The sequence below is a fragment of the Lepidochelys kempii genome, chromosome 11 (assembly GCF_965140265.1).
Source record: "Lepidochelys kempii isolate rLepKem1 chromosome 11, rLepKem1.hap2, whole genome shotgun sequence".
Taxonomy (NCBI): Eukaryota; Metazoa; Chordata; order Testudines; family Cheloniidae; genus Lepidochelys; species Lepidochelys kempii.
Window position 1 is genome coordinate 6,090,803 of NC_133266.1, and position 64,372 is coordinate 6,155,174.

Consider the following 64,372-nt stretch of genomic DNA (forward strand, 5'->3'; position numbering starts at 1 on the left):
CTTAAGGTTTCTTCCATTTTGAATGATACTGCCAGTTTGGGAGTTTTCCACTCTCCTTATACTGGGGAATGTTCCTGTAATCCGTGAGCTCACAAAATGAAACAAATGTAAGTGCTACCCTTGTACATGCATGCTGGTGTCAGCATAACAAAAAATGTATTTATGGTGGCTTTTCCAGAACAATTGACCCCTCGCTGCAAGTCCAATTTGGAAAACTCTCTACTTGAGGGGGAAAATAAGCCAAAAGCCATTCAAAATTTCATCCGTAACTAACAAGATAACGCACATACGAAAAACAATGTGGCTTAATTCCGAGTTTTGTTTTGCTTTTTTGAAGAGGGAGTGTTATTGACTTGGCATTTCTGTATAATTTTTGGCCCGCGAGGTGCGTACCAACATAAAATACTTAGACGTAGAGAAAAGACGTGATCACTAGGCTGGGCTCAAGTATTAGCTTACTCATCACGGCATTGAGCATCCTAATCAACAAGCTATGCAGCTGCATGGGTGACGCATTCTCCCCTACACCCCCCCACCTCCCCCTGCGTCAGTTCCCTCTGTTGTGACGTAGAATCTTATCAAAGTTTGAAGGGGGAGACGGGTGATATTGCAAAAGTATAACGTTTGTGGGTGGGTGTGGCTAGCTGTGCAAAGTTTCAGGGCTAGAGGGTATGGCTCAATTAGTGGAGTCCACATGCTGGTTTGGAGAATATTCTCCTTGATCAGTAAAAGGTATTGAAAGATTAATGACTACATGGGACCTGAGTGATTCAGTGCAACAAACAGTGGTATGTGTAAAGTCCTCCCCTGAGTTAGCAAAGTGCACGGCTCTACAGCATAACAAGCAAAATCTATAGGAGCTAGACTTCAGCTACTTTTACACATTAAAGCAGAACTGAAATGCTTCTTAGAAAAAAACTGTTTGAGATTCCCACTCATTAAGAAAACCAGCATGCAAGATCAAACGCTCCACATCCATTTTTAATGGGAAGTAATGAGTTTTTTCCCTGTCAAGACCTGAAGGCAGAGTTCTGTGTTTTTCCCCAGGAAAAAAACCTGATGATCACTACATCCAAGGTGGCTCTGAAGCCAAGCCCCCGCTCTAAACACAGCTAAATATTACAAAAGAGGGGATCTGGATCTGAGCTGTGGACCTGTTTCACATCATTTCTTACCAGCTCAAGCCAGCGGTTGTAGACTACTTTAGGTATCGGTGCCATCCTAAGTTGTATCACAACACAGGAAGAAAAGAAATAGTCACGGAGGGGGAAAAAAATCACCAAAACGTTTTTAATTTCCCCTTCTTTTCAAAAACGTTGAAAATTCATGATCTTGAAATTGTATAAAATACTTAAATATTCATTGGGCCAGAGCATGTGAGAATGCTCCAGGGCCTAGCAGTGGTTAGGGCACTCTGACCCAGGTTCCGCTCCTTGCTCTAATGAATACTCAAGTATTCATACAAAATGGAACCGTATCAAAAGGAGAGATTGAGAGACCCACCTTAGAATAGCCTATAATCCCGTAGTTAGGACACGCACCTGCAGAGAGGGGATTTCGGCCGTGGTCTCCCCTGTTTTGGTGAGTGCTGCAACCACCAGGCACCGCCTCCCTCCAGCACGGAAATAGCTGCCCTACATCCCCATGAGTGACAGGGCCTAAGCCCTGCTCTTCTCTTTGGCATTTCATAGAATAGAATCATAGAATCTCAGGGTTGGAAGGGATCTCAGGAGGTCATCTAGTCCAACCCCCTGCTCAAAGCAGGACCAATCCCCAACTAAAGCATCCCAGCCAGGGCTTTGTCAAGCCTGACCTTGAAAACCTCAAAGAAAGGAGATTCCACCACCTCCCTAGGTAGCCCCTTCCAGTGTTTCACCACCCTCTTAGTGAAAAAGTTTTTCCTAATATCCAATCTAAACCTCCCCCACAGCAACTTGAGACCATTACTCCTTGTTCTGTCATCAGCTACCACTGAGAACAGTCTAGATCCATCCTCTTTGGAACCCCCTTTCAGGTAGTAGAAAGCAGCTATCAAACCCCCCTCATTCTTGTCTTCCGCAGACTAAACAATCCCAGTTCCCTCAGCCTCTCCTCATAAGTCATGTGTTCCAGTCCCCTAATCATTTTTGTTGCCCTCCGCTGGACGCTTTCCAATTTTTCCACATCCTTCATTTCTACTGGCTAGCACTGATGTCACTCTACTCAGCTTCCTGGCTTCTGTGAATCTCGTTCTTAGTGGCCTCCCTCTCCCTATGCATTGCTTAGGGACATGGGCACCTGAGGGAGGGCAGGACTCCTAAAGGTAGTGTTGCAAAGCTTAGCTTGAATTTGTGTATCCAGACCTTAGCAGTCATGGAACAGTTCGGTCTGTGCAGAATCTCCCAAGGCTGTGAAAGAGAAAGAAGAGATTATTTGAAAATAAAAGGGATTCATCTATTTTTTTTTTTTAATTTTACATCTGGATCCAAGTCCCATTTCTTGAAATGGACCTGGAGACTGCAGTAACTGAACATGGAGCTCTGTGTTACTTAACTAAGGGGATTCTAGCTATCTAAGGTATGTGGCCCTTGTCACTATAGTATCTCACAATCTTTAATGTATTTATCCTCACAGCCCCTGCTGTGAGTTAAGGCAGTGCTATTATCCCACTTTTACAGCTGGGAAACTGAGGCACAAGGGGGGTAAGTGACTTGCTTAAGGTCGTACAAGAAGTCTAAGGTGGAGAATTGGGAGACTATGGTTCAAGTCCCATGCTAGCACCCTCAACACTGGGCAAGACTTCTTTGTATTTTGTGGATTGACCACAAAAGGAGGGGGTAGAGAGGAAATCAGCTTCTAAGCTATTAGACAAGATCAAGAAGGAGGAGGCTAAAATCTTGGTGGCTGAGTCAGGTGAGACTTGCTGGCAGATGTATATAAACGCTTGTTTTTAGCTTGAGCAGTTTCTGCTTTCTGGTGAGATTTTTATTTCATTCTAGTCTTACTTTGGAGAGAGAGAGAGACCAGTGTTTGTATGTTGCGGTTCAGTGATGAGACAGAACACAGCTTTATGCAAGCAAACAGGCTGGTCAGCGGAGATGGGCTGTTCTGCCCCCCCTGCCTTCCACCTTCTCCTTTTATTATATTTCTCCCCCTAAGCATTACACACTGCTACACAAAGGAATGTATGACGTTGATTCATATGCTTAGTTACCATCCTCTATCTACTACAATCCTGGTTCTCAGGCCTTGAGCCCAGGCTAAAGAAACCTCCCACAGTTGCTGTCCAAACAATCAAGTTCTCAGGGTTCATATCTAGCCCTTGTCCTTGGATAGAGCAATGTGTGCATTGCTCCTAGGAAACAGTCAGGGTGTGCCCCGCCTGCTTCCAGGTGGAATAGCTAGACATTAACCCTTCATCTCCCCTTTTTTTGTTTATTGATAGTTGGCCATCTCATGGTAGCCGTCAATTTGTTTTGTCATGCTATTTAACTCCCAGACAGACAAGGACATAACCTGGGGAGCTTTCCAGGGCAAAAATTTTACAAAGTCTTAACAAGGAAGGAATACATTGTACACAGCAGCAACAAAAAAATAAGCCCAATGATTACAAACACAAAATAACCAAAAGCTTAACATCTGCAATATAATCATCTAAAAGGGGTACACTTCTTTTACTACAATTGTGACCAGCAAAAGGCAATATAAGTGTCATTCTACTAAGACAGCAAAGGGTGCCATCACTTAAATTTGCAGGCATATTATTAAAGGTGCATGAACCACAAGTAAAAACCCATCCTGATGGTAGGATGATATGGCCATACTTATATGAAACATTAACAGCATGGGAACAATTTAAAAGGGATTGAGAAATTTTTTGACAGCCCAAGGGCACCTTTGCACTAGTGCAGTTAACTACACGCGCACAGGTGACATTGTGAGCCCCGGCCGGGTACGGTGTGTGGAGGGATATAGCCGTGCGAGGCAGAGTATAGTTGGCCGGGCCCCAATTAGCCATGCTAGAGTACTGGGAGGAAAGATTAGCATAAGCAGAGAACAGTGTCTTATTCTCCTTCGGGCTTGTAACGGGGGAGGCGCTTCCGAGCCAACCCCTACAGGAAATAGGCACAAAAGGCACACAATCATCACAGAATTTAGCAGTGATTTGGGCGAGAATCGCCACAAACAAAGTCTTAGGAGTTTCTGGCTGCTGATCTGCTGCCAGTTTTCGTTGAGCCATGGCGACCAATGCTTTTACTGCTCCCCATGTCACGGGCTGGCTTGGGACGCTACGCGTCCTCCGTTTCCGTCCCGCCGTTGTCGACTCGGGGGGCAACGCGGTCTCCTCCAAGGTCAGCTGAAACTCTGGTATGGGATTCGACAGCCCCTGGTGCCATGCCATGTTGTTTAAGTGCTGGTCACACACACCGGGCTGGAACCCACAACGGTCCTGCAGGGAGAGACACAGCAGCATATCCCCGACCCCAAGTGATTAGAGGTGCTGGGCCCAGCCACTGTGGATCGGGCAGCTGACGGTAAAAGACACGCGGTCTTTCCAGTACCTCAGATTTGTGAAAATGCCGATCCGCAGGGGTCTGCTGATCTGCATTCAGTGTTAAATTATTTAAAGTAAACAAGAGGATATACATTTGTTGTTGAATGTCTCCTAAGGTTCGGAGACGCAGCTCCCCTTGTTTTAATTGTTTATCTAGCAAGGTTTTGAGTGTGCGATTGGCACGTTCAACAATGGCTTGGCCCGTGGAATTATAAGGGATTCCGTGTTTAAGACGGACGTCCCAGCGGGCACAAAAGGTGGAGAGGGCTGCAGAGCAGTAGGCTGGGGCATTATCTATTTTAATTTGGCAGGGGCAACCCATAACAGAAAAGCAGGCCAGCAAATGGTGAATAACTTTGTTAGTGGCTTCCCCACGTTGTGGGGTTGCCCAAAGGAAGCCTGAATAAGTATCAACGGAAACATGTAAAAATGAATAGGGGCGGAATTGTGGCACATGAGTAACATCCATTTGCCACAGCTGATTTGCTGCGGTACCTCGGGGGTTAACGGCATAAGAGAAAGTAGGAGCAGCAGCAGCACAGTGGGGGCAGGAACGAACAATGGAACCTGCATGATCAGCAGGAATGTGAAACTGCCGGGCCAAAACAGAGGCAGACTGATGAAAAAAGGCATGGCTTTCAATGGGGTCAGAAAAAAGGGAATTTACCTGACCACGCAACGCGCGATCGGCGCGTGCATTGCCCTCAGTGAGTGGCCCAGGCAGAGGGGTATGACTGCGAATATGAGCAACAAAGTAAGGGAAATGACGAGTGGCAAGAAGATGCTGTAAAGACAAAAACAGGCGAAGGAGGTCTGCATCAACCTGAGGGGTAATGAGGGCAAGGGGTAAATGATCAATTACCTGACAAACATAATGGGTATCCACAATTAAATTAAAGGGACAATCAGCAAAAGGTTGAAAGGCCAAAATAACAGCAGCTAAATCTGAGGGCAAAGGGGGATGGTAAAAAAACAATCTTTTAAATCTAACACACAAAGTTGATCGGTTTGAGGAATTAAATTTGGATTTGGCAAGCCAAATTGCAAGGGGCCCATAGGTTGGATGCGTTTATTTATTTCCCTTAAATCATGTAACAGCCGCCAAGCACCTGATTTTTTCTTAATAATGAACACCGGGGTGTTCCAGGGACTAGTGGAGCTCTCCAATCGCTGTGCTTGCAAATGCAGCTGCACAAGCGAATGAAGCACTTTTAGCTTTTCTAGAGGGAGGGGCCACTGGTCAATCCATATGGGCTCTAAGGATTGCCATACCAAGGGTAAGGCGGAGGGCACGGTGGGTGAGGGAGGGTTTTGGGCCATCAGATGTTAATATCGAGGGTGGTGTCTAACTTTGTAAGTAAATCACGGCCCCAAATATTGAGGTGGACAGGGAGCACAAAAGGGCGGATTGTAGCAAGGGCACGGCCTCCTGGTTTAGAGACCGTGACCCAAGACAAACTTTGGCGCCCGGGTTTGCTACCCCCAATCCCCCACAACTCTTTAGAAGGAACCGTAGGCCAACTAACCGGCCACTCCAGATCACGAATCACTGTAACGTCAGCTCCAGTGTCCACCAGCCCTGTAAAAGGAACATCATTTAAGAGAAGTGTTAACTGAGGTTTCGAGGGGCGGACTGACATTGTCAGAGCAACAAGTGGAGAAGACGCGCTGTGAGACGGCGAGTGAGACAATGTCGATCCAAAGCCGCCTCCGCCCCGAGTTCGATCCTCGGCAGCTGGCACCTGATAGGGGATTAAAATCAATTGTGCAATTGACCGTCCACGCGGGAGCGACTGTGGAAGATGAGTCCACACCTGAACCTTAATAATGCCAGTGTAATCAGCATCAATGACCCCTGGAATGACAAAAAAGCCCTGTTTCCCAGCATGTGAGCGAGGGAGAACAAGACCTACAAAGCCGGCAGGGAGAGGTCCCGTCACCTGTGTAGGTATGGCACAGACCTCCCCTGGCAGCTGAAAGTCAGTGTCCTCCTGCATGATCAAATCAAGCCCTGCACTTCCAGCAGTCGCTGCCCTCATAGAGTCTACGGATTCCAAGGCAGAGGAGCGATTGCCTGAGTAGGAAACACCCCCGTTTGGCCCTGGGTTCGGGGGGGACCCGTCGCGCGGTTTCCCGACCCGCTACGACACTGATTAGCCCAGTGATAACCTTTCCCACACTTGGGGCACTTCTTTGAGGGTCGGGATGGTGCCTTAGATGAGCGGCACTCCCGCTGAAAATGACCCTCCTTACCACAGCGGTAACAGCGCTTCCCCTCCTTCCCAGTTTTTCTGAGGGCGGCAGCCAGAACTCCAGCCTTGTGGGCTTGTGTGCCAATGTTCTGGCACGCCCGCAGCATGTCTGAGAGCTCTAAAATACCAGAGGCTTGTGCTGCCTGGAGAGCACGGCGGCAATCCTCGTTTGCATTTTCAACTGCCAATTTTAACAGGAGCTCGTGAGCTGCCTCAGTGTTATCCACCTGTCGGAGGATAGCCTCCTGCAATCTGTTGGTAAAATCCAAAAAGGACTCTAAGGCACCCTGACGGATACTGACAAAGCTTTTGGTAGGCTTGCCTGAATCCGGGACCTTCTTGAAAGCATGCTGGGCACAGGTGGAAATAATGGGGAAGACGGCCTGAGGGAGTTGAGACTGCATCTCAATAGTAGCAAACTGGCCCTCCCCTGCCAAATGCTCATAAATGATACCTTGCTCTCTATATACCTGGGCTTGGCGTTCTGCCATCTGCCGATACTCACTAAGCCAAATAACATACTGACTGGGTGACAACATCATGCGCAGCAGCGTTTTCCAATCCTCAGGGATTAGGGAGTACCCAGTACCCATCCCTTCAATGAGACCACGCACAAAGGTGCTAGTCAGGCCAAATTCACGAATTGCTTTCTTTACCTCTCTAACCACCGAGTATGGCAGAGTGGTCCAGGTGCCCATGGGGTTGCCCTGGTCATAATTCTGCCAGGTCACCGGGCAAACGGAGACCAGATCAGCCAGCTCCTCTGCTGTAAGATCTGATCGAGCTTTCGCTGCGTGAACCATTTGTTGCACCAGCGAAAGCTTCTGAGCAGATGCAGATGACCCTCCGGGGGAACCCACGCGGGGAGGGTGATCACACACCGGCTCCGGTGGGGAAGGCCAGGGAGGCGGTGGTAATAGAGGCACTGGGGGCGAAGCAGGGGGAGGGATGGCTGCAGGAGCGGACGGGGGTGGCAGGATCGGCAGCTCCTCTGTTGGTGCTGGAGAGGGCCTTTCCGAGGCGACACGCTGTGTCGCATCGCCAGGAGGGGGGATGGCTGCAGGGGCGGATGGGGGCGGCGAGAGCACCAGCCTCGTGAGGGAGGGTCTGTCCGAGGCGACACGCTGTACCACGTCGCGGCAGAGGTGCCAGGCATGTAAAGCCTGCACGGGTGCCCGAGGCTCTTTGTGCAATGTCTAGCCCAATCGCTCCCAGTCCGCTAGCTTAAGGCTTCCAGCTTCAGGATACCACGGGCACTTGGCACGCACCTCCTGTAGCAGGAGAGTGAGTTCTCGAGCCGGGCAGTCATGCTGAGCCTTACGCAGCAAATACTGCAGCTCATTGCGGTGTTGCACTTGCAAAGCAGAGAGGGAGCTTCCCATACTTACCACAATGAAAAATACTCACCGGGATCCACGAAGTGGATGAGTGACGCGTCTGAAACCCTTGCCGGGCGAGGTGAGTGCTGAGGGCCCCACGTTGGGCGCCAGTTGTTGCGGTTCAGTGATGAGACAGAACACAGCTTTATGCAAGCAAACAGGCTGGTCAGCGGAGATGGGCTGTTCTGCCCCCCCTGCCTTCCACCTTCTCCTTTTATTATATTTCTCCCCCTAAGCATTACACACTGCTACACAAAGGAATGTATGACGTTGATTCATATGCTTAGTTACCATCCTCTATCTACTACAATCCTGGTTCTCAGGCCTTGAGCCCAGGCTAAAGAAACCTCCCACAGTTGCTGTCCAAACAATCAAGTTCTCAGGGTTCATATCTAGCCCTTGTCCTTGGATAGAGCAATGTGTGCATTGCTCCTAGGAAACAGTCAGGGTGTGCCCCGCCTGCTTCCAGGTGGAATAGCTAGACATTAACCCTTCATTTGTAGAATTTTGATATTCTCTGAATCATCTAGTACTGGTCACTGTCAGAGTTGGACCATTGTTCTGATCCAATGTGACCATTCCTATGTTCCTGTGTTGATATCACAAAGACTTGGTAAATTGACTGAGAGAGACAAGGTGGGTGAGGTAATATCCTTTGTTGGACCAACTTCTGTTGGTGAAAGAGACAAGCTTTCAAGCTCCACAGAACACTTCTTCAGTCTGGGATAGGTAATCATCTTCCCCAGACCATAAGAAGAGCTCTGTGATGCTTGAAATCTTGTCTTGTTCAAAAACAGAGGTTGGTCTAATAAAGGATATTACCTCATCCACCTTGTCTCTTTCACATCTAGCTGTGTTGGTCCCAAGATAGTCTGATGCATTCCCATGATAAGGTGACTTTCTTCTCTGCAGCATGTTTTCTAGTTTTGTCTTTTCCCAGTCTGACTAACTCAATGAACTCAGAGTCCATCCGTGTGTCTAACTTCCTCATTTAATCCCCTTACTTCTCATTCTTCTCCCTGACTCCCCTGTGCCTTCTTTATATATTAGGGAGCAGGGTCGAGTTAGAAGTCAGGCTGGCTGGAAAACAATTTAATTGCACAAAATATTTGGAGGTTTTCACATTTGTTTTCAAGCCAATGCAGAATGAAAATGAGACCTTTCAAAACTTTTTTGTGTGGAAAAAAATGAGACATTGACTCTCCAAACCAGTTGTTAGTTAGGACTTGAACCTTGGTTTTCCACATCCCAGCTGAGTACCCTGACCACTGAGCTTCTCTGGGGGCAGGCTCTGTCTTTGTTTTTGACCAGAAATTCAACACCTGAGCAATGTTTTGTCAAAAAAACTTTCAACCAGCTCCAGCGAGCCTGAGTATTAGGACTCTTGGGTTCTTTGCCGACGCTGACACAGAGTCACTGCAAGACTTTCAATAAGTCACTTCTGTTCCCATTGCCTCCATCTGTAAAACACAGTAAATAATACTTACCTACTTAACAAGGATGATGCAAGGCTAACTCAAATTGAATGGAAGTTGCTGTATATGGTGATGGGGTGTATAAACCACACACTGTAGCAGCCATGAAGGAATTACTTCCCCAGCTGTGACTAAGTGACTGACTAGCAACAGCTGAGATAAAAGGCTGAAGCTGAGGGAGAGGGGTGCTTGTTACAGGGGCTGAGGATTATCTCAGGGTAGTGCTTCAACAGCAATATTTTGGCAAGGAGCTTCTTGAAGAATGGACCCAGAGGCCTGGCTAGGAGAGTTGAAGTAAGATCGCTAGGGAATAGCAAAAAGCATGTTTCTTGTCTTCCTATCCTCCCCGCCCCAGCTCGCCTCCCTCGGCCTGAGCGGGAAGCCGCAGCCTGCTTCTCAGCCCTCCCTGGCTTCCCGCTGAACAGCTGATTTATGGGAAAGGGGGCCTGGAGAAGCAGGGCTTGGTGGTGCATTCAGGGGAGGAGGCAGAGAGGAGGTGAGCTGGGGCCGGGTGTGGGGTGGGGAGCCACCGGTGGGTGCTCTGCACCCACCAAATTTTCCCTGTGGGTGCTCCAGCTCCGGAGTACCCAGGGAGTCGGCGCCTTAGGCGCCACTTTTGATGTGATCAGTGGGGGGAGCGGCTGTTCCCCTGCCCCTCCCCCAGCTATGCTTCCCCTGCCCCTAGGAGCCAGAGGGACCTGCCAGATGCTTCCTGGGAGCTGCCCCAGGTAAACACCTCTGGGACTCCCCACCTCGCCTCCCGGCAGGTGCCTCTGGCTCTTCGGGGTGGGATGGGCACCCACTACGATGGCCCATGAGACCCTCCTGCCAGGTTCTGGGGGCAGTCAAGGGACGGGGGAGGATGGGGCAGGGGTCCTGGGGGGGTGTCAAGGAACGTGGGGGGGTTGGATGGGGTAGGAGGGACGGGGGTGGGCAACGACCCCCTCATTGGGTGAGGAGGGAACCTGTTGTTAAGATTTTTGGCAGCTCATCACTGTGTCCACTGCCTCGTTTGCCCATTCAGTGTGTCCTGAGGGAGCAGTGTTAAAAGTGCCCCGGGCAGACGGGGGGAAAATCCTGATGCGTTGCCTCCCTGCTGCTCCTCCCCAAACTCTCCTCATGGTCTGTTGCAATCTGTATGAGTTGTATAACGCTGTCCACTGAAGCTCTGAGTACAAATGCAAACAACTACAGTTGCTTGCTTTTCTTAGCTCACGAAAGCTCATGCTCAAATAAATTGGTTAGTCTCTAAGGTGCCACAAGTACTCCTTTTCTTTTTGCTTTTTCTTAGTAAGGTGTTAGCTAATGCTGAATACACATAAACAGGTGCTTCCCTCTAACTTTTTTTTTTTGAGCGGTAGGATCATTATTGTCTCACCTTTATTACCCCAACTCAAAGCAGTACATTCAGGCAAACAACTGGCAGCATTGCTTTGCTCCGCTGCAAAGACCCACACGCACAAGAATGCAAATGCAAACTGCCATTGACCTCCTCTCGACCAATGTTTCTCAAAGGTAGCCACAGCCTCCGGGGGGAGGAGCAGTGGCCCCTCCCTTTCCTTGTTGCTCCTGGGATGCACTGCCTTGGTGTTGGTTTCTGGGGCCACCAGCTGGGGTTGGGCCCTGCCCACCTCTGGAGACACCTGGGGCACAATGCTGGAGGAGCAGGCAGATGGTGAGTTCCCCACCGTACCAAGGGTGGTGGGGCTCAGGCTTTGCACTTCAGCCCTGAGGTGACAGGTTCTGGGTGTGGGACCCCAGTCTCTAGCCCTGGGCTCTGGCCTCATGACAGTCGGCCCCAGGCTTTGGCCGCATGGCTTCCAGCTCTGTTCTCAGGGTGCAGGACTTCAGGCTCTAGGGCATCCCCCCCCCCCTCCCCCCCGGCTGCTTCCCCTGGCTCCCTATGCAGGCCTTAACTTGTCCCCCGGGCTTGCTAGGGCTGAGTAAGTCTGCTGTGAAAAATGATACTTGTATGTTTGTTAATATCCTGTTTCACAACTGATTTACTAGCTAGCAGTAAATTACAATGATTTGGATGTGCATATTTATTTTTTCCCAAAGCTAATTCAGTATATTAGAAGACAGTGTGAGGCCACCAAATAATTGGTCCTGAGAACCCCTCCTGCTCTAGACTCTCTATCATCCTTCGTATGAAACTCTCTTCCTTTCAGCTCAAAAGGCCTTTCTCTAAGCATCTCCCTGGGCCGTGCCCTTCCACAGAGGTGTTAATCTGAGAGCTGTGTCTGCAACATTAATTCTCCCCTTTTCTCTTTCCATGTTTAAATGGGAGGGGAAGGATGAAGAGTGAAGTGATTGGAACAGAAAAAGAGGTGTGTGGCAGCGGGAGAGTAATAAGATTGCGGGGGTGGGGGGGAGGGGAGAAGCTGTGGTGTCTCGGGGTGAAATTATAAAGCTCTCAGCTGCTAGTGCTGATCTATAACCCACTATGAAACCTCAATCCTGATTCTCCTCTCATAGCTGTGTGAGGGCAACACCAGAAAGGTGGTCAATCTCCCTGCCCCAGTGCCTCCGAGCGAGTACCCTGCACTTTCTCTTGCAGGGGACTAGGCTACCCGTTGGGTTCCAGTTGCCAGTAAGGTGCTTGCACACAGTTGGCTGGTTCATTTTTGGCACAAGAGTAGTGTGCTGAATGATAGCTGATTTTAAGCTTTACATACATATATACCCTAATATCTTCAACATCCCTACTTCACTGCCTGGGGCACCCTGTTGAAGTCTATACGGGTTCTTATACTATGGTGATGAGGGCAGAGTCTGAGTGCCTTCCAGTGATGAGTAGGCAACATGACTGCACATCTGTTGTGTGCCCTCATCCTCTCCCCTGAAGACGGTACAGGGGCGTGTTCTGTTTGGATTTGTATAAATATGTGGTGGAGGAGATTTCCCCACACTGGTGCTAAAAGAGTTAACTGGAGTAAAAGGGCTCAATTAAGGCAGCTGGCTGCTCCTGAAGGGTGGGTCAGGTCCAGTTGAAGCCCAGCTGCGGGAGGTGCTGGCTGATGAGCATAAAAGGAGAAAGTTTCAATGGGAAGGGGGCTGCAGGGAGAAAGACCAAACTCCCCAATCCCTCTGGTTGCTAGAGAGTGAAGGGAAGGCCTAATGAGAGGCAGATGTGCAGTAAGCCTAGGAAAAGTGCTGAAGGGAGGCCATGGCAGGAAGGGGTCCACGGAGGCAGCGAGGGATCTGAGGGAGCAGACCTTAGCTGCTTGCTACAGGGTCCCTGGTCTGGAATCTGAGCAGAAGGAGAACCTGACTTTCTCCACTGGCCACCAGAAAAAGTGGTGCAGAAACACCAGGGCACAAGGAGCGGGAGAAGATATCAGGAGCCAGGCTTCCAGGGAGGTGTGTCTCCACACAAGAACAGGACAACCCTGCAGAGCTCGGGAACGGGTGAAGAGTCTTTGGAGAAGTAAGCCCAGGTAGGGGCAAGACACTGTGTATTTCAGTTGTTTGGACCCTTTGCTTACCTGGAAGGGGCTTTAATGTGACCTGACTGAGTCATGAGAAGAGACCATGGCTGTGCTCGAGTGGCCATCCGCAGAAGGCGCTAGATGAGGGAAAACATCTGCTGTGCACAGCCAGCCAGGACTGGGTGTGTTTGGAAAAAAAATCCACTAGCTTACTTCTCCTATAATTGTTCCCTTTTCAGGTAAAGATCTACTGCTCACTGGGGGTGGGAGTCTGAGTCCCAGAGTAGATAGAAATTTATTGGATTGAACTGCAAAAGTATCTCTTCCCTCCCCCCCCACACCCCATTTTGTCTTAATTGTCTTAATTGCATCCTCTGGATCACTGCTGGGTTGGAGAGTCAGCAAAGGATTCCCAAATAGGAGGCTGTGGTGGTTATCCTGTAGGCATGGAGGTCTAATAACTCCCTGACTACCCTCACGCACAAAGCGTTTCATCTGAGCCTTTATCTTACATGATTAAACATTTATGGGTTAAATGTTTACCCAATTTAAGAGCACCACATCATGCTTTTTCGATTTTGCAGGATTGAGACTTTTGGTAGTTACCTTGGGTGTTAAATTGTTGCTGTTGTCCATAACAAAGAAATTGGGATAGGATTTTCAAGTGTCCAGCGCTGGCCTAACCCTGCTACACATTAATAGAAGTAGAGGTAAGCAAACACTGAGGGCTTTTGCAAAGCCTGCCCTTAAACTCTACCGGCCAGATCATCAGCTGGTACAAATGCCACATCTCCACTGACTCAAAAGCGCACCAGCAATTTATACAAGCTGAGCATCTGGTCTTGCATTGTTATAATTTACCATCACTTTTATTTTTCTCTTTAAATCTGACCGCTTCCCCAAAGTGGGGCGAACAGTACTTTTTCTTAAATATTTGCAAAGAGCTTTGAACTTTCTATTGAAGATGCTATACAAGGGCCTGATCCAACACCTTCTGAAGACAATGGCAGCTCTTCTGTTGGCTCTGGCCCTAAGTTTGAAGTGTTGGAGTCTATACCCCTCCTTTTCAGTATCTAGCCCTAAGCAGGTAGAGATGCTGTATATGGGTTAAATTTCTCCATTATTAGAGGAGTTGCTGCTGAGCCAAGCAACCCCTGACTCATCCTTCAAGCTGTCCATTGAATCTCTTCCCAACCATATTGGCATATGTGTATTGAGAATACCACCTCAGCTGCACCCTGTGTACTGGCTGTGAAACATAATGCAGATCCTGAAATGAGAACCTTTTTAATATTGATGTAAATGAAGAAGAGCTGAATCACCGGACAAGCAAAATCTGCTCTTCAGTGGAACCAAAAACCTTTTTTTAAATAATGCTGCACTCAGATTACTTCAATCTGGTTACACACAAATCCTTCTGTTAAATAAAAATCCTAGCAAATGCCCTATCACACCCAATGAGTGATGCCAAAGGAGAGTGAATGCTGACCTAGAACAGTGAAGGTTCCTGAGTTATGTAAGAATGCCTTAAGATGCTTTACTGTGATGAAAGAGGACCGACCACTTAGGGCTTTGCTTCCAAATGCAGGTGGACTCCATAATTGTTGCATAGCACCATTGGGCTGAGCTCTGTCAATTGGTAGAGTAGACGCTTGCTGGTGTTGGGTGATGAACACCAAAGGTTTAATTCCGTGCCCGTTATGTGTTGGAAGCAGACCCCAAGGCACCAAATGAGGCATGACACTGCGGATGACTTCAACCATATCCTGCCTTCACTGAGTCTCTAGGATAGGATTCCGATAGGGTACACTGGTGTAAATCCAGAAGAGCGCCAGTCAAGTCCATAGTTAGTGGATTTACACCAACATAACTGAGATCAAATCTGGTCTGCATATATATTTTAGTCCTTTGAACATTATCTTGCACATAACAGGAACTAGGCTTGGGATTTGCCAGGTTAAGCCCCTTCCTCATAAACTTCAACTGCAAATTCTTAACCTTTAAATGATTGGCAGTGCACCACGCTGGAATCAAAGTAACTCAATGTGTTCTGCATTAAAGCTGTGGGGTTTTTTTGTTGTTTTTTGGGTTTTTTTGCAGATACTGTTGCATTAGGCTAGCTGCAATAACTCAGGAAGGTGATTCTTCCATACCTGAATGCTTTGTCCTAGACTGTTTGGGAGAAACCGGAAAATGGGGGGTGATTTACTTTATGAAATATATTTTGGAGAAGAAGGCAAGAGATGCCTCTAAAGAATGAACGCCGCTCCCATTGCTTCATGCTCACCCTACTTAGCACTGTTCAAAGATCTTGTCAGGTGTCATGATACAAGCAATAATCTAGACTGATCAAGCTAGCAGATGTGTCTGCACAGGCCGTGATAAACTTAGTGATATTTGCCCTATGATGGGTGCAGATGACTCCCTTCCAAGCAGTTAGATCATGACTGGGGCACAAGAGGCAGACATGAGAGCTGAAAGAGGGCACTGTCACTCTTACAGGTGATGTGTGGCTTGGAGGGGATGGATCAAAGGGCTAAGTATGAGGTTCAGAATAGCTAGATTCCAAGGAATCGTAGATTTGAATCCTGACTAGGTCAGCCCTGCCTTCCCTTCATCTTTCTGAGGATAGACAGGTAAATTTGAGCCTTTGAGCCCCAGGTAGTATGCTGTGAGAGACTTTCAGGCGAGACCTTTAACTAAAATCTTGAGTGGAAATCATTGGTCCATAGGGTACTCATCAGCACTGGCAAACTCCTTACTGTGCTAACATTCCCAAACCACTGAGTTGCCCGAGTGGTTTTTGCCTGGCTCTGATTCTGAGCCCAAATGTGCTATCCATACCTGCACAGATAGCTGCCAGCCTGCCCTCACATAAAGGAAGAGAAGAGGTAAACACCTTCTGTCCCGCCCCCCCCCCCCCCATGAACCAGATGCTTGCACGTATCTCAAGGGAGTCATAGAGACACAGGGTCATCTTTGCCTCTGTGAGTCCCAGGTGTAGCTCCTGGCTTGTTTGGCTCCCTGGCACAGCAGCTTCTATAGGGGTCATGCCACTAATGACTCCCTCTAACGCCTGCCCTTAGGTTGGGGGCTCCACAGCAAGGAGGCAGAAACCAGCAGAGTTACTGCTGACAGGTGGAGTTTCTTTACCCACTCAAAAGACCGTTTTAAGGAAGAGAAGAATAAGGCTGCAGTGAACAGCCTGCCTTGCCCTGCCCTTGGTCTGCTTCTTGAGCTGTGGAGCCTGACCTCCAAGGAAAGAATTCCATAGACTCAAGGAGCAAAATGGGGAATGATGATGCAGGGTAATCTCCCTGTCCTCCCCTTGACTCTCACAGGTAGAGGGGATGATTTGGCCCACGGTCGGAAGAGTCCCCAGAGATGGACCATGCGACCTATTGCTAACGAAGTCCAGGCTGCTTTGGGAAGCTGGCTGCAATAGTCTTTCCACACTACCTCTCTACTGATGTACTGTCTCCATTACGATCGTGCTGTTGCTTTGCCTGCAATTCACAGGTTCCCAATTGTTCACGCATGCCCATAGGCAAGCCTCTCATTTGAATGACTGGAATACATAGCTGTCTGCAGGCGAGGAGAGTAAGAATAAATGGATCTGACCACGTTCCTTATCTCCATGCTGCAGAAACTTTTGTCAATTTCTGAGAGAGTGGGCAGAAGCAGAATGCTTAACAAGATCATTTGGGGTCATGGTACAATTATTAGATTCTCAATTCTGTGTTACTGTAGATTAGTGTTCAGGCTCCCTAGAGGAAAACCAAATTTGAAATGGCATGCAACAGCCAGACGCCGGACAGGTTAGCGAAAACAGTGCATGAATGGGGTAAAACACGCAGGAGCCCTTTCAAGCAGCTGAGATCTTTTCCAGTGAACCCTAACCATGTTCCTAGTGAGTATTCAGTTAAATTTAGAAACGCCGTATTACAAATGGGGCTTCGTTGAGGAGTTGCAGGGATCAAAGCTACAGTTAGGCGAACTTAATAAAAGCTTCATTTTTCTGAAACACCAATAAAGTCTTGTAACATGACTGGGGAAACTTTGAGATGTATAATAAGGGACTGATATATAGGAGAGACTGATCTTTATCTCCTAGCCCTAGTCACATGCCATGAACAGTATTATGAGAGTAATAGACCTGTCCCATGTTAGATACCACTAGCCACTGACTCTGCTAGGAACCAACGCAACACAAGAAATGGAGAAGCCAAGGAAGGAGGTCAGCTCAGTAACAGGCAAGGGGAACACTTCCATTTCTTTGTCATCTGCTAATAGCTGCTGTCTCAGGGCTTTCTAATCTGATGGCCACAGTTCCTTCTGCAGGGGCCAATTCAAAGGTGGGATCCACCACCAGGTCCTTGTATTTTGATACTCTGGTGTTTGGCATTGTCACTGTTACTGTTCTCAGCATGAGAGCTGCTGTGCCCGAGTTTGAGCTTGGCTTGGTTTATGGACAAAACAAGCAAATTCTGTTCTTCCTTGTACCATGTGCAACCTCTGGGTGTATGTGAAAGACGTGGTTTGGCTCTGGATTCTTATTTGCATCCTACCTACCATTCTTGTCGTCTGTCTCTACCAGAAGAAATAAGGTAGACAAACTACATTTCTAATAAGAAAAGGAGTACTTGTGGCACCTTAGAGACTAACCAATTTATTTGAGCATAAGCTTTCGTGAGCTCACGAAAGCTTATGCTCAAATAAATTGGTTAGTCTCTAAGGTGCCACAAGTACTCCTTTTCTTTTTGCGAATACAGACTAACACAACTGTTACTCTGAAATCTACATTTCTAATGTAAGCTGAGGGTGGGAAAAACCAAAATATTAAGAGAATCATAGAATATCAGGGTTGGAAGGGACCTCAGGAGGTCATCTAGTCCAACCCCCTGCTCAAAGCAGGACCAATCCCCAATTAAATCATCCCAGCCAGGGCTTTGTCAAGCCTGACCTTAAAAACTTCTAAGGAAGGAGATTCTACCACCTCCCTAGGTAACGCATTCCAGTGTTTCACCACCCTCCTAGTGAAAAAGTTTTTCCTAATATCCAACCTAAACCTCCCCCACTGCAACTTGAGACCATTACTCCCTGTCCTGTCCTCTTCTACGACTGAGAATAGTCTAGAACCATCCTCTCAGTGGGATGGGGGGGGCAGTGTGAGAGCCTGAGTGAGTGTCTGATTGGCTGCTAGCCTGCAGGGGGCGGGCAGTAGGGTGTCTGTTTGTTTGGGACAGGGAAGCCTGGCTGTTTAAAAATAGCCAGGGCTTCGCGAACCAGCTGAGCGGCGGAGAACCAGCTGAGCAGCGGGGACAGCAGAGCAGCTCACAGCAGGAGTTTGCCTGGGAGTTCGCCTGGAGGGAGCCCAGTGAGGCTTACGTCTTGCAAACTGCTCTGAGGAAGCTCGTAGTAGGAAGGTGATATGGATGTGGGGGGTGGTTCAGCTGTTGTGACCTGCACTGGATGTGCCATGTTTGTCTTTCTTCCACAGGACAGAAGCGACTTTGTCTGTACAAAGTGCAAGCTGGTCTCCATATTGGAAGAGAAGATTGAAGGTCTGGAGCAACAGATAACAACCCTGCGTTGCATACGGGAAACTGAGGATTTCCTGGACGAAACTCAGGATAGGCTTCTAGGGGCACAAAGCTCTACAGATATAGAGCAGGTTGCACAGAGGAGCCAAGAGGCCAGTGAAGAAGCTTGGCAACATGTGACCTCCAGAAGAGGTAAGCGGAATGTCCGGGTTCCAGTAACACAGGTAACTAACCGCTTTCATGTTCTCTCCACAGGTATCGTTGCGGAGAGTGGACCAGATGATATGTCTGGGGCGAGAAAGCAGAAGGAGACTCCGCTGGTTGGAAGGCATGAGATGCGCTGTCCTGAGGTTGGGGGTTCCACGACCACCACCCCCAAGAGGAGAAGGCGGGTGGTGGTGGTCGGGGACTCTCTCCTCCGGGGGACTGAGTCATCTATCTGCCGCCCTGACCGGGAAAACCGAGAAGTCTGCTGCTTGCCAGGGGCTAAGATTCGCGATGTGACGGAGAGACTGCCGAGACTCATCAAGCCCTCGGATCGCTACCCCTTCCTGCTTCTCCACGTGGGCACCAATGATACTGCCAAGAATGACCTTGAGCGGATCACTGCGGACTATGTGGCTCTAGGAAGAAGAATAAAGGAGTTGGAGGCGCAAGTGGTGTTCTCGTCCATCCTCCCCGTGGAAGGAAAAGGCCTAGGTAGGGAGCGTCGAATCGTGGAAGTCAACGAATGGCTACGCAGGTGGTGTCGGAGAGAAGGCTTTGGTTTCTTTGACCATGGGATGGTGTTCCATGAAGGAGGAGTGCTGGGCAGAGACGGGCTCCATCTTACAAAGAGAGGGAAGAGCATCTTTGCCAGCAGGCTGGCTAACCTAGAGAGGAGGGCTTTAAACTAGGTTCACCGGGGGAAGGAGACCAAAGCCCTGAGGTAAGTGGGAAAGCGGGATACCGGGAGGAAGCACAGGCAGGAATGTCTGTGAGGGGAGGGCTCCTGCCTCATACTGGCAATGAGGGGCGATCAACAGGTTATCTCAAGTGCTTATATACAAATGCACAAAGCCTTGGAAACAAGCAGGGAGAACTGGAGGTCCTGGTGATGTCAAGGAACTATGACGTGATCGGAATAACAGAGACTTGGTGGGATAACTCACATGACTGGAGTACTGTCATGGATGGTTATAAACTGTTCAGGAAGGACAGGCAGGGCAGAAAAGGTGGGGGAGTAGCACTGTATGTAAGGGAGCAGTATGACTGCTCAGAGCTCCGGTATGAAACTGCAGAAAAACCTGAGTGTCTCTGGATTAAGTTTAGAAGTGTGTGCAACAAGAGTGATGTAGTGGTGGGAGTCTGCTATAGACCACCGGACCAGGGGGATGAGGTGGATGAGGCTTTCTTCCGGCAGCTCATGGAAGCTACTAGATCGCATGCCCTGATTCTCATGGGTGACTTTAATTTTCCTGATATCTGCTGGGAGAGCAATACAGCGGTGCATAGACAATCCAGGAAGTTTTTGGAAAGCGTAGGGGACAATTTCCTGGCGCAAGTGCTAGAGGAGCCAACTAGGGGGGGCGCTTTTCTTGATCTGCTGCTCACAAACCGGGTAGAATTAGTGGGGGAAGCAAAAGTGGATGGGAATCTGGGAGGCAGTGACCATGAGTTGGTTGAGTTCAGGATCCTGACGCAGGGAAGAAAGGTAAGCAGCAGGATACGGACCCTGGACTTCAGGAAAGCAGACTTTGACTCCTTCAGGGAACGGATGGCCAGGATCCCCTGGGGGACTAACTTGAAGGGGAAAGGAGTCCAAGAGAGCTGGCTGTATTTCAAGGAATCCCTGTTGAGGTTACAGGGACAAACCATCCCGATGAGTCAAAAGAATAGTAAATATGGCAGGCGACCAGCTTGGCTTAATGGTGAAATCCTAGCGGATCTTAAACATAAAAAAGAAGCTTACAAGAAGTGGAAGGTTGGACATATGACCAGGGAAGAGTATAAAAATATTGCTCGGGCATGTAGGAATGATATCAGGAGGGCCAAATAGCTCCTGGAGCTGCAGCTAGCCAGAGATGTCAAGAGTAACAAGAAGGGTTTCTTCAGGTATGTTGGCAACAAGAAGAAAGCCAAGGAATGTGTGGGCCCCTTACTGAATGAGGGAGGCAACCTAGTGACAGAGGATGTGGAAAAAGCTAATGTACTCAATGCTTTTTTTGCCTCTGTTTTCACTAACAAGGTCAGCTCCCAGACTGCTGCGCTGGGCATCACAAAATGCGGAAGAGATGGCCAGCCCTCTGTGGAGATAGAGGCGGTTAGGGACTATTTAGAAAAGCTGGACGTGCACAAGTCCATGGGGCCGGACGAGTTGCATCCGAGAGTGCTGAAGGAATTGGCGGCTGTGATTGCAGAGCCACTGGCCATTATCTTTGAAAACTCGTGGCGAACCGGGGAAGTCCCGGATGACTGGAAAAAGGCTAATGTAGTGCTAATCTTTAAAAAAGGGAAGAAGGAAGATCCTGGGAACTACAGGCCAGTCAGCCTCACCTCAGTCCCTGGAAAAATCATGGAGCAGGTCCTCAAAGAATCAATCCTGAAGCACTTGCATGAGAGGAAAGTGATCAGGAACAGCCAGCATGGATTCACCAAGGGAAGGTCATGCCTGACTAATCTAATCGCCTTTTATGATGAGATTACTGGTTCTGTGGATGAAGGGAAAGCAGTGGATGTATTGTTTCTTGACTTTAGCAAAGCTTTTGACACGGTCTCCCATAGTATTCTTGTCAGCAAGTTAAGGAAGTATGGGCTGGATGAATGCACTATAAGGTGGGTAGAAAGCTGGCTAAATTGTCGGGCTCAACGGGTAGTGATCAATGGCTCCATGTCTAGTTGGCAGCCGGTATCAAGTGGAGTGCCCCAAGGGTCGGTCCTGGGGCCGGTTTTATTCAATATCTTCATAAATGATCTGGAGGATGGTGTGGATTGCACTCTCAGCAAATTTGCGGATGATACTAAACTGGGAGGAGTGGTAGATACGCTGGAGGGGAGGGATAGGATACAGAAGGACCTAGACCAATTGGAAGATTGGGCCAAAAGGAATCTGATGAGGTTCAATAAGGATAAGTGCAGGGTCCTGCACTTAGGATGGAAGAACCCAATGCACAGCTACAGACTAGGGACCGAATGGCTAGGCAGCAGTTCTGCGGAAAAGGACCTAGGGGTGACAGTGGACGAGAAGCTGGATATGAGTCAGCAGTGTGCCCTTGTTGCCAAGAAGGCCAATGGCATTTTGGGATGTATAAGTAGGGGCATAGCGAGCAGATCGATCACTACCCATTGAGCCCGACAATCTAGCCAACTTTCTACCCACCTTATAGTGCATTCATCCAGCCCATACTTCTTTAACTTGCTGACAAGAATACTGTGGGAGACCGTGTCAAAAGCTTTGCTAAAGTCAAGAAACAATACATCCACTGCTTTCCCTTCATCCACAGAACCAGTAATCTCATCATAGAAGGTGATTAGATTAGTCAGGCATGACCTTCCCTTGGTGAATCCATGCTGACTGTTCCTGATCACTTTCCTCTCATGTAAGTGCTTCAGGATTGATTCAGAATCATTCAGACCATCTTTTGCACATCAGAACAGGGTACTAATCCAAATCATTTCCCCTTTTCAATTAAATAATTTTGAAAAGGGGGGTGGGGGAGATGTCTCTGCAAGTGGGATTTTTAGTCTAGTGGTTGGCAGCAGGCAGGATCAAACCTGGGACCGTTGGAGCTCAATGCATCAGCCTCTGCCCCCTGAGCTAAAAGATAATTTTCTTAACCCAGCCTGTAACAGGCTCCTCAATCTCTTTACTGCTCTAGTGGTGGCTAGCCTAGGTATGTGCCACTCCAAGCAAGCATGGGTTATGCTCCCCAGACCCAACCTAAGAGAACAACTTGTACCTCTGCCAGCAGATACTGAAATTAGATACTACTTTGTGGCAGCAGAATTGTTGCAGCTGTTGTTGAGGCTCAGCATTGTGCTGGCAAGCTTGCAACTTTCTATGCAACAGATGTATATGACTGTAAGCTTTCTAGAAACAGCAGCAATAAAAAGCCAAACTGTTTTAGGAATATATGCAGATATTTGACGTGGGTTTTTCTGCAGCAATAATCCCCTTTGGCAACTGTTGGTGTGAAACATAAAAGGATCTCTTAAAGATGCAGCCACCCTTGCTGGAAGTGGGCAAGCAATAAGCAGACTGCATATACAATGGAGCGTTGCTGCTGTAGCAGGATTTGTGACTCTTATTAATCTTGCATGAGAACAGTGGCAGATCGCTTCTGCTAAGCATCCAGACTCTCTTTTCTGTTAATGTGGACGAGGGAGGTAAGCAGCAAGGTTCTCAGCTGTGCTCCTGCTGGGTTTTTTTTTTAATCAGGCCTCTGGCATGAAGTGGCTGTACCTTTCTGTAGTGGGCTGGGGGTGGCCATAGCAGCAAGTGTCCCAGACATAGTACTGGGCTTCCCTGCCATAGGTAGATGGTGCCAAACCAACCTGATCTCCTTCTTTGAGAAAGTAAGAGATTCTTTAGACAAAGAAAACACAGTGGATCTAATTTACCTAGATTTCAGGAAGGCGTTTGATACCGTGCCACATGGGGAATTATTAGTTAAATTGGAAAAGATGGGGATCAATATGAACGTTGAAAGGTGGATAAGGTTAAGCCTAGCTCAAAGAAGGTTGAGGGGAGATATGATTGTTCTCTATAAATATATCAGAGGGATAAATACCGGAGAGGAATTATTTGAGCTCAGTACCAATGTGGACACAAGAACAAATGGATATAAATTGGCCACCAGGAAGTTTAGACTTGAAATTAGATGAAGGTTTCTAACTATCAGAGGAGAGAAGTTTTGGAATAGCCTTCCAAGGGAAGCAATGGGGGCAAAAGATCTATCTGGCTTTAAGATTATCCTCGATAAGTTTATGGAGGAGATGGTATGATGGGATACCAATTAATTACCAAAATCATGTTCTTTAATTATTCAAGGTAAATAGGCCTAATGGCCTGTGATGGGATGTTAGATGGGGTGGGATCTGAGTTACGCAGGAAAAATGTTTCTGTAGTATCTGGCTGGTGAGTCTTGCCCATATGCTCAGGGTTCAGCTGATCGCCATATTTGGGGTCGGGAAGGAATTTTCCTCCAGGGCAGATTGGCAGAGGCCCTGGAGGTTTTTCGCCTTCCTCTGTAGGGTCACTTGCTGGAGGATTCTCTGCTTCTTGAAGTCTTTAAACCACAGTTTGAGGACTTCAATAGCTCAGACATAGGTGAGGTTTTCCTCAGGAGTGGGTGGGTGAGATTCTGTGGCCTGCGTTGTGCAGGAGGCCAAACTAGATGATCATAATGGCCCCTTCTGACTTTAGTATCTATGAGTGAGGCAGGAGTGTTGCTTTCCTCCAGAGACCAGAGTGGCAGCTGTATGACCTGAAAGTCTGGGACCGAAAGATAGCTTAAAGCCAATTTTGCAGTCTCGCCTTGAGCAGTACTAAATGCAGCTCCAGCGCGGCTTAAGACAGTGGTCACCAACCTGTAGATTGTGATCAACTGGTCGATCCTGGAGCCTCTGACAGTTGATCGCAAAAAGAAAAGGAGGACTTGTGGCACCTTAGAGACTAACCAATTTATTTGAGCATGAGCTTTCGTGAGCTACAGCTCACTTCATCGGATGCATACTGTGGAAATTGCAGCAGACTTTATATATACACAGAGAATATGAAACAATACCTCCTCCCACCCCACTGTCCTGCTGGTAATAGCTTATCTAAAGTGATCATCAAGTTGGGCCATTTCCAGCACAAATCCAGGTTTTCTCACCCTCCCCCACCCCCCCCCCCCACACAAACTTACTCTCCTGCTGTCCCACCTTGATTATCATGCACATTGTAGGGAGAATGGTCACTTTGGATGAGCTATTACTAGCAGGATAGTGAGTTTGTGTGTGTGGTTTTTGGGAGGGGGTGAGAGAACCTGGATTTGTGCAGGAAATGGCCCAACTTGATTATCATGCACATTGTGTAGAGAGTTGTCACTTTGGATGGGCTATCACCAGCAGGAGAGTGAATTTGTGGGGGGGGGGGGGGGCGGAGGGTGAGAAAACCTGGATTTGTGCTGGAAATGGCCCAACTTGATGATCACTTTAGATAAGCTATTACCAGCTGGACAGTGGGGTGGGAGGAGGTATTGTTTCATATTCTCTGCGTGTATATAAAGTCTGCTGCAGTTTCCACGGTATGCATCCGATGAAGTGAGCTGTAGCTCACGAAAGCTCATGCTCAAATAAATTGGTTAGTCTCTAAGGTGCCACAAGTACTCCTTTTCTTTTTGCGAATAGACTAACACGGCTGCTACTCTGAAACCTGACAGTTGATCGTGATCTCTGGCCGCTAAAAGTCCAGTGGGGCTAAGGCAGGTTTCCCTGCTTGCCCTGACCCCACGCTGCTTCTGGAAGTGGCCAGCACACACCTGGTGGTGCAGGGGTCTCTGTGTGTGATGCTCATGCCTGCAAGCACCGCCCCTGCAGCTCCCACTGCTGGGAATGGGGAACTGCGGCCAATGGGAACTGTGGAGGTGATGCTTGCAGGCAGGAGCAGTGTGCAGAGCCACATGTTCCCTCAGGGGAGTGGTGGGAGCGGCATGGTGCTGGGGCAGGGAGACAGCCAACCTGCCTTAGCTCCACTGTGCCACCAACTGGGAGCCACCTGAGATAAGTGCCGCCCAACGGGAGCCCACACCCCTCCTGCACCCCAGCCCTGAGCTCCCTCCCTGGAGCCTGCACCCTGAATCCCCTGCCCCAGCTCAGAGCCCCCTCTTACACCCCAACCTCTTGCCCCAGACTCAGCCTGGAGCTCTCTCCCACACTCTGAATGCCTTGGCCCCACCCCAGAGCCCGCACCCCCTCCTGAACCCCAGTCCCAGCCCGGACGTGGGGGGGAAGGGGATGGAGTGAGCAGGGCAGGGCCTCGGGGAAGGGGCGGCATAGATCCTGGGTTGTACTTAAATTCAAAAAGTGATCTTGTGCAATAAAAGGTTGGAGATCACTGGTCTAAGGGGTGTTAAGTATGTACATGCTAAAGATATTTTACTCTTTCAGGTTGATCATACATTCATTGAAGTCACCAGAAGAACCACAGATGGGAGTAGAATCTGGCTCTGCATGACTAGAGACAATTTTACAAGATGTAAAAGTTCTCTGTGGTGTTTGGTCCCAGGAAATAAGAAAAAGTGGACAAATGAGAGTTAGATTGTTCATGCATACTGAATACACATGCTGTTAGGAGACCGTATACAATTAAGTAAGCAATTCAGGGGTGCATTAGAAGTTATGAGCCATAAAACTAGCATCCCTGTTGAGTCCCTTTTTGCATATCTAGCAGAGTAATGGATTTAAGTTTCCAGGCTTGTCTTTTGACAGTGTTGTGCAGGTTTCCTTTGAGGATGACTACCGTGAGATCAGATATGTAGCAATCGCTTTGTGACCTACGTTTAACAATCTGTCCCAACATGTATTTAGCTCGGACACTCCGATTTCCTTCCCCACACATGAAGAAGAGCTCTGCTTAGCGCAAAAGCTTGTACCTTCCACAACAGAAATTGATCCAATAAAAGATATCTTCCCCAACTCTCTCTCTCTCAATGTCTTGGCCTTTAAGAAAAGGGTGCTGGATATCTTGCATATTGAAGTCAACAGTTTTGCCAGATTTGGGCAGCTGAATCCGTGTTTAGGCTCATGAATGTTGTCCTTATTTTTCCAAGCTGAAAGCTGGTAGCTCCCAGTGCAATTGGTGCAGACCCTCTGAAAATGAGGCCATTTGTTCAGGTACCTAACAATGAATGTAGGTGCCTGGCATTAGGTACCAAAGTTTGACTTTGGCTTAACTTATTGTCCATTTCTGTGATAGGTAACACTTACATGCTCTTGGTCATACAGCAAACATTCTTTATATGGTAGTGCAGCTTCTTGGTTACAGAGCTGTTAGTGGTAATGAGATGAACCAGCGTGGGAATTACTGTCCTTATTAGACATGGATGAGCTGATGGTAATGTTCACAGAAAAGCTGTTGCCCTCATTCTAACAAATAATTCCTATAGCCAGCTGGGCTTCTTCCTCCCTAAATCTCTTCCCCCAAATCCCTACATTTTATTCCAAAGGGATGTAATTGGGCACAAGAATGTGATATGATAAAGCCTTACATTTTTTTAAATTGAACAACCAGAATATATGCTGGGCCAAAGCCAAAGCATAGTTCCATTGAAAATAATGGGGGCATACTGACAACAGCAGAAGATCTGGCCTTGTGTTGCTAATTATAGTAGCTCTCAGTCATTTATTTTTAATAAGTGAAGGGAGAAGCATAGACTTCATTAAAGCTTTTCTGACACACAGACATTGAGTCTCTAATCTCAGTAACATTGTAAATCCAGATTCTCAATAGTCTAAATGAGATCAGGTTCTAGCCTACTGTCTGCAGCTCTAAAGCTGTACGTACTTAATGCCATGTTCACTGCCTATTACTTATCCTTCAGGCAACAGGAAAACAAGCAGGCCCTGAGCTGGATCTGTTTTCTTTATATTTTTTTTTTAACTGTTTTCCCCAACATGTTAAACAGAGTTCTCAGAATTTCTTTATTCTGCACAAGCTAGAATTCTTGTCACTGTATGCAAAGTGCTAGCTCCCTGTATATGATGCGTAATATAATTTTAGCTGAATTTCACCACTTTCTCTCTACAAATTGTGTAGAGATCACACTTTTCTTAAGTGTTCCGCATAACACATACCTTTAGGAGGTTACTTTTTAAAATCTAGCTTCTTTTGGGTTTCAGAGTAACAGCCGTGTTAGTCTGTATTCGCAAAAAGAAAAGGAGGACTTGTGGCACCTTAGAGACTAACCAATTTATTTGAGCATGAGCTTTCGTGAGCTACAGCTCACTTCATCGGATGCATACTGTGGAAAGTGTAGAAGATCGTTTTATATACACACAAAGCATGAAAAAATATTACCAGCAGGAGAGTAAGGTGGGAGGAGGTATTTTTTCATGCTTTGTGTATATATAAAAAGATCTTCTACACTTTCCACAGTATGCATCCGATGAAGTGAGCTGTAGCTCACGAAAGCTTATGCTCAAATAAATTGGTTAGTCTCTAAAGTGCCACAAGTCCTCCTTTTCTTTTAGCTTCTTTTGGGGACTGTTCTGAATAATTCATTCCAAAACTTGGTGTTTTCATTGGGCACAAGTCCTAGGGTTTGTTTTTGTTGCCTGAATTAAACATAAGAACAGTCATACTGAGTCAGACCAGTAGTCTGTCTAGCTCAGTATCCTGTCTTCCGACAATACCTCTGAAGCCTCTGGTAATGAACAGAACAGGATAATTTGGAGTGGTCCAGTCCCAGCTTCTGGCAATCCAATTTAGGGACACCTGAGTATGGGGTTTCATCCCTTACTATCTTGGCTATGGTTCATGGAGGACAGGTCCATCAGTGGCTTTCTCTCATTTATTTTTATTTTTTTTAAACCCAGTTATACTTTTGGCCTGCACAACATTCCATGACAATGAGTTCCACAGGTTGTTTAAGCATTATATGAAGCAGTACTTCCTTATGTTTGTTTGTTTTTTTAAACTTGCTGTCTATTAATTTCATTGGGTGACTCCTGGGTCTTGTATTATGAGAAGGGGTAAATAACACTTACTTTCTCTGTACCATTCATGATTTTCTAGATTTCTATCATACCCTCTCTTCTTCCCTGCACCTCCCCCCCCCCCCCCTGGCCAATCATCTCTCTTCTAAATTGAACATTCCCTGTCTCTTTAATCTCTTGTATGGAAGCTGTTCATTACCCCTAATCATTTTTGTTACCCTTTTCTGTACATCTTTCAATTCTGACCTTTTTTTTTTTTTTTTTTAAGATGCGGTAACCAGAACTGCACAAGGTGTGGGCATACTATGGATTTATATAGTGGCATTATGGTACTTCATGTACTCCTTTTCTAACAGTCATCCGATGAAGTGAGCTGTAGCTCATGAAAGCTTATGCTCAAATAAATTGGTTAGTCTCTAAGGTGCCACAAGTACTCCTTTTTGCGAATACAGACTAACACGGCTGTTACTCTGAAACCTATAAATTTTTTTAGCTTTTTTGACTGTGTTCCTGCACACTGAGCAGATGTATGATGATTCCAAGGTCTATCTTGAGTGACAACAGCTAATTTAGACCTCATCATTTTTTTATGTATAGTTGGGATTGTTTTTCAATGTACATTACTTTGCATATTTCCATATTGAATTTTATCTGCCATTTTTGTTGCCCAGTCACTCAGTTTAGTGAGATCCCTTTGTAAGGCTTTTCAGTCAGTTTTGGTCTTGCCTATGTTGAGTAGTTTTTGTATCATCTGCAAATTTTGCCACCTCACTGTTTACCCCCTTTTCCAGGTCACTCATGGATATGTTGAACAGCATTGGTCCCAGTACAGATCCTTGAGGGACCCTGCTATGTATCTCCTCTCCATTCTGAAAACTGGCCATTTATTCCTACCCTTTATTTCCTGTCTTTCAACCAGTTACTGATTCATGAGAGGACCTTCCATCTTATCCCATGACTGCTTAGTGTGATTAAAAGCCTTTGGTGATGGACCTTGTCAGTTGGTTGATTGTAACCCTCACTTGCACAGAAAAACAAACAAACAAAACACCAGCTTTGTGGTGCATGGCATCCATGTTTTCAGGGTTTTCTCTGTAACTGTAAGGGCCTGAAGTGTGTGTGTGTATGTAATTAATATTTATTTTTAAGGTAAGATTATTGTGTATTCATTTGAGCTAGGGCTTAAAATGAATATTACAAGAGAGTTGGAAACTCTCCAGCTTGAAATAAGGATCTTGCTAAAATATGGAGGTATCCTTTGATAAAGTGCTCTAGTTATTTATAATTTAAGGAAATTAACCCTTGTTGTTCCAGTGTGCATTTTGATTGTGGGAGGGGTGTAGGCTGGGGGTTTGTGGAAGAGTCAAGGGGCTTTTTTATATTCTTCATTAAATATGAATGTTTAAAAAAAAAATTATTTGCATTTCAACTGGAGCAGCCTGCAAAATAGCTATGCACAAATACAACCTGTGATTTATTTTTATTTGGGGGTGGGGCGGAGAATTAGTCTACGGCAAGAAAAAATTACGCTGACTTTTGGTTTGTCAGAAGAAACACTTTTTCTTTTTGCCTTTCTCTTCTGATCTTAACCCCAGTTGGGTCTCGTTTTTTAAAAAAAACTAGTACAAAGAGGTAGACTTTCAGACTTTAAAACCCAGAGTTTGATTTTCAAACTTTGCTCCTAAGAGTTGCTGCTCTTGACAAACAGTCAATCCTTGGTGGAAGATTTATGGCTTATACAACTGGATATAAAAAAAAAGAACTTGTAAGGTTCAGGTTCCTATATCTGCTTTCTCCAGGACTGCAGGTTATAAATATACATAGAAAATTTAGACTGAATATGATAATAAAGTCAGATCATGACGCCTGTACTTAGCTAGTGAAAGAAGGGAAAGAACATTTAATATGTATGGAAATTTCGGTATTAAACTGGAATCTTTTTTTATTTATTGATCCCCTGATAGTTTCCATATGATTAGTGCAAGTGTGGGCAAACAGAAATATAACACTGAACTCAAAACACTATTTTAAAATGTTTTTCAGGGCTAAGACACAAACCAACAAAAGTAGGAATACTCTGAGTTAGGAGAAGGACTCTGACATGCTGTGTTCGACAGAAGGTGAGTGGATTAATGCTTTTAGGCAAGTCTCCTAAATAGCTTGTTTGTGGTTTCATGGCTGACACACGTCCTAACAAAGGGCCAAAGCCTGCCACATTGCTCTTGTTGAGTGGTATAGTACTTTGCGAGTAGTACCAGTGAAGGCAAATGAGGTGGGATGGGCCAGCATGGAGGAGAGAGGTGATAGTACATATCCCCTGTGCAATTTTCCTTTTGATGACTTGCAATCGCGGTTTGTAGAGCTACATGGAAAATGGAGATCCCTTCTTGTTAGGGTGACCAGATGTCCTGTTTTTAAAGGGTCAGTCCTGTTTTTTGGGACTTTTCTTATATAAGTGCCTGTGTCCCGCCTTCCCCCCACACACCCTGTCCTGTTTTTTCACTGTTTTTATCTGGTCACCCTACTTCTTGTGGACATTTTTGGCTGATCGGGAGAAAGTAAAACTTCACATTTGTTGAGATGAGATTTGCAGGGAAAAGTCCATTTCATGAGAATTGAAGTTGTTTCCTGGGCGGGCAGGCTGCCTGGCTTCCACTGAAACTTTTCACTGAATCACTGTGTTCCCATGGCACCTTTCTATTCTGTCCAATCAGTATTTTCCAGTGGAACTGTTTGGTTGCACAATGGAGTTACATGTGTTGAGGGATGAGTGAAGAACTGGGGGTCAGAGGGTGTGTGAAGGAAGCAGAGCAAAACTTGTGTGTTGTGTTAGCAGATCTTATTTTAGTTTCTCTCACAATTACTGCTGTTCTTAGCAGTAGAAGTTCCCCTAACAAAGCCTTCGCAGGCTGACAACCAGCCATGAGTGCATGGCAGGCTAGGGCACAGTCATCTGGAGTTTCAGCCACATTTGCAATAGAAAGTGTGCAGGTGAGCTGAGACTGGTGAGGTCTGGGCCCTATTAATGCCATGGATCTTGGCCTGTCATGAGAATTGCTGGGCCATGCTTCTCCGCTAGTTCTCACATAGCACTGCTTCTTAGCAGTGCTACCAAAAAAGATTGGATCAAATAATACAGTAGAAAATATCTTTTTGTTCTCATTTAAGCTGAATTTTGTATTAATAGCAATCGCAAAATTGTCTGTCTACCTGACACAGTGATTCATCATAATCCATTGGTTTTAATGACATCTGTTCATATTTCTGCTGCTTACATTGGTTTGGGTTACAATATTAGATATGCCAACAAGTTTTTTGCCTCATACAAGCAGAGATGTGGAAGGTGTCAGAGATAGGAGGCAAGGCAATATAGCAGGCAGTATAAAGCTAAAACTAAAATAATACTAGGGATGATCAAATCTTAGGACATTTTTTGACACAACAATTTTTTACTGTCTTTGTCCCAATGCTTCTAGGTTTTCATTGGGGAAAAAAAAACTGTTTCTTTCTCTTTCCAGTGAAAACAACAACAAATAATCTTCAGTAGCTTTTTTTTCTTGAGGGGGGGAAAATAATTTTCCCATCAGCTTTAATAAATACAAGTATATGTTTTTATACAGGTCTGTAAAAAGATTGTACACCATTCCTCGTAGTGTACAGTACAGAAATACTTATTCAAAATTCATACAATTTGCTTTGAGAGAACATTCATTTTTGTTAATAAAAATGTATGAGCTTTGAAGATTGTACCTTTTTTAAATTGAGATTTACCGTATATTGAGTATTGGATCTCTTACGTAATCCATCATATATATTGCACCAAAAAGGTGCCAAATGACCTGTTAAGGTCCCTTGCAGTGTTGCACATCTATGATTGTATTGTAGATTTAAATCTGACACTTGAAGTAAAATACAAGAAAGCTGCATGACTCTTGAGTCTTTCTCCTGGAAAAACTGTGGTAGTCACTTTCCTTTTGGTCATGGGGCATGTAGAGCCAATTATTTGTCTAATTGCTAAGGTAGGAACCCTATAAGACTCATGTATAATCCAATAGGTTCGACAAACTAGGTCTCATTGGTTCTAAAATGGGTCAGTCATGTAGGTGGGAGGAGCAAATGGTCTGTACACCTCTTGGGGGCCAGGGCTGCACTTGAAGGTTACCGTTAGAGGGCTTTTCCTTTACCGTTTTCCTTTTCTGTTTTTTGTTATACGGACAGCAGGCAGCAAAAGACCAAAAGTTTGAAGTTCAGACAATGCAATGTTTGTTGGGGTTAGTTTTTAAGTAAGCATATTTTGAAGCCCTTTACACCAGTTGGGCTTATTTTTATATGCCGATAGTCCTGTGTTTTTTTTCAGTGTTTTATTTTTAGCTTTGATGCCGCCAAGTATTTACCCCATACCCCACTTCCCAGCATTGATGCTGCAGAGCCGCGTGTGTCCCTGTTCTCGTCCCCCACCTTAGCAAACATGATTCCAATTTCCCTTCCCACTTCCTGTTTATATAGTAATATTCTCAGCTATACCTTATCCAATCATTTTACTGAAATTTAACTAACCAGTTCTAACATATTGTAACAGAATTCTTTAACCAATTGTATCCCATTCCCCTAATTAACTTACACCTAGCAAAATTAATTATACAGCAGACAGAAACAATTAGAGAACCAGACAGATTAACCATAGAAAACTGGGGGCCATAAAGATAAAACAATCCAGAAATGAGGGTTTCACAACCATTGATAAGTGATTTTTTTTTTGCCAGACAGGATGCTATCAAACTAAGTTTTCCTTAACCATCTTAAGATCTGTTTCTTTATCTGGTGGTGGTAGGAAGATGATCCTGTCCTAATAGTGCCCAACAGCCCAATACCACCGTATTTTAGTGTGACTGGTTTGGGATGTGAGGATGTGACCATATGCTTCCCAGCTTATGGCTGCCCCCTGCTTAGCCAAAGGTCTTAGCCTAAGAACAAGGCCGCAGACTATCCTAGTGAGAGAAGACCCATACACAGGCAGACAGTGATTTTGATTGTTTGTTTTATACCTCTATAACTAGCTACATGATAAAAATACACTTAAGTTCTTAAAGTATAGGTCTTTACAGGCAGGCCTGAATATCTATATCCTAACAGTTACCTACATGCTCTTTAAATTGTAAAATAATTCACTGTGCCTCTCAAACTCGTTAACGTAATATGGCTCAGTATTATCAGGTCAGTTTTACAGGTGGGAAAACTAAGGTGCAGATAGATTAAGTGACTTACCAAGGCTACAGAGGGACTGTCAGAGCTAGGATTAAAATTCAGAAGAGCATAATGGCAAGTCTTGTGCTCAGGGCACTTGCCAGATCAGGTATGGCTTACCTGGAACAGACCTGCCATTCCACGTTCAGCCGTTTGACACAGTGGTGCTGAAGGAAGTCAAGAGACATTGAATACCCCAGCCATCATCTCTGAGGTGTGTGCATAAAACATTCAATTCCAATCCCGCTCTGAAATGCCTGGCTACCTTTGAAGACACGTATATGCATGAAACTAAGTCCCATCTCTCTCACAGAATTGAAACCAAAATTGTCCGAGATTACAGAACTGTCTGAGGAAGGTCGGTAATGAATGTAGCGACCTGTAAGCTATGAAATACATTGGCTTTCCCAATGTCCATGTGAAACTCCCATTCACATCCATGGGACTCGGAGTAGTAGCTGTGTTAGTCTGTGTTCGCAAAAAGAAAAGGAGGACTTGTGGCACCTTAGAGACTAACAAATTTATTTGAGCATAAGCTTTCATGAGCTACAGCTCACTTCACTGGCTGCATTCAGTGGAAAATACGGTGGGGAGATTTATATATGCAGAGAACATGAAACAATGGGTGTTACCATACCCACTGTAACGAGAGCTATTACCAGCAGGAGAGCGGGGGAAAACCTTTGGTAGTGATAATCAAGGTGGGCCATTTCCAGCAGTTGACCATGGGACACTGGATCAATCGTAGGCATAATACATGTATGCAGTTGTTCTTTGGTTCTATTTTCGTCAGTCTATGGCTTGGTTTCCCCATCCATAAAATAGGGATAATGGTACTCGTGGTGTTTAATTGTTCTGAGATTTATGGATGAAAGTTATTATAGAAGAGATAGGTTTGATGATTATTTTTCAATCTGCTGTCTCATTTGCCAGATACATTACAAACACACACATGTTAGATTTATATTAAAATGAATAACACTTCAGAACAGGGTAAAACTTTTTCCACAGAAAGGGTTGTCTTTTTTGAAAAGTTGGTTTCATTAGATTATTGAAAAGGCACCTATAAAGTCAAGTGAGTTTGTTTGTTTGAAAGGATGTGGGGGAAACATATCTTCAGCACAGATGGAACTCAGCTGAAAGGAATATTCCAAAGCAGAAGTAATGATGTGCATAATAATTCTAGGGAAGATCTGGGCAGGATGGTAGTGGGGAGGATTAAGCAGGGTATGGAAAAAGAGTATCTTAATGGCCTTGAGCAAATCATGTCCCGTCCCGTCCCGTTCTCCCCCCCCCCCCCCCGCCTCTGTATCCCCATCGATAAAAGGAGGATCACGATACTAACCTCCTTTTGTAAAGAGCTTTGAGATCTATGGTTGAAAAGCACCATATATGTTACTTTTTATTTATTATTAATGGCCCACTCTGTTGAATTCTCCAACATTTCACAAGCTGAATAATCAGTTACTCTGGAGACAAATCATCAAAGTGAGAAGAAACTTTATTTTTAAATGAATTATTTATTATAGATTAAAAAAATACTTGTAGAGTATACATCTGACTACCATGCAGTGCACACCCGCTTCCCTTGTGTTTCACTGGTAATTACAGTAACTAATGTGGAAATGCATTTTCAATGTGGATTTATCTTGCAACTCCACAGCCCATGGAGGGTTTGCAAGGAGAGGGGGGAGGGGCAACAAATGAGCCTTTATTGTTGTTGCTGTTTTGTTTCCCTGCTCCCATTCCCCCACTTTATTAGTATGAAAGGACAACAAAAGACTTTAAAGAAGTCTAAAATCAATTATTCTCTTTTCAGGCAGTATCAGTAAGAATGACCGATAAAGATTTAAAGGAAATTTCAATGCCGAAGGCTGGGGGAGATAAGAGAGCCTTGCTTTTATCCTATCATGGTGTGTATGTCTGTAAGCTTGTGTGTCTAATGGCAGACTGTATAAGTAAAGGGACTCTGCTTATGAAAACTGGCATCATCTCTGCCAGTATCTAAGGTGCCTCTCTTCACACAAGTCAAACACTGTCAGAAACTCGTGATGCTCCCTTCACAGATAAAGGTTCTGATCCTGCGGTAATTTGTTTCACTGATTTCAGTGGGCCAGTTTTTAGGATCAGGCCCAAAATTTAGACTTCAGTGGGATTTGGTAACAGCTCAATGGGCTCAAATGAGAATTAAGGATGGAGAGGGCTTATATAGCCTGCATAATCGAAGATGGGATTTCCCTTTACGTGCAATTCCCCTGTGGCAAATAGAAAGATTCTCCTTGACTTTGGTGGAAGTTAAATGGGACCTCCCCGCAAGAAATTTCATGGGGGGGGGGACTTTCAGAGATGCCAAGTGTATTTGCATGTCAAAATCCCTTAAACTTCTGCTCCAAACGATGTTAGTCAGTTTTGGAAATATCCCTGGAAAAATGGCAATAAGATCTCTAGTCTACTGTCCTGGTATCCAATCCCGAATTGGTATTCTCCCAAGAATGTGTCTGTGATGTGGCTTTCTGTGATAGTGACACCTACGATAAGTTTGGGGAAACTTGGAAAAACACATTGTGTCTCTCGTGTATGTATATTTAGGTTAAATATTTTCTGGGACTTTCACAATAAGTAGGATACATAAAAGAATAGTGTAGATAAGTGGTAAGGTATACGATGCTGTAAGGCTTGGGGTTTGGGGTATTATGAGAAAAGGACTTTCTTTGAATAGACTCAGCTCCTGATCTGGCAAACAGAAGCTAGGGACACCATCCCTGCCCATCCTGGCTAATAGCCATTAATGGACCTGTCCTCCATGAACTTATCTAGTTTTTTTGTTTGTTTGTTTTTCGTTTGGAACCCTGTTAGTTTTGGCCTTCACAGCATCCCAGGTGGGATTGTGTTCAAGGTGGCTAAGCCAGCCTGCTGCCACACTTCTACACTTCTAATTTTGGAACACTAGCTCTATCAAAATTAGCACATACTGGAAATTAAACCTCTCGCTCCAGTATTAACGTACCCTGTATGTGCGGAGCCTGATCTCAAGCGGGACTCCAAGGTAATGCTATAATACAGCAGTTAATAATGAAAATCACTTCCCCAACCTGAAAATGAGACGAGTTAAACTTTCCTGCGTCCGTGACATTGTGAGGATTCAGTAGTTAGCTCTTGTGAGGTACTTTGAATTTTAAGCAGCTTTCATCTGTTGCAATCACATACATCAAATCTCCTACATTATACTTTACTTGCATCCCCACCGATTCAAAGTAATCTTGCTTTACGTAGTTTTAGACTTTAAAAATACATCTTGCTTGTTCTCTTTATTGAAATATTCCTCCTACTCATTCATAGCAGTAACAACATCATAACTGCAGAAATGTATTTGGGGGTCAGCTTTTTGTATTAAAATCTGGTTTGGTGCTGGTTCAGTGTGCCTGATGTACTTAATCTCACTTAAATTTATTTCAAAAACAGATTTTTCTTTTCATATGCCAAAGGAATTCCAGTCCAAATTCACGTGTGGTATCATCTCTGGCTATAAAGCATCACACCAAATAAGATTAATACGATTTGGGGCTTTTTAAACAAAATGGTGAGAAAAATCCAATCTCAGAGCCATTATCAGCTCTTACTCATATTTTTCCCCCCAATCTCTTGCAGGCTCATGGTATGGGATCCTTTCTAGCAGTAGACTATTTCTAATACAGAGAAATTTGTTTTGTCAATAGTATTGTGTTACCACATATTTTGAAATGACTGCATGGGATTTAACCTGCATTGATACTATAACACCTGGCATGTATAGGTTTTGGACCTGATCCTGCAAACACTTGGGCCCAGTTTCAAGAAAACAGTGCATGTCCTTAAGTCTGTCCCTCTTCTGTGAACCAGTGCTTAACTATACGCATGTCCCTAAATCCAGTTAAATTCAATGAGACTTTAAGCATATGCTTTGTTAATTGGGGATGATTTGATTAATTGCAGCCTTACAATTAGTGTTCCCACTAACTTCAATAGGACTGCTCTTAGTAGCAAGTCCTACATTCAGTATTAAGTGATCGCAGGATTGGACCATTTATTTTATTGCATATTTAAGGCCTATTAATATTTTATTTAAGAAGGAGGGGTTAAGACAGAGGTGGGCAAACTACAGCCTGTGGGCCACATCTGGCCCATGGGACCATCCTGCCCGGCCCCTAAACTCCCGGCTAGGGAGGCTAGCCCCCAGCCCCTCCTCTGCGGTCAGAGGACAAGGAGCGGGGGCGGGAGGGGGTTGGATGGGGGCAGGTTCTGAGGGGGGCAGTCAGGGGGCAGGAAGTGGGAGAGGGCAGAGGCCAGGCTGTTTGGGAAGGCACAGCCTTCCCTACCCAGCCCTCCATACAGTTTTGTACCCCAATGTAGCCCTCGGGCCAAAAAGTTTGCCCACCCCTGGCTTAAGGGGAGGTTCAAACATTTTCTTCCCTTTTTTGTCCATAGTTTATATTAGAAGAGAATTCCAAGCATGTACATAGGCAGCTCAGCTGAGAGTGGTTTGATGCAACTTTTACTCCTGAGGAGATTCTGCACCAAAAAACTAAAAATCCTGCATGCAATATTTTAAAATTCTGCAAGCTTTATTTGTCAATAAATGTGGAGGCTCCAACATGGCAGTGGGGAGCACAGGCCACTGGTTGCACAAAGGTGGGAGATCGCCCTGTAGCCTCCCCATCCCCAGGACATGGACTCAGAGGTGAGGCTGCACCTGCCCCAGAAACACCCAAAGGCCCTGCCCCTCTGCACCAGGTGTGGGGTAAGCAGGATCCAACTGTGAAGGAGCTCAGGGTGCGGGGATCCAGGTGGGGGGTGAGAGGGTTCTGTGTGGGACTGTCTGGGTGCAGACAGCTCAATGGGGGGGGGGTCTAGGTATGGAGAATCTGGAGGCACAGAGGCTTGTTGGGCGGTGGGGGGGGGGTTTCCAGGTGCAGGGGCAATGTGGCTCTACAGGGCCTCTAGGTGAAGGTGGTTGGGGCTCAGTAGAGGGATCTGGATGTGGGTGTCTCAGTGGGGGACCCTGGGTTCTGGGGGAGTGGGGCTTGGTGGGGTGGGGGTCTGAGTGCAGTTAGTTGGGGTCAGTGGCATGAGTGTCGATGTGGGGACTGAAGGTGGTGTGGGGGTTTGAGTGCAGAGAGCTCTGTGGGTGTGGTCTGGGATGCAGGGGTGGGCGTCTGGGTTCAGGGATTCTCCAGATGAAGGGGTTGAAGTTCAATGGGGTAGGGTTCAGGTAGGGAGGCTAGGGCGGTTCTGGATGTACCAGATGAGGCTTGGCAGGGGTGACTGGGTATGGAAGGTCCAGATGCATGGGGGTTGGGAGGATGGGGGAGCAGCTCTCCACACAGTGACCCCTCCCCCCCCACAGCTGAGGAGTGATGGGGGCAGGAAGCAGGGGAGGATGCTGAGCTTCCTGCAGCTGGGGGAGGTTTCTCGGGGTGGGTCTGACACAGCCCCAGCCACTCCTTGCAGGGGAAGAGGAAGTCCAATCCTCTTCTGCCTCGAGCCCAGCCGGGACTAGCAGCTGACCCTGGTTCAGGGTAGGAGCAACTGGCTGGGGTATCCCCACCCCACGGTGATTTACCTCTCCGCTGGCTGTTCTGGGTGCCTGAAACGATGAACCTGCTCAGGTAGGGAGTGTTGTGTGACAGTTCTTGCAGCTTCCCTTTGCTTCTATGTCAGACAGTCCTTTTTCTGCGAGGAAGCAAAAAAATCTGCAGGGGACATGAATTCTGCACACGCGCAGTGTCACAGGATTCCCCCAGGAGTAAACTTTGAAAACTGATCTTTAGAATGAAATCCCCAGTGCAGATCCCTGCTTCTGTGGAGTTCCAGACAATGTGACTGGAAATGGGATATCAGGAGATCCCAAAACAGGAGCATGGTCTGGTGTATCGACCATAGCATGCAGTTGGAGCAACTATACACTTTTTTGAAAAAAAAAATGCAAAACAGAGGAGGCAGCCACTTCTCCATTACAGCCCTTTGCAGAGCAGCATATATACCATCTAAATATTGATTCATAAAGTGATACTCATTGCTAGAAAACAAAATCCACACAAGGGTATAACCTGCCTATCTACCAAACATGCTTACAAATTCTAATTTGGGGAGTGGGGGAGCATGTGTTTCTTCTCGTGACAAGCAGGGTTTTGTTGCACGGTCTTTGTCTTCTGATTGCCTTTTATTAGCACACAGGTAGCTCTACCCAGATCCTAGAACTATGGTGGTAAGCCTTAAGAATGTCACTCTGTTAGAATATGCAGTGTTGCTGTAGCCATGTGGGTCTCAGGATACTGCAGAAGAAAGGTGGATGAGGTAATATCTTTTACTGGAGCAACCCCCTTGTGTCTCTAACTTATGGTAAGACCTAAAACGGGAAAATGTCCAAAGTTTAATGCTCACTTTTTTTGTTGAAATTTTGGGGGGTGGGGTGGAATGGGATAATTTTTGCAGCATTTCTTGAAAAATTCATCATCTGGCAAAAATTAAACAAAATTGTGGAAATCTTGAACTTGGGAAAACATTGACCTGATCTGATAGAACCCAAAATGTATTCAGCGTGGGGCAGATACATAGTAAGACTGTATTTTGCAGCAAAGAGCTAACAAATTCAGAAGACGAAAAAGATAGGGGGGAGAGCAGTGGATTCAGCACACAAGCAAATTAGCACCAGTGAAATATTATAGCAAAGACAGCTAATATAGTCTTTGGCTTTATAAGCAGGGGAATATCAATAGGAGTAGGAGGTGATAGTCCCTCTGTATATAACATTGTGATCCTATTACTGGAAAAATATCCAGTTCAGGCATCAATACTTCAAGAAAGGATGTGGAAGAATTAGAAATAGTTCAGGAAAGAGCTACAAGAATGATCTGAAGTCTGGAAAACATATCTGATAGATTGAGCTTCTTTAGTCTACTGCTAACTTAGCTTATCCAAGAGAAAGCTAAGAGATGAGTCAGTCATGGTTTACAAGTAGTCGCATGGAGAAGATACTTCTGATAATAGACAGATTGTTAATCTATTGGAAAAAGGTATAACAAGATCCAGTGGTTGGAAGCTGAAGCTAGACAAATACAGACTAGCAAGGAGGTGCATTTGTTTTTGTTTTTTTAACAGAGGGTATCTAGTCACCACTGAAACAATTTACTGTGGTCAAGTCTCTATTTTGAAGTCTTTAAACCCAGGCTGGATATGTTCTAAAAGATGTGCTATAGCTCAAACAGGAGTTATGGGCTTGATGCAGAAATTACTGGGTGAAGTTCTTTGGCCTGGTGGTATGCAGTTGACCAGGTCACATGATTGTATCTGCCTCTTCTGGCCTTAAAATCAATGAATCTGACTGTCTTGTGGTTTTTTAATGTTTTGTTTTTTGTTCTATAAATTATCTCCACTATATCCTCTGCCTCAGTGGTAGTCCCTAGCTCAGCTCCTGTCTGCAATTCCATAACTGTAGGTATTTCTCTCTCAAACCCACTAAAATCCTGATTAAACTAAACTTTCTAGCCTATGCTCTGCCACTCTCTCCATAGGTGCTGGAACTCCGGGTGCGGGGAGTGCTGCTGTACCCCTTAGCTTGAAGCAGTTTCCATTATATACAGGGTTTACAGTTTGGTTCAAAGCTCTCAACACCCCCCACTATACAAATGGTTCCAGCAGCACCTGCCTCTTCCATTCAACCACAACACAAGAAACCCGCCTCTGGCCTGGCTCCTCCCCATACCATTCCAGGGCAGAATTCAATAATGCCTATGATACAGTCTGTAGACACTGAAGTGGACTCAGAATGGGAATGAGAGCGTGTGAGGCTCCCATGGATACTTCTGGATCTGTGAGTACATAGATTCTGGGGGAGGCCCCTTCAATAGATTTTTTGGGAAAGATGAGGGGTGTGTCTGACGGGGTGCGGAGGGTGATCATATTGTTGGGAGGGATGTTTCATGTATTGCATGCTGGGAAAATGACGTGAAAGGACTCAATGTTTGCTTTTTAAAACTCCACTGCCTCTTTATTAAAAGAACTAGTTAGATGCTGCAGCTAGCATTTTAGCCATGTGCACACAGACTGACTCTTCCCTCCTGCAACCTGGTTTCCTCCCTCCATGTTCCATGTTGCTACCAGGGTGGGAGGTCCTATGAGTTGTGTTGTCCTGGAAACACCTTTGCTGCAATGCTGTGGAGGAGATGCTATAGTGTTAGTGTTGATTTTGGTGTCTGCTGGATGTGTAGTTGCTGATACAGAGACACTAGTAGCTAAGGGGAATGGAAGGAAGTGGGAAGGCAACCAATCATAGAATCATAGAATATCAGGGTTGGAAGGGACCCCAGAAGGTCATCTAGTCCAACCCCCTGCTCGAAGCAGGACCAATTCCCAGTTAAATCATCCCAGCCAGGGCTTTGTCAAGCCTGACCTTAAAAACCTCTAAGGAAGGAGATTCTACCACCTCCCTAGGTAACGCATTCCAGTGTTTCACCACCCTCTTAGTGAAAAAGCAGAGGGTATACAGATCTTTCATGCTATAGGTTTTTTTTGGGGTGGGGACTTCTCATGGCTTATGTTTGTGTTTAGGACTTTCCGTTGTGCCCGCAGCTGGGGTATAAAGACCAATAACCATTGTTTGTGAATCGCTGTGGCTAGGAGGCAGAGCCCATAGGAGAGAATGGGGCCGTGGGGAATCACAGCAGCTCAAGCCAACAAACTCCATTGATCTGACCCAAAACAAAACAGTTTGGTCTGATCTTTCTCCTGATGGAAAATTCTGCCCAAATCAATCTCTGCCCACAGAAAATTTCAGTGTCAATGAAACTCCGTTTATGAAATAGAAAAAGGTTCTTTTTGAATTTTGCTGAAGTTATCCAGTATCGGAGGTATTTCCTATAGCAAGTCTAGGAAAGGGCAGGGAAATGTTGCACCTACTGAGGTCTGGTGCCATTCACCTTCACAACTTGTGCCTAAAGAACTAGAAATCATTTATCTGGGAACAAGAAATACAGGTCCGAATAGATCCTCGGCTGGAGTAAAACACTTCAGCTCCACTGAAGTCAAAGAAGCTGCAAGGCAGTGTTGCCAACCCAAGGGCTCAAAAAATGAGATTTGGCTTAAAAATTATTTTGTTTTAAATATGAAATATTATTCTTTGTTTTCTGGTTTTTGCGTCTAAGGTCTCTGGGTATTCGGTTCGTGTTTCCAAGTTTTGCTTTACAACCATGAGGGCTAGAAATTTCCTTTTAAATTAATAGTAATAAACACTGAGATTCTAACATAGTCCCATGCTTTTAGGAGCTGGGGCTTTAAGAAAAAACCCAAATCTCACAAGCACTCAATAAAATTGCAAGACACTATGCTGCTTTAAACCAGCTGAGGATCTGGGCTTTTAATTGCTTTCTCTTCACATTGACAGGTTTCAGAGTAGCAGCCTTGTTAGTCTGTATTCGCAAAAAGAAAAGGAGGACTTGTGGCACCTTAGAGACTAACCAATTTATCTGAGCATACGCTTTTGTGAGCTACAGCATCCGATGAAATGAGCTGTAGCTCACTAAAGCTTATGCTCAAATAAATTGGTTAGTCTCTAAGGTGCCACAAGTCCTCCTTTTCTCTTCACATTATTTGCTAAACCCATCATCGCTAGGTCTGAGAATGAACAGTGGCAGATGCACAAAGAGACAGACAGACAGACAGAACACTTCCCTCAAGCTAAGGCATTTTGCAGAATTTTAAGCCGTTTATGCTTTCTTGACTGTACTTATTTGTCATAATAAGTAGTCACCTGCACTCTTGTAACAGATACTGCCAACACTGCTGTATGTGCTAACTATTATAAACTGTATCATGCTCGTACTGTGCTGGTTCCTGTTTCTAAATGCAAGTGGGAAGCTACCAATACCGATATTTGTAAGAGAAAGGAGGTGTGATCCAGCACAAACGACTTCACCAAATGGAAGTAAAATTTGTAACTGTTTAAACTTCCATTGGAATTAAAGGAAGTTATAAGGTGGGGATTTCAATGTTCCATGTTAATTTTGTTGACTCCAGTGTGAGAAATAAAGACACTGGTACTGCAGATAGGCTCTTCTCACGAGACTAAGAGCCCAAATTCCAATGCAAAGAGTATCCACTTAGAAGTTTTGAACCCTTGAAATCTTCTTTTTAGGAGTACCACTTGAGTGACTGCCCCGGATGTGAAATTCCTTTGTGTGTTCTCTTCTAAGCCTCAAACTGGAAACTTTCTTATAGTCCTTGGGGAGTGAAGATGAATTCATTATTCGCACTGCAGGGCTATGCAGTTGTGCTATAAGGTTAAATTACATTGTTGCAGCTCCAAAAACATTTTGGGGACTGTTTCAATGCCCTGCAACTCGTGGGGGAGCCCTGTCAAAACTGAGATGGTCACGTGATAAAACAGACTGGTAGCAAACCTCTTTCTTATGGACTCATTTAAAAAACAAAACAAAACATTGGAGGCTAAAAAGATGTGGCCTAGTTACTATTGCTTTTGGGTATTCTGTAGTTTCTGGTTTGGGCCGTTTTGGACCTTCTGTGCTTGTATTGTAATAATTGCTCAGCACTTAGGCACCTGAGTTCCACATGTGGAAGCTTAAGTAAGTGAGCAATTTGTTGAAAATTTTGGAATAAGAAATTTGGGAATGGGTCGGTGCTTGGGACATGCTGAAATGTCTCCCCCTCCACACACACCTTTTTCTAGGACTTCTGATCATTGTCAAGTAAATCGTCCCCTGGGTTCCAGTACTTTTTTTATAAGGCCCCCAGCGCTGCTATGGTTATTTCGTGAGTGGGCAGCAGAATCGGGGCCGGATCTCGTATTGCCTAAATTCATCCTCCGACTAGACCTTGGTTGGAATTTTGTGCCTTTAAGAGAATTGAGCAAATACAATGCTTAAAATGAGTCCGAGCTCTTCGTGTAGCCAAAGCTTCAAGTGCTGAGAACAGTGGAGGGCCCAGTCCAGTGAGCAGCACCCTGCCCTATGAAACATTAAGAGAACATTGAGTAAGGCAGCTACTGCCCCCTCCCCACAATCTACTGAGATGGAAAGTGCCAGTTGTCAAGGATCACGTGTGTGCCTTTGTTTGCATCATGCCAGACGCCCCCTGGGTGCTTGATAAACATTGAATAATACAGCTCATACATTACCCTACAAGGCCCACTTGCCCCACCAGGCATTTGCAAGGATGAGAGGCTTATTGTGGTACATGGTGGTGGTGAATGAGCCAATATATTTGGCTACCCATGCGAGTGGCCTAAGCACTCACATTTGTTTGATCTGTACTTGGTGAATGGAGCCAGAGGCAACAGTGATGGGCAGTAAAGAAATGTTCCAGTTAATAAATACAGCAAGATCTCAGGCAATGCACTGTTCTTCTTAAGGCAGGGAGAGCTTGTATTTAACTCTTAAATTATTTTAGTTAAACATGATAAAACACTAATACGTCAGGCAGCAACCAGAACTTATTTAATTACAGCCTACACCTGCCCAGTTCTTGGAATCCATCCTCTATCATGGAGGGAAGGCCCCTGTACTCTGGTCTCTCTAGCATCCTTACACAACAGCAGCAGCTCCAAGCAGGCTGAATTGCTTTCATTCTTGTTTCATGTAAAGCACTAGATAGGGGGTAGCATGCCCACCTGTGACATGTCAGGACCAAGCCTGAAGACACAGCTTCCACAACAGAGTGATAGCAACAGCCAAGCCTAAAGAGTGTGTATATTGAATCTGTCCTTCCTGAGAACTTTATCATCTCCCAGAAAATGTTGACTGAAAATAGAGGAAAATGCAGTTAAGTTGTAGGTCCCAGTGGGTGGGGATAAAAAGTACTCCTACACGACTAGGCTTTACTCTCTTACAGGAGGTGGGAGCGTATTGATCACCATCAAAATCCCTAAAATTACCTATGTACTAAATGACGTTATTGGCTTGAATCAATAAGGCTATTTTAATGGGCCATATATTATTCTGTCCCTGTTTATTTCATTGGCTCTTCCATCATGCTGCCAAAAACCTATTGATCTCCTGGTTTTAGTTGTTTTACATTGGGATGATCTTTGTTGTGCTTGGAATTATGTTGCCATTTTCAGGTCAAGTTGGAATGTGGCTGAGGTTCTGTCAATCATTGTCAAAAGGCTAGATTGTGATTTCTCCCAGCCTCCCTTCCACCCACCTTCCTCTACTTCAGTTGATCTGAATCTAGAGTAAATCCAGTGGATTTATACCAGCATCTGACTTTCAGTTGCTTTGTCACTGGCTCTCCAGTTCAACTGCCATGGAAACCTTGATTGGGAGTTCTGGTATTCTGCTTAAATCACAATGGGATGCTAAGAAATAAGTGAGAGAGAATTCCCCTTAAAAGATACAATATTCCAATTTGGAAGCCTTTTGGGGACTGAAGTGGAAAATGAGGTGAATATGAATGGGGAACCACTCAGATCTCCATTTGTGATGTTATGATTGCAAGGCCTAGGAACGCGTGGGGACTAAAGAAAGGAATGCTAAATTTGAACCTGGTGTAAGTGGGTACATGTCCACTGAAGCCAAATGAGTTGTGTCCTCTTGCATAATATCTGGATTTGGCCTGTTAAGTCCTGGAAACCAAGGAGGAAGAGAGATTTAACAGACATGCTTTCTTTGATCTTGACTCCACTGAATTTAAATGTTGGAGGGACAGGACAAGATGTGACTCATGGTGAAAGCACATGCTAGAAATACAAACTCTTTTTTGGTCCTTTCAGATCATCATCTGGAGATGGGTGATTGAGAATGGTGTGCCAAACTTTATAGACTCCCTGGTGTAAAGATGGGGGGGGAATCTAGATCCATGTGGCTGAGACTGATCAACAGACATGATCTCTAACTAAGACTGTGTGAGGTGCTGTACATACACACAAGACAGCTCCTTCCCTGAAGCGCTTACAAGCTAACATCCGGATTCCACAAAACACCTATGTGCATGCTTAACTTCAATCAATCCCTATTCAGCAAAGCACTTAAGCTTAAATCCTATTGCATTCAATATTTAGATTGTCAACTGCACTCTTTCTTCTGGATTCTTGCATAGTGCCTCGCTTGGTGCGAGCCTGACCCTTGCCCAGGGCCTTTCAGGAGCTATCACAGTGCAAATAATAATAATGTATCTAATTAATTAGAATAATGCAATACAGAGAGTGTGTCATAAACACCTCAGCCTTCCCCTTTTTGCAGCCTAACATGATTTCTTCTGGAAAACCTCGGTTCATCTTTAAAGCTGCTTGTGACAGCTGTGACTTTAATAAGAGGCCACTTGTATATAAATTGTAGATTATTCACCATTTTCCAGTGTGTCTGTCTTCCACTGATTATACTTCACAGCTTGCCTTCTGTACTTGTTGTGTGCCTGCTAATAATGTTACACCTCATATCATGATATTAAGTCAGAGCAATTTTGTTACCTCCACTGTTGGCACCACCATGTGCCAGTAGAAGCTGTCTTATTTTGGAAAGGTGGGAGTTTTTGTAAGGCTCTAGTATTTTCTGAGTACTAGCATATTGCTTACTGGGAAACAAGAATGTATGTTGTTTCCTTGGGGTCTATCTTTAGATTCTATTAAACCTGTTATTTGGTTAAGAGAGAATTAATCAGTTCAAGGAAAATGGTACAAAGGCACAATTTTTTGCTCTAATTGCCTCCGATCAGAACAGTGTGTTCTTGCCAAAAAATTAAATGCATCACTTTACAAAGCTGTTTATGTTGCATGTGAATTATTTAGGATACGTTTCATTATGGTGATTAATTTGCATGACACTGCATCACAATACAAAAGCGATCAAGTCTGGATTGGGGTTTTTGTGTGTGTTTGTTTTTCTTTAGATGCTATACAACTTGGGGGGAGGGAGCAGAAACCCTTGATAAAAATCTCAGTGCCTTTTATGGGTTAGATCTAAGTTCATATTTCCAAGACATGATCGTGCCTTTAAGATGTTAATTTATATGCACAATACCTTTTGTCAAGTACACTCCACATGGAGCAGCGGAGCTTGTGGCATAAATGAAAACTATATTTCCCTCTGATCTAGAGCTATGTGAATCTCTGGAGTTTCACTCTACTGGGTTTCCTACAGACCTTCAACTAACATTCAGGATCTGTACCCCCAGATGCAGACTTGAGTTTGAGCAACCCGCTCCCAAACTGAAAGAGAAACTCAGTTGGAACTTTCTGGTTTCACCCCTTTTCTTGTCAATATCATGCAAAGTTCTGAATTTTGCAGGAAAAGTTGGCCCCTACTGCAGATTTACAACCCTATGGAAGATTCTGGATGGAGTTCAGAGTGGGCAATAAGGCATGAAAACAGGCGGGTTTCCCCACAATGATTTGTTTCAGGTTTTGTTGTATACACTTCATGTAGCTGTAATTAAAAGCACCAAACTGGGGTTCTGCCGTCACAAAATTTCTGTGTACTCTATGCTTTCAACATGTGCCTTCTTAGCTAGTTTCATACTGTAAACTTAGTTGATTCTGGCTGAGCTTCATATTGTCAACCCAACCTATGGCCTAAGAATTTAAGGAAGGGGTCTCTTCTTACTATCTGGATTTTGCCTGTCAGACTCCCAAACTCCTGTTGGCCTAGTGAAATTTCTTTTCTTTTAAAAGATTACTTTAATCCAGCTCTGAGGGAAGGTGTGGGTGTGTTTTGCACGGTGATATGGGGTGGGGGGTATAGGCTGGATGGTTGTGATGGTCCCATCCAGCCTTGGAATCTGAGAACGTCTACATTCGATGAAGTGAGCTGTAGCTCACGAAAGCTTATGCTCAAATAAATTTGTTCGTCTTGAAGGTGCCACAAGTCCTCCTGTTCTTTTTGATTTCCCCTTCTTCACCTCCTTCCTTCAGCACTGCTTAGAACACTTGCAGTTCTGCATTAAGACAATGATTATAATCAATTTCATGCTTCACGGCTTCAGCTGGTAACCTGCTGGGTTAGGTAGGATTCTTTCTTCTGATACACTGTTGGTTGGATGTGTTCCTTTTTGTTCGTTGGTTTGTTTTTTCACCTTCTTCTGAAGGTTTTGAGACTGGCCACATCTGAAGATGGGACACTGGATGGGTGGACTGGTGCTCTGAGGTTCAAGATTCCTGGCTAATATTTTGCTGCTCAGGGTCCTACGGATTTTCAGATTTGAGATCAAAGTAATTTCCTCCCGAGATCAGATTGGCTGATAACTTTGGGGGGAAGGGGTTGTCGTCTTCTGCAGCATGGGGTGTGATTCACCTGTAGGATCATCTGAGCATCTGATCTATTCAATTGCTTGCCATTGCAGGGTCCATGGAAGAGACCCAGACACCATCAGTACCTATTCTCTCCATATGACATGCACGTTTTTAACCTCTGGGGACTGCTTTAATTTAGCTGAAGTATCTGGTCTTACTATAGGGGTATCTGGGTGAAAATTAATGGCCTGTGTTGAGACAGAAAGTCGGACTAGATGAGTTCATGATTTATGAAGCTATGAAACATTTTTGCTTTTTGAGGAAGGAAATTAAGACTTTGCTTTCAATGGGCAAAATTCTGAGGTCCTTACAAGTTTATACTTGGCCCCGGGACTCAAGCAGACTCCCACAGTCTCTAACTAATTTCCTGAGAAATGGAAAAAAAAATGTAAACTGAGGGCAGACCTCCGAATTTGACCCAAGACCATTCCTTTTACTCAGGAAGGCCCTTTGCTAATAATTCTAAGCAGATGACTAACAGGAAAAATCAAAACTTTTTTAACAAATGAGATATTAAATTTCAAACTTAAGAATGGCCATACTCAGTCATATCAATGGTCCATCTAACTCAGTATCCTCTCTTCTGACAATTGCCACTGTCAGATGCTTCAGAAGAAATGAACAGAACAGGGCAATTATCAAGTGATCCATCCCCTGTTTTCTAGTCCCTGCATCCGGTAGTCAGTCTTAGGGACACCCAGAGTATGGGATTGCATCCCTACCCATCTTGGCTAATGACTATTGATGGACCTTGTGACTGGTTACCACCCTGCTTTGGGGGGCCACCTGATGTGCTAGGGTCCCACTGAGCCCACCGGTTCCACCAGCCTTGGCTCCCTTACACTGTCGTGCTGAGCCAGCCCCTCAAGCCTCCTCCAGCACACACAGGTAGGAACGCACCCAGCTGCAGAAAGACACAGATACTGAAATCAGCTCTGCATGGGAAGACTCGGCTAGGGAACTGCCCAGCATTCAAGTGCACACCCCTCTGGAAAGTAAACCCAAAATTGTATTGTCTTGCGCTACACAGAGAACTGAACAGCGTAAGATCATGAAATTGGCCCCCTCCTCAATGTGAAGGAAGAGATGCTTTTTGCCCCCCAGTTATGAATTACAGAAGCTGGTTTTAGAGAAAACAAAAACAAGTTTATTCACTACACAAGCGAGATGTGAAGTGATTATAAGCGATAGCAAACAGACCAAAGCAGGTTACTGAACAAATAAAACAAACCCACAAACTAAGCTTAATACACTAAAGAAACTTGTTACCAGTAGTAATTTCTCACCCTAAATGTTGATTTAGGCATTTCTTTCACAAACCAGACACCTTTTCCAGCCTGGACTCAGCTCTTCTACTCCTCCTCCCACATGCTTTTTCTTTGTTTCTTAGATGTTTCCAGCAGTTCTCCTGGGTGGGGATTTAGTGAAGAATGACCCCGATTAAGTCACTCCTCTGTTTTTAAATAGGTTTTACATAGGGCGGGAACACTTTGTCTGTGTGGTTCTCTTTCTCCCCCACCCCAGTGGAAAAAAATATTGGTATTCTATCATGGAATCCAGTACCAGGTGACTTAATCACGTGACCCTGCAGTGTCAAAGCAGCTATGAGTCAAAGGTTGTTTGTAGCATCCCAGGAAGCTTCTCAGGAAGGTGGAAGATTAGCATCTTCCAAGTCCTATTGTTCTCCCTAGTGGCCCATTGCATTCTGTCTGGTGGGTGTTCCCCAGGTGTAAAGGCTTTTGTAATTGATGCATAGTCAATATTCCTAACTTCAGATACACAAATGATGATGTCTATTAATAGAGTAATCATATTCTGCAAATCATAACCTTTCCAGTGCTATCTCACAAGACCCATCTTGCATAAAATACATTTTAGGGCTTGTCTACCCTGGCACTTTACAGCGCTGCAACTTTCTCACTTAAGGGTGTGGAAAAAACACACCCCCTGAGTGCTGAAAGTTTCAGCGCTGTGAAGCGGCAATGTAGACAGTGCGCCAGTGCTGGGAGCCGTGATCCCAATGCTGGGAACTATGCCCCCTCGTGGAGGTGGGTTTTTTTTTTTAGAGTGCTGGGAGAGCTCTCTCCCAGCGCTTGGCCGCGACTACACGAGCCACATTAAAGCATGGCCGTGGCCAGTGTAGACAAGCCCTTAGTTATGGCATATTCATATTATAACAATATCTCTATGAAGAATATGGGGTGTAGCAGCACAGACCTATACTCCATGAACTTATCTAATTCTTCTTGAACCCAGTTATAGTTTTGGCCTTCACAGCATCCCCCGGCAATGAGTTCCACAGGTCGATTGTGTGTTGTGTGAGGAAGTACTTCCTTTTTTTGTTAAACCTGCTGCCTATTAATTTTTCATTGCTTGACCCCTGGTGGTTGTGCTATGTGAAGAGGTAAATAAAACTTGTTCCCCAATCGTCCATGATTTTATAGACCTCTGTCATATCCTCCCTCACCTTAGTCTCTTTTCCAAGCTGAACCGTTTGTCTTTTTAGTCTCTCCTCACATATCCGTCCCTATTTTTGTTGTCCTTCTCCATACTTTTTCCATTTCTAATATATCTATTTTGAGATGGGGCAACCAGAACTGTGTGCCGTATTCAAGATGTGAATATACCAAGGATTTATATCGTAGCATTATAATATTTACTGTCTTATCTATCCCTTTCCTAACTGTTCCTAACATTCTGTTCGCCTTTTTGACTGCTGCTGCACACTGAGTGGATGTTTTCAGAGAACTCTCCACATGCTTCCAAGATTGGTGAGGCATGGTTCCCCTTTGCAAAAGCCACGTTGACTCTTCCCCAGCAAATCATGTGCTTCTATGCATCTGATCATTCTGTTCTTTACTATAGTTTCAACTAATTTGCTTGGTACTAAAGTTAGTCTTACAGGCCTGTAAGAGCTTTTTAAAAAAAACAACAACATTGTCATCACATTAGCTATCGTCCAGGGATATTTCATATTTGAGTTCCTTCAGAACTCTAGGTTGAATACCATCTGGACCTGGTGACTTATTACCGTTTGAATTTATCAATTTGTTCCAAAACCTCTTACTGACGCCTCAAAGTTCCTCAGATATGTCGCGTAATTGCAATTAGTGAATACAACGAACAAATAATGAGCAGCAACACGGGTGAGTAGCTTGTGAACAAGAAAGAGGGCAGAAGTTGTTTGCTATGAACGGTGCACCCAATTCTTGTCCTCAAATGCTATTGACATCTCTGCAGCATAAGGTGGTGATTTGTATGCTTTTGCTAAGTAACACCATTAAACTGTTGCACACATCCACTCATTTTACAAGTAAGGTGAACAGCTGGGGTGTTGTGATTCAGAGGTATCTAGCGTCAAATCTTGTAAAACTAAATAACACAGAATGTGTTAGTGGCCAATAAACAGCCATTAACCACCCAACACTGAAACTTACCAATTAGCAAACTGTTCCAGTTAAGGAGCTACTTGCTGTTTCCTGGCAACACATTAATGAATCTCAAGTCTTAAACTTCCCTGAATTCATGAATAACAATTTGGCTCCATGTAACAGGATTACTATGAAACGCGAACTTCAGTTGAGTCTAAACATTGGTTATAAGGTTGAGATGATAGAAAGACAACCCTACTCCATCACTGGAAATTTAAACTCCGAAAACCGAGCACTTGTCACTGATAAATGGGTTTTCTTGTTGTCTCACTGTCTGTATCATTTCCCAGTCAGATTCCTATCAAATACACAGACAACACTGTGGAAGCTGAAGGTATAATTGTCTTGATTTTTATTTCTTTTGTAGGGAAATGAGTAAAGGTCACAAAATGTTTGTTTTAAAAATACACTTGACTTCATTTTTGATTGAGTCAGTATGAAGACTCATTAACTTAACTTAACGTAACTTAATGCTCTTGTTGCCTTAACAGAACAGCTGTATTTTAGGGTTCGTTCAGTTAAGGCTTGATCCGGAGACCACTGCTGTCAACAGAGACTCGATAGTGTTAAGTGAGTTTGGGATTCGTCCCTCAAAAGATTTGCAATCTGGGTTCAGTTTGGATCAAATCCCAAAAAGTTTGGAGGGTTATTTGGTGCCTGAGAAATGGGACTAAAAATTTCATCGGAACAAGCCCTTCCATTAGCGCTCCTGCATGTCTTGCTTCCAGTCGAGTCATGAACCTTGCCAGAAAGAATTTTTATTTATTTTATTTTTTTAATTCCTCCTCCGATTTAGTTCTGTTGGAAAGCACAAGCCCCAAACATGGGAGTAGGATAGGGCTGTGTGAGGGGAAAATAAATAAGATTTAAGCAGAAATGTACTGGGTCAAGTTCTCTGATGTGAATTAAAGTGAAGGTCAGAGTTAGATGATTGGTGGTCTCTTCTGGCCTTGGAATCTATGAACAAATTGTAGCTATGAATCGGGTGGGTCAAGAGAACCCACGTATAGTATGACCTCCTGAAAACAACTGTGGTTAGCCCTGAAATATTGCAAAGTAGTTGTATTTCCTTGTTGGTAGCTATCCCCCCCCCCCACCACACACACACAGAGCAACATGACTACAGTGCCTTCGCTCAGCCTTGCTGAATTCTGAATTGTGAATATTAATTTGTACAATAATTGATTTTATTATTTTAATCATGCAGAACAGTCTGTAATCACTGAATGGAGTAGAAAGAAAAGGAGTACTTGTGGCACCTTAGAGACTAACCAATTTATTAGAGCCTAAGCTTTCGTGAGCTACAGCTCACTTCCTCAGATGCATATCGATATGCATCTGAGGAAGTGAGCTGTAGCTCACGAAAGCTTAGGCTCTAATAAATTGGTTAGTCTCTAAGGTGCCACAAGTACTCCTTTTCTTTTTGCGAATACAGACTAACACGGCTGTTACTCTGAAACCTGAATGGAGTAGGTGTGGGGGAGAGACTTTGGTCGTGATTTACTAGGATGCTGAAAAATTGCACATATTTGAGTAACACCAGTGATGCAAAGTTGATGTATAGCAGAAACGGAACAGGTACGTTTTACCAGTGTTATAAATGCTGAGGCTGGAACTTCCATGGGAAACATTACCAGCTAAGAGGCATTAAGAGGTTCAACAAGGACAAGTGCAGAGTCCTGAACTTAGGATGGAAGAATCCGATGCACCGCTGCAGACTAGGGACCGAATGGCTCGGCAGCAGTTCTGCGGAAAAGGACCTAGGGGTGACAGTGGACGAGACGCTGGATATGAGTCAACAGTGTGCCGCTGTTGCCAAGAAGGCCTGTGGCATTTTGGGATGTATAAGTAGGGGCATAGCCAGCATATCGAGGGACGTGATCGTTCCCCTCTATTCGACATTGGTGAGGCCTCATCTGGAGTACTGTGTCCAGTTTTGGGCCCCCCACTACAAGAAGGATGTGGAAAAATTGGAAAACGTCCAGCAGAGGGCAAAAAAAATGATTAGGGGACTGGAACACATGACTTATGAGGAGAGGCTGAAGGAACTGGTGATGTTTTGTCTTCAGAAGAGAAGAATGAGGGGGGATTTGATAGCTGCTTTCAACTGCCTGAACTGGGGGTTCCAAAGAGGATGGATCTAGGTTGTTCTCAGGGATAGCAGATGACAGAATGAGGAGTAATGGTCTCAAGCTGCAGTGGGGGAGGTTTAGGTTGGATACTAGGAAAAACTTTTTCACTAGGAGGGTGGTGAAACTCTGGAATGCGTTACCTAGGGAGGTGGTGGAATAGGAGTTTTTAAGGTCAGGCTTGACAAAGCCCTGCCTGGGATGATTTAGTTGGGGATTGGTCCTGCTTTGAGCAAAGGGTTGGACTAGATGACCTCCTGAGGTCCCTTCCAACCCTGATATTCTATGATTCATTACCTGCTGAGAAAGGTACCTGCATCGCCTAACTGGCTAGTGCATATTGCCCTCAGTAATGAACTCTAGCAAGATGTACACAATACCCTTCTACAAATAAGAAGCAAATTGCACTTACCTAGCTACATATTTATGTGCCTTTATGTTTCCAATGTATAAGTACCCCTCCTACTGCCAGGGTGCCCCCCTCCTCTGCCACAAACAAAATACATGATACGTGATTCAGTTAGAATTGTTCCAGCTCTTTTCATTGGATGGTATTTTAATCCATTTTTTTTGGTCTACAACAAATTTTCTTGGAAGAATTTCAGTTTCAGTTTCACTATCTATTTTTGATTGAAAAATAAAAAATGAAACTTGGGGAGTGGGGGGAAGCCACCTATGTCAAATTTACCAAAACCAACTTTTAAAAAAAAATGTTTTTGGAAAATTGAAAATGGTTCACTTTCAGAAACCGTTTTTGGGGGGGTGGGGATGGGGAAAGAAGTGGTGTTGGTTTGGGGGGGGAAGGGAAAAAAAGCTGTGGGAAATAGTGACTCCCAAAAAAAAAAAAAACCCTCAGAATAAAACTTCATACACACAAATACAGACCCAAAATTTCTCCAGATGCACTGTATAGATTGACCCTCTGTAAATAGAAGATTTGGGGGATACCTGACTATGGTATCTACTGGCTGCCATTACCAAAGTATGAGAGCACCTCACTCTTTTTGATGCATTTATGCCCACAACCCCCCTTGTTGAGGTAGCACAGTGCTTTTATCCCCATTTTACAGATGGGGAGCTGAGGGATGCAGAGACTATGGGTATGTCTATACTGTGCAGGAGGCGTGATTGCAACTCGGGTAGACGTACCTGTGGTAGCTTCAGGTTAGCTAGCACACTCAAAATAGTGTTGGTGCAAGTGCTTAGCCACTCCAGGTACGTACCCGCCTTCTCAGATGGGCTCACAGAATCATGGGACTGGAAGGGACCCCGAGGAGTCGTCTAGTCCAGTCCCCTGCACTTGTGGCAGGACTAAGAATTATCTAGACCATCCCTCACAGGGGTTTGTCCAACCTGCTCTTAAAAATCTCCAGTGAGGGAGATTCCACAGCCTCCCTCGGCAATGTCTTCCAGTTTCAATGACCCCAACAGTTAGGAGGTTTTTCCTAATGTCCAACCAAAATTGCCCTTGCTGCAATTTAAGCCCATGGCTTCTTGTCCTATCCTCCGAGGTTAAGGAGAACACTTTTTCCCTCTTTCCTCCTTGTAACGATCTTTAATGCTTAGGGCAGTTAGCCCCACGTCTGCTTCTGCTACTCTACTTTTAGCACAGTAGCTTGATCAGGCCTTGGGAGGGGTAGGGCTTCTCGAGCTGAGAATTGCATATCCAGCTACAGTGTAAATATACCTTAAGTGACTTGCTCTAGGGTCACACACAAAGTTTGTGCCGAGACAGGGAATTAAACACCATTGCCTCAGTTCCCTTTAACTATGCTTTAACCACTAGACCATCCTTCCACCCAGCCCTCAGTTCAACACCTCCCTGAAAGAATGAGTGAGCTGTTGCCTCAGATGCAAAGCAAGTCCCGGTCCAATAGAGCCATATTTCTCAATGACCAGTCCGTGGACTGGTGCCAGTCCCTGAGATTTCTCTAACACAGTTTAAGAAGGCAGTAAGCCGGTTCCTGGTATCAAAAATGTTGAGAAACACTGCAAAAGAGCACCCCCACAATTGCCCTCCGTTGGGTAGCTCTGTCAAGTTTTGTTTCACTCTAAGATGAATGTCGTCAGCTCTTTGAAAGAGGGAAATAATATTTATCCACTGTAGTGACATTTGGATTTGCAAAAAAAGAAATGTGCTGTACACATTTATTAATAATACTTCAAAACGATTGCAAGGGCTTTGTGTTAATCTTACTTTATTCACCTCCTGGTCGGATAAGAAAGACACAGAATGTTTAATCAGTGAACTGAAAGAGGACCAAATTAATGAAAGGCATAGACTGTACTGAATGGGGGTGGGAGGAGGGAAATCTCCTTGTCATAGGAGGGAGGTGAAGAGCTTGGATCTACTGACCGGTTTTTCAATTCACTATGATATTTGACTGGAGATGTAAGTAGAACATATAGAAAAAGCAGCAGCAGCTTTCTTTAGAGTCGGCAGGACACAAATCCTTCTTTTCCATGAAATCCTATTAAAAAGGTCATCCCTCTCCATATGAAAATACCATGGCACTTGCGCTAATGCTCTTTCAATTTGGAATAGGCACGTGAATGCCATCACAGAGGAATAGCAGATATTTTATAATTAAAAGTAGATTGTGAAAATGTCATGCCACTCTATAAATCCATGGTACTCCCACACCTTGAATACTGCAGGCAGTTCTGGTCCCCACCCCCACATCCCAAAAAAGATATATTAGAATTGGAAAAGGTATGGGGAAGGGCAACAAAAATGAACTATAAGGTGGATAGGAATCTGGCTAGATTGTCAGGCTCAATGGGTAGTGCTCAACGGCTCGCTGTCCAGTTGGCAGCCGGTATCAAGCAGAGTGCTTCAGGGATCGGTCTTGTTCAACGTCTTTATTAATGATCTGGATGATGGGATGAATTGCACCCTCAGCAAGTTCGCGGATGACATGAAGCTGTGGGGAGAGGAAGATATGCTGAAGGGTATGGATAGGGTCCAGAGTGACCTAGACAAATTGAAGGATTGGGCCAAAAGAAATCTGATGAGGTTCAACAAGGACAAGTGCAGAGTCCTACACTTAGGATGGAAGAATTCCATGCACCGCTACAGGCTGGGGACCGACTGCCTAAGAAGCAGTTTGGCAGAAAAGGACCTGGGAATTACAGTGGATGAGAAGCTGGATGTGAGTCAGCAGTGTGCCCTTGTGGCCATGAAGGCTAATGGCGTATTGGGCTGCATTAGTAGGAGCATTGCCAGCAGATCGAGGGAAGAGATTATTCCCCTCTATTCGGGACTGGTGAGGCCACACCTGGAGTATTGCGTCCAGTTTTGGTTGCCCCACTACAAAGAGGATGTGGACAAATTGGAGAGAGTCCAGTGGATGGCAATGAAAATGATTAGGGGGCTGGGGCACATGATTTACGAGGCGAGGCTGAGGAACTAGGGTTATTTAGTCTGCAGAAGAGAAGAATGAGGGGGCATTTGATAGCATCCGTCAATTACCTGAAAGGGGGTTCCAAAGAGGATGGAGCTCGGCTGTTCTCAGTGGATGCAGATGACAGAAGAAGAAGCAACAATCTCAAGTTGCTGTTGGGGAGGTCTAGGTTGGATATTAGGAAACACTAGTTCACTAGGACCGTGGTGTTGGTCCTGCTTTGAGCAGGGGATTGGACTGGATGACCTCCTGAGGTCTCTTCCAACCCTAATAGTCTATGAACAATGATTAGGGGTATGGAAGAGCTTCCATAGGAGGAGAGATTAAGAAGACTGGGACTGTGCATTGTAGAAAAGAGATTACTAAGGGAGCATGTAAATGAGGTCTACAAAATCATGAATGGTGTGGAGAAAGTGAATAAGGAAGTGTTGTTTACCCTTCCCATAACACAAGAACCAGGGGTCACTGAAATTAATAGGCAGCAGATTTAAAACAAACAGAAGGGAGTACTACTTCACATGGCACATGAAAGCCAAAAGTATAACTGGGTTAAAAAAAGAATTAGATGAGTTCATGGAGGATAGGTCCATCAATGGCTATTGGCCAAGATGGTCAGGGATGCAACCCCATGCTCTGGGTGTCCCTAAACCTCTAACTAGATGACAGAGGATGAATCACTCAATAATTGCCCTATTCTGTTCATTCCCTCTGGAGCATCTGGCACAGGCCGCTGTCAGAAGACCAGATACTGGGCTTGATGGACCATTGTTCTGACCCAGTAAGGCCATTCACATGTTAGTGATTTACACTGGAAAAAGTTATGTGGCCTTTATATATGCTGTAGAAGTGTGGTTTATTCAGAAATAAAATTAGATCTAGAAAGAATTGGGTGTTGGGAGGGAAGTATGGTTAAAATAAAATGTCTAGGGGATGGTGTATAAGTGTTGTATATGAAGAACTGGAGGATACCACCCTTCCTTTTAGTGTGGTACAAGTAACTCCTTCAGGTAAAACCCTTGCGATAACACCAGAAAAAACCTTTATGAGATACAAAGTTTTGCTAAGAAAATGAGGGGTGGTTTTTTTTTTCCCCAGTTCAGTTGAACTCTTGAAATGAAGTCTGATATAAGAGTATTATGTGGAGTCTTGATAGGTGTGTTTGAAGATCCTGGCAGAGGTTGTGGAATTATTTGTGGGGTGAGAGGGGGAGATGAAAAGAGATTGAGTTTTATTGCTTGGGCTGAAAAGCAGAAGCAATAAATAATTAAATGTGATGATGTACGCCCTTCTTTATTTGCTGTCATTTCATCAGCTCCATCTTCCTTTGTGTCTCAACAGTTTTGAAATCTGTGCCCTGTCTACATATCTCTGTCCATAAACAGTGAGTAGAACTATAGGGTTAGACGCTGGCTTTGGCTTAACCATGCATAATGCTAATCAAGAAACAGCTCCGGACGGCTCCACTGCCTGCTATGAAAATTGGGTTGGCTCCTCTCTCTTCGCCCTTCCCTCTCCGTCCCTGTAGCAGCAGGCCTGGAAAGCGGGAGACAGGGGCAAAGAACTCCTGTAGCTTCAGATGGGCAGATGTGGGGCTAAGCGGTGCATAAATAACGGAGTTGCTGGGGCTCACAGATGTGGGGGTCTATTTGATGTGGGAGGATGGGCAGACGGGGGAGCTGGGGGCAGAACTGATTGCCGGGCAGGGAAGTGGGTAGATGTGTGGCTTGGAGAGGCACAGAATGAATTAGAATTTGGGGGGAAGCTGGAAACTCCATGCCATCAGGCAGCATTTTATAGAAGTATCTGTCATTTGATGTTTTACGTGAGAGGACCTGCAAGTGGGACCCAGAATTGCCTTGCCCTGTGTATTTGGGGGAGCCGGCAACAGTAACACATGCTCTGGAGATGGCCAAGGGGTGTTCCAAAATTAAGATGGACCATAAATCACAAATCTTTTGACTTAAATGGTATGATTTGGGGATCAAAGAGGATGGAGCTTGGCTGTTTTCAGTGGAGGCAGATGACAAAACAAGGAGCAACGATCTCAAGTTGCAGTGCAGGAGGTCTAGGTTGGATATTAGGAAACACTAGTTCACTAGGAGGGTGGCGAAGCACTTGAATGGGTTACCTAGGGAGGTGGTGAAATCTCTATCCGTAGAGGTTTTTAAGGGTTGGCTTGACAAAGTCCTGGCTGGGATGATTTAGTTGGTGTTGGTCATGCTTTGAACAGGGGATTGGACTAGATGACCTCCTGAGATCATAGAATCATAGAATCATAGAATATCAGGGTTGGAAGGGACCCCAGAAGGTCATCTAGTCCAACCCCCTGCTCAAAGCAGGACCAATTCCCAGTTAAATCATCCCAGCCAGGGCTTTGTCAAGCCTGACCTTAAAAACCTCTAAGGAAGGAGATTCTACCACCTCCCTAGGTAACGCATTCCAGTGTTTCACCACCCTCTTAGTGAAAAAGTTTTTCCTAATATCCAATCTAAACCTCCCCCACTGCAACTTGAGACCATTACTCCTCGTTCTGTCATCTGCTACCATTGAGAACAGTCTAGAGCCATCCTCTTTGGAACCCCCTTTCAGGTAGTTGAAAGCAGCTATCAAATCCCCCCTCATTCTTCTCTTCTGCAGGCTAAACAATCCCAGCTCCCTCAGCCTCTCCTCATAACTCATGTGTTCCAGTCCCCTAATCATTTTTGTTGCCCTTCGCTGGACTCTCTCCAATTTATCCACATCCTTCTTGAAGTGTGGGGCCCAAAACTGGACACAGTACTCCAGATGAGGCCTCACCAATGTCGAATAGAGGGGAACGATCACGTCCCTCGATCTGCTCGCTATGCCCCTACTTATACATCCCAAAATGCCATTGGCCTTCTTGGCAACAAGGGCACACTGCTGACTCATATCCAGCTTCTCGTCCACTGTCACCCCTAGGTCCTTTTCTGCAGAACTGCTGCCTAGCCATTCGGTCCCTAGTCTGTAGCTGTGCATTGGGTTCTTCCGTCCTAAGTGCAGGACCCTGCACTTATCCTTATTGAACCTCATCAGATTCCTTTTGGCCCAATCTTCCAATTGGTCTAGGTCCTTCTGTATCCTATCCCTCCCCTCCAGCGTATCTACCACTCCTCCCAGTTTAGTATCATCCGCAAATTTGCTGAGAGTGCAATCCACACCATCCTCCAGATCATTTATGAAGATATTGAATAAAACCGGCCCCAGGACCGACCCCTGGGGCACTCCACTTGATACCGGCTGCCAACTAGACATGGAGCCATTGATCACTACCCGTTGAGCCCGACAATTTAGCCAGCTTTCTACCCACCTTATGGTGCATTCATCCAGCCCATACTTCCTTAACTTGCTGACAAGAATACTATGGGAGACCGTGTCAAAAGCTTTGCTAAAGTCAAGAAACAATACATCCACTGCTTTCCCTTCATCCACAGAACCAGTAATCTCATCATAAAAGGCGATTAGATTAGTCAGGCATGACCTTCCCTTGGTGAATCCATGCTGGCTGTTCCTGATCACTTTCCTCTCATGCAAGTGCTTCAGGATTGATTCTTTGAGGACCTGCTCCATGATTTTTCCAGGGACTGAGGTGAGGCTGACTGGCCTGTAGTTCCCAGGATCTTCCTTCTTCCCTTTTTTAAAGATTGGCACTACATTAGCCTTTTTCCAGTCATCCGGGACTTCCCCGGTTCGCCACGAGTTTTCAAAGATAATGGCCAGTGGCTCTGCAATCACAGCCGCCAATTCCTTCAGCACTCTCGGATGCAACTCGTCCGGCCCCATGGACTTGTGCACGTCCAGCTTTTCTAAATAGTCCCTAACCGCCTCTATCTCCACAGAGGGCTGGCCATCTCTTCCCCATTTTGTGATGCCCAGCGCAGCAGTCTGGGAGCTGACCTTGTTAGTGAAAACAGAGGCAAAAAAAGCATTGAGTACATTAGCTTTTTCCACATCCTCTGTCACTAGGTTGCCTCCCTCATTCAGTAAGGGGCCCACACATTCCTTGGCTTTCTTCTTGTTGCCAACTACCTGAAGAAACCCTTCTTGTTACTCTTGACATCTCTGGCTAGCTGCAGCTCCAGGTGCTATTTGGCCCTCCTGATATCATTCCTACATGCCTGAGCAATATTTTTATACTCTTCCCTGGTCATATGTCCAACCTTCCACTTCTTGTAAGCTTCTTTTTTATGTTTAAGATCCGCTAGGATTTCACCATTAAGCCAAGCTGGTCGCCTGCCATATTTACTATTCTTTCGACTCATCGGGATGGTTTGTCCCTGTAACCTCAACAGGGATTCCTTGAAATACAGCCAGCTCTCCTGGACTCCTTTCCCCTTCAAGTTAGTCCCCCAGGGGATCCTGGCCATCCGTTCCCTGAGGGAGTCGAAGTCTGCTTTCCTGAAGTCCAGGGTCCGTATCCTGCTGCTTACCTTTGTTCCCTGCATCAGGATCCTGAACTCAACCAACTCATGGTCACTGCCTCCCAGATTCCCATCCACTTTTGCTTCCCCCACTAATTCTACCCGGTTCGTGAGCAGCAGGTCAAGAAAAGCACCCCCCCTAGTTGGCTCCTCTAGCACTTGCGCCAGGAAATTGTCCCCTACGCTTTCCAAAAACTTCCTGGATTGTCTATGCACCGCTGTATTGCTCTCCCAGCAGATATCAGGAAAATTAAAATCACCCATGAGAATCAGGGCATGCGATCTAGTAGCTTCCGTGAGCTGCCGGAAGAAAGCCTCATCCACCTCATCCCCCTGGTCCGGTGGTCTATAGCAGACTCCCACCACTACATCACTCTTGTTGCTCACACTTCTAAACTTAATCCAGAGACACTCAGGTTTTTCTGCAGTTTCGTACCGGAGCTCTGAGCAGTCATACTGCTCCCTTACATACAGTGCTACTCCCCCACCTTTTCTGCCCTGCCTGTCCTTCCTGAACAGTTTATAACCATCCATGACAGTACTCCAGTCATATGAGTTATCCCACCAAGTCTCTGTTATTCCGATCACGTCATAGTTCCTTGACATCACCAGGACCTCCAGTTCTCCCTGCTTGTTTCCAAGGCTTTGTGCATTTGTATATAAGCACTTGAGATAACCTGTTGATCGCCCCTCATTGCCAGTATGAGGCAGGAGCCCTCCCCTCACAGACATTCCTGCCTGTGCTTCCTCCCGGTATCCCGCTTTCCCACTTACCTCAGGGCTTTGGTCTCCTTCCCCCGGTGAACCTAGTTTAAAGCCCTCCTCACTAGGTTAGCCAGCCTGCTGGCAAAGATGCTCTTCCCTCTCTTCGTAAGATGGAGCCCGTCTCTACCCAGCACTCCTCCTTCATGGAACACCATCCCATGGTCAAAGAAACCAAAGCCTTCTCTCCGACACCATCTGCGTAGCCATTCGTTGACTTCCACGATTCGACGCTCCCTACCTAGGCCTTTTCCTTCCACGGGGAGGATGGACGAGAACACCACTTGCGCCTCCAACTCCTTTATTCTTCTTCCTAGAGCCACATAGTCTGCAGTGATCCGCTCAAGGTCATTCTTGGCAGTATCATTGGTGCCCACGTGGAGAAGCAGGAAGGGGTAGCGATCCGAGGGCTTGATGAGTCTCGGCAGTCTCTCCGTCACATCACGAATCTTAGCCCCTGGCAAGCAGCAGACTTCTCGGTTTTCCCGGTCAGGGCGGCAGATAGATGACTCAGTCCCCCGGAGGAGAGAGTCCCCGACCACCACCACCCGCCTTCTCCTCTTGGGGGTGGTGGTCGTGGAACCCCCAACCTCAGGACAGCGCATCTCATGCCTTCCAACCAGCGGAGTCTCCTTCTGCTTTCTCGCCCCAGACATATCATCTGGTCCACTCTCCGCAACGATACCTGTGGAGAGAACATGAAAGCGGTTAGTTACCTGTGTCTGTGTTACTGGAACCCGGACATTCCGCTTACCTCTTCTGGAGGTCACATGTTGCCAAGCTTCTTCACTAGCCTCTTGGCTCCTCTGTGCAACCTGCTCTATATCTGTAGAGCTTTGTGCCCCTAGAAGCCTATCCTGAGTTTCGTCCAGGAAATCCTCAGTTTCCCGTATGCAACGCAGGGTTGTTATCTGTTGCTCCAGACCTTCAATCTTCTCTTCCAATATGGAGACCAGCTTGCACTTTGTACAGACAAAGTCGCTTCTGTCCTGTGGAAGAAAGACAAACATGGCACATCCAGTGCAGGTCACAACAGCTGAACCCCCCCTTCCATATCACCTCCCTACTATGAACTTCCTCAGAGCAGTTTGCAAGACGTAAGCCTCACTGGGCTCCCTCCAGGCGAACTCCCAGGCAAACTCCTGCTGTGTGCTGCTCTGCTGTCCCCGCTGCTCAGCTGGTTCTCCGCCGCTCAGCTGGTTCGCGAAGCTCTGGCTATTTTTAAACAGCCAGGCTTCCCTGTCGCAAACAAACAGACACCCTACTGCCCGCCCCCTGCAGGCTAGCAGCCAATCAGACACTCACTCAGGCTCTCACACTGCCCCCCCAGCAAACACACGCTCGGATACTTCCTCAGCAAGCAAACAAACACAGACTCGGATACTTACCAGTCCCAG

The 64,372-nt window shown here is 45.4% G+C and overlaps 1 long non-coding RNA gene across 1 annotated transcript; it reads left to right on the plus strand.

The window, feature by feature from the left end:
* Positions 1-25,750: 25,750 nt before the first annotated feature.
* LOC140895310 (uncharacterized) lies at positions 25,751-59,155 on the plus strand. Its single transcript, XR_012154164.1, has 3 exons — positions 25,751-25,947; positions 30,336-30,412; positions 59,113-59,155. It is a non-coding gene; the product is annotated as an uncharacterized lncRNA (long non-coding RNA).
* The last annotated feature ends 5,217 nt before the right edge of the window (positions 59,156-64,372 follow it).